Source organism: Rhinopithecus roxellana, chromosome 14 (assembly GCF_007565055.1).
Source record: "Rhinopithecus roxellana isolate Shanxi Qingling chromosome 14, ASM756505v1, whole genome shotgun sequence".
In the NCBI taxonomy this organism is placed as follows: Eukaryota; Metazoa; Chordata; class Mammalia; order Primates; family Cercopithecidae; genus Rhinopithecus; species Rhinopithecus roxellana.
This window is the reverse complement of record NC_044562.1, coordinates 52,366,060-52,438,148: the sequence shown is the minus strand read 5'-3', so window position 1 is coordinate 52,438,148 and position 72,089 is coordinate 52,366,060. Positions and strand designations below refer to the sequence as shown.

The window sequence follows — 72,089 nt, the reverse complement described above, 5'->3', positions numbered from 1 at the left end:
GAAATATAAGTCAAGGAGGAGGAGTACAAATGCATGTACACAATGATGTATACCCTGGAGCCAAATAATCAGTATCCTTAGATGTATAGGTGGGTGCTCATAGACATTGAGGCATAGGCTAAAATCCTTTTAAATATAATGTATGCCACAGGCTTGAGGAAGTCAAATGTGTCTATAGGTAATATATACTTCACGGGAAAAATAACCTCATTAGCAACTGAGAGAACTGTTCCCTACTTCCTGCTTCTAGGTATCTTTTCCTAAAGAAACTTATCTACATTAGAATTGTATGTTCAAATTCGTGTGTTTCTAATAGGAAAGCATCTTTCTGACTTGTGTGAAAAATATTACTGGTAGTGTTTTACTCTAACCTTTATCATGGCAATAGATCAACCAAGTTACACCTAGTAACCAAGTCAGTGCCCATAGATGGGCTACAGAGAAGAAGTGTTGAGTTAAGGATCTACTCCTAAAGATATATTATCTCAAGATATATTAACAGTGGGGTTTCAACCATTGTGGAAAGCAGTATGGTGACTGAGCTAAAAGTAAAACTACCATTTGACCCAGCAATCCCATTACTGGGCATATACCCAGAATAGTATAAATTATTCTCCCACAAAGACACATGCACGTGAATGTTCACTGCACCTCTATTCACAATAACAAAGACACGAAATCAACCTAAATGCCCATCAGTGACAGACTGGATAAAGAAAATGTGATACATATATACCATAGAATACTATGCAGCCAAAGAAAAGAGCAAGGTCATGTCTTTTGCAGGAACATTTATGAAGCTGGAGGCTATTATCCTTAGCAAACTAACACAGGTACAGAAAACCAAAGACCACATCTTCTCACTTAAAAGTGGGAACTAAATGATAAGAACTTATGAACGCAAAGAAGGAAACAACAGACATTGTGGTTTCCTTGATGGGGGAGGGTGAGAGCAGGGAGAGGAGCAGAAAAGATAACTTGATAACTGGGCTTAATACCTGGGTGATGAAATAATATGTATGACAAACCCCCATGACATGTTTGTACCTATGTAACAAATCTTCATATGTACCCCCAAACCTAAAATAAAAGTTTAAAAATGTGGGTTTCACTAGTCAGTGCAAGTTTACTATTGAAAACATTTATCAAGAAGTAATTAAAATATAAAACGAGTTAGGCACCTCGGGAAATTTCAACATAGTACTTTCTTAACTATGAAAGACAACCTTGTACATAGAAAAAGTAGTCCATCTGATGCCTCCCTGTATAGTTTGTGATAAAGTTATTTGTATGGTGCCAGCATGTTGAGAAACCATATATATTAACAATACTAGTCTTAGATTCAGTGCAACTTCTTGTGATATCGTTAACCAATAAAGTGTGTGCTAAGGGCCAGGTACTAGGGATACTGTGAGTAATATATAGTTGTCCCTACAAAGAACTCATTTTATATGGATAAAAACAGAAATATTCATGATGTAACATAGTAAGTACAAAAATAGAAATATGCATCAAACTCATATCAGACTTGATAATCAAGAGAGGGCATCCCAAACCTGAGAAAAAAGATGATAATTAGGCAGTTTGGTGTTTTTTTCTCCAATGACTAGATGTGGGAGGGTTGAATCATTTTATGTAGGTCAGAAAAACATCTGATTAGCATTAACTTGTCTAGGTTTTGATCATAATTCAAATAAGTGATAGTGTTACTGGAATTGTTAGTTCCCTTATCTTTTAAAACACTCTGGTCTCCCTTATAAGTGGTTTAAAAATGCAAATATTGTAATGTGCACCTGCTTAATTAGAAATGTTTCCTTAGATTATGTAACGTATCATAAAATATTTTTTAAAGTCATCTCGCTAGCTAACATGTGAGAGTGTTCCTAAGAACACTGAATGTGGATATCATAATTTATATAAAATAAGATTTCTCTGAGACTGAAAGCTACAAAACATATTTTCTCTTTTTTATTTTTATTTTGCTTTCTGCAGTTTCAGTTACAAAACACATTTCTCTAAAAATGTGAAAAAATTTTTTTGTTGTTGCCTTTAAAGCAGGAAAGTTTTAATTAATCTGTGAGCTGTTGTAATCTGAATTCTTTAATTTATAATGGGTAAAGCATAATTTTTAATCTGAACAATATTCAATGTATATAGCTAGCTTGGATGAGATCTTTTATTTCCTCATGTACACAGAGAAGTTCATGTTTAGTATCTCCTTGACTTTTCCATGTAAAGCTGACATCAGTTTCCATCGTCAATGAAGCCATTAATTTCTTCTGGCTGTTCCAAACAAAGTAAGCATTACTTCTTCAACTTGTTTCCTTCTTTCCCAAGTTTCTCATCCCCAAAAATTATATGGCAGGAATGCTGATTTTAAAGTCAATCAGAAGGATTATTGAATATGGGATATGTGTTTCATTTTAAAAATGAGTATCTGCCTATTTTTCAAGTTGTAGAAAAGAAATAGTGCCAGTTCCATGTATTTAAACACACCATGTTGAAATGTATCAAATTAATTTTAAACAAATTTCCTAGTTATGATAGAACTAACCAGAATAGAGAGTCATAATATTTCCAGACCTCCCCAAATGTTAGAAACATGAAATAATTTTCATCTATTGTAATATTTAAAAAGGCATCCTAATATATTTGAAGGTAAGTAATACCCATTTTACATATAAATGTTTGACTATTTCATGTTTGTAATCATACCACAGTTCACTTATAGATGAAAATGCTTCCAGATTTTAAAGTGCTTTTATTTGCTTGAGCGTCATAATCCTCACAATAACTCTGGAGAGTGAGAAGTGTTTTTCAATTATCTTTGCTAATCAGAGAAAATAGAAAAAGGTGGTATGTTTACAACAGTAGTCAGCAAACTATAGCCTGAAGGCCAAATCTAATCTACTACCTGTTTTTGAAAATAAAGTTTTATTAAAAGACAGCAGCATGTTCATTCATTTACATATTGCATTTGGCTGCTTTTGTGCTATAATGGCAGAATTGAGTAGTTGTTATTGAGACTCCTAGGCCCACAAAGTCTACTAAGACCACAAAATCTATTAAGACTACAAGACTACGACTATAAGGCCAAGAAGTCTACTAAGTCTATAATGCTTACAAAATCGCTACCTGGGCCGGGCGCGGTGGCACACGCCTGTAATCCCAGCATTTTGGGAGGCTGAGGAGGGCGGATCACGAGGTCAGGAGATCGACACCGTCCTAGCTGACACGGTGAAACCCCATCTCTACTAAAAATAAAAATAAAAAATTAGCCGGGCTTGGTGGAGGGCGCCTGTAAGTCCCAGCTACTAAGTAGGATGAGGCAGGAGAGTGGCGTGAACCCAGGAGGCGGAGCTTGCAGTGAATCGAGATCCCGCCACTGCACTCCAGCCTGGGTGACAGAGCGAGACTCCGTCTCAAAAACAAAACAAAACAAAACAAAAAAAGTTGCTACCTGACCTCTTATGAAAAAAAATTTCTGACCTTATTATACAGAAATTTGTGCTTAAGAATTGTATTTTAAGAAACCAATTTAAAATTATTTTTCTCACTTTATGATGTCAATATTTATAATGTACCATGGTATATGTATATTTTCTATGAGGAATCTGCATACTGCAAGAGATGAAATAGAATTTCATAGCATTTAATGTTGATATTTTACAATAAAGGCATATCAAAAAATACATGTTAACAAAATAATTACAAGAATTTTGTTCGTTGATAATGATATGACTAGCATGAAGTACTCCAAAAAAGTCTCATTTTATAGTGAAACTAATACTGTTCTAATTTAGTATGGCTTGCAATTCCATTCATATTGATACTTTAGATTAGCTTGCGTAATGCTTGTTCTTCATAGAAACAATTACCAAACAGTTCCTGTAACCTTAGAATATGCAGTAAGGCTAATTTAATCTTACTTTTGGGCATCTTTTTCATTTCAGGAGGTTTTAAACTTGAACGCAAATGTCTGGCTCTTTCTTTAGAAACATCATGTTCAGACTAGATGTGCTACAATTCTATGATATATAAAATTGTACCATGGATAATAAATTCCCACCAGTTGAACACAAAATGAACTAAATTTATATTTTCTAGTAGGGACACATAATAATTTCAAATGGCAAGGTTTGCCTCTTGCCTTTCTCCCCTTAAAATACTTAACTTTGGAAAAAATTGGAAAAAAAACAGACTTTTCTTTATTGTTACTAGAAATTTGCGGAAAATTTGATTTGGAGCATAAAAGAAAGAACTGAGATGGATAAATGATACACAAATGTAAAGTTATATTTTCAAAAAATGAAACTGCAACATTTTAACCACCAGGATGGTTTTCTTTTGGTTTTTATTTTGATGTATTTGAATTATTTAAAAATACTGAGTTCTTTTCCTTAAAGGCACAAAGTCAACATCTTTCTAAAAAGGAATGCACAACCAATTCTCCACTTTCTTTTCATGGCCTTTCTATTCTTGTGGGCCTTATCAATATCTATTATATTCAACTGGTTACGGGTGGCATCTATTCCAGAAACTGTAGTATCTTCTGAGCATCACCTTTCATTTATTCATTATTCATTTTTTCTTATAACTTTCAGATTAATTAAGCCAAACAAAACATTGATGAGCTACTAAATCCAAGGCACTGATAGAGTTTGAGAGAAAATCTTACTTGACATTCTCCATTATTTGATGCTAGGTACTCTTCTCTCAAGGAATGGTCAATTGAGACAGAGTTGAATGGAGCCAAAATAAAAGCATTACATCCTGTTTGTCCTAGCTGCACTCCTGCTTATGCGTCAATGGATTCAGTAGTTTTATAGCTAGTTTCCTCTAAGAATAAGCAAACTTTCATAATAGACAGAAAAGCCCAATAGCTCCCTTTCTTTCTTATTAACTTCTTTACCCTTCTCCTCACCTTCAGACTTTCCCTAATCGAAATCATCCTTCCTGTCAAACCTGTTTTCTTTTTTGTTTTTTGTTTGTTTGTTTGTTTTTAATTTTTTATTACGGTGCTTTTAAAGCTGGTTGATGTATGTATGGGAGGAGGGACAGTAAATGTGATCAAGAATTCCTCATTGCCTTTCCAGGCAAAAAAGTTTTCCTTTGATTCACCTCAGATCTCAAATGCTTTTTCACATTCAAGAACGTGATTTTAAAGCAATGCCTATATCACTAAGATGATAATTGGCTTATACTGCAGTTCCTTATTATGGTCCTTATTAGTGTGCAAGTTTCTGGTATCAAATCTTAGTACTCAATTCCTATTAAGTTAGGTAAATCATCTTGTATGAAAGGTAACACAACACTTTAATGAATGAGAAAAATGTACATGGACTGAATATTTTTAATTATTGTTTATAATTGACACAAAATTGTACATATTTATGGGCTAAGTGTGATATTTCAATACATGTGTACAATGTGTAATGATCAAATCAGAGTAATTAGCATATTTGTTATTTCAAACATGAATCATTTATTTGAGTTAAGAACATTAAAAAAAGGATGAAATTCTGAATATTCTCAATGTAAGCATATTTAAGTTATTTATATAACTTTTCAATAATAAGGGCACTGTGTTAAATTTCACTAAAATTTGTAAGTTATATGTACAATTTATTTCTAAAGTTTAATTCATTAGAAATGACTTTAACAATAAATATTTATAAAATTATATATATGCATATACACATATATACAAATACACACACAGGGATGAATTGGGTTTTCCATTGAGATTTTCACGTTATAAATCTATTTTGTAAACTGGAATATTTTGGTTAAAAAACTAGCAGCAGTATCAACAGTTGTTGTGATCAAGCCGAATATGGCACTTTTTTATTGATAGCTGAGTCAAGTTGATCTGATGAGAAAACCAAGCATTCAAAAAAATTTATAGATGTTGGCAGTCACATTAAAGTATGCTGCAGTTAAAAGCAGCAACAGTTTAATAGGTTGCCTGAATCAAGTGTAACTTACTGTTTTTGCCTGCCTTTTTTTTTTTTCCATTTACAAATGAACCAGTGCACCATAGAAATAGTTTTTAAATATAGCCAAACTGAAATGTCCCAAATTCACCAATATATTTTATTAACTGGAGTGGTAGTACTTTTTAGTGGTATTTGCCTGACACTGGGTTTGTGTATTTCTTCACACATTCTGTTAAGTGAACACATGCCAAAGCAAATATCTGAATGATATTTATACCAGATTGTTTCTATGTAGGAACACTATGTTACACTGCTTGCATCCTTGGAGTAATACAGAAGTTTAGAAGTTGTGAATATTGAGGCCGGGCGCGGTGGCTCAAGCCTGTAATCCCAGCACTTTGGGAGGCCAAGACGGGCGGATCACGAGGTCAGGAGATCGAGACCATCCTGGCTAACACTGTGAAACCCCGTCTCTACTAAAAAATACAAAAACTAGCCGGGCGAGGTGGCGGGCGCCTGTAGTCCCAGCTACTCGGGAGGCTGAGGCAGGAGAATGGCATAAACCCGGGAGGCAGAGCTTGCAGTGAGCTGAGATCCGGCCACTGCACTCCAGCCTGGGCGACAGAGCGAGACTCCGTCTCAAAAAAAAAAAAAAAAAAAAAAAAATAGGTTGTGAATATTGAATACAAACTTTGGTTACTTAAAAAATGCTACCTCAAATTAGAATTTTCAAAACTGAAATTTACTGATAAAAGGTAATCCACAAACCAGAATACAAATGAAACACAATTGTTCATATTGTTAATCACTCCTAGATTCTTATTTTTATAAAACATTATAAAACATTTTTTTCTTTCTTTATTTTATTTTTTTATTATACTTTATGTTCTAGGGTACATGTGCACAACGTGCAGGTTTATTACATATGCATACATGTGCCATGTTGGTGTGCTGCACCCATTAACTCGTCATTTACATTAGGTTTATCTCCTAATGCTATCCCTCCTCCCTCCCCCAACCCAACAGGCCCTGGTGTGTGATGTTCCCCTTCCTGTGTCCAAGTGTTCTCATTGTTCAGTTCCCACCTATGAGTGAGAACATGTGGCGTTTGGTTTTCTGTTCTTGCAATAGTTTGCTGAGAATGATGGTTTCCATGTCCCTACAAAGGACATGATCTCATCCTTTTTTATGACTGCATAGTATTCCATGGTGTATATGTGCCACATTTTCTTAATCCAGCCTATCATTGATGGACATTTGGGTTGGTTCCAAGTCTTTGCTATTGTGAATAGTGCAACAATAAACATACATGTGCATGTGTCTTTATAGCAGTATGATTTGTAATTCTTTGGGTATATACCCAGTAATGGGATGACTGGGTCAAATGATATTTCTAGTTCTAGATCCTTGAGGAATCACCACACTGTCTTCCACAATGGTTGAACTAGTTTACAGTCCCACCAACAGTGTAAAAGTGTTCCTATTTCTCCACATTCTCTCCAGCACCTGTTGTTTCCTTTTTAATGATCATCTTCTAACTCGTGTGAGATGTATCCCATTGTGGTTTTGATTTGCATTTCTCTGATGGCGAGTGATGATGAGCATTTTTTCATGTGTCTGCTGGCTGCATAAATATTCTTTTGAGAAGTGTCTGTTCATATCCTTTGCCCACTTTCTGATGGGTTTGTTTTTTTCTTGTAAATTTGTTTGAGTTCTTTGTAGGTTCTGGATCTTAGCCCTTTGTCAGATGAGTAGATTGCAAAAATGTTCTCCCATTCTTTAGGTAGCCTGTTCACTCTGATGGTAGTTTGTTTTGCTGTGCAGAAGCTCTTTAGTTTAATTAGATTCCATTTGTCAATTTTGGCTTTTGTTGCCATTGCTTTTGGTGTTTCAGACATGAAGTCCTTGACCATGCCTGTGTCCTGAATGATATTGCCTAGGATTTCTTCTATGGTTTTTATGGTTTTAGGCCTAACATTTAAGTCTCTAATCCATCTTGAATTAATTTTTGTATAAGGTTTAAGGAAGGGATCCAGTTTTAGCTTTCTACTTATGGCTAGCCAGTTTTCCCAGCACCATTTATTAAATAGGGAATCCTTTCCCTATTTCTTGTTTTTATCAGGTTTGTCAAAGATCAGATGGTTGTAGATGTGTGGTATTATTTCTGAGGGCTCCGTTCTGTTCCATTGGTCTATATCTCTGTTTTGGTACCAGTACCATGCTGTTTTGGTTACTGTAGCCTTGTAGTATAGTTTGAAGAAAAGTAGCATGATGCCTCCAGCTTTGTTCTTTTGGCTTAGGATTGTCTTGGCAATGCAGGCTCTTTTTTGGTTCCATGTGAACTTTAAAGTAGTTTTTTCCAATTCTGTAAAGAAAGTCATTGGTAGCTTAATGGGGATGGCATTGAATCTACAAATTACCTTGGACTGTATGGCCATTTTCACGATATTGATTCTTCCTATCCATGAGCATGAAATGTTCCTCCATTTGTTTGTGTCCTCTTTTATTTCATTGAGCAGTGGTTTGTAGATCTCCTTGAAGAGGTCCTTCACATCCCTTGTAAGTTGGATTCCTAGGTATTTTATTCTATTTGTAGCAATTGTGAATGGGAGTTCATTCATGATTTGGCTCTCTGTTTGTCTGTTATTGGTGTGTAAGAATGCTTGTGATTTTTGCACATCGATTTTGTATCCTGAGACTTTGCTGAAGTTGCTTATCGGCTTAAGGAGATTTAGGTCTGAGATGATGGGGTTTTCTAAATATACAATCATGTCATCTGCAAACAGGGACAATTTGACTTCCTCTTTTCCTGATTGAATACCCTTTCTTTCTTTCTCCTTCCTGATTTCCCTGGCCAGAACTTCCAACGCTATGTTGAATAGGAGTGGTGAGAGAGGGCATGCCTGTCTTGTGCCAGTTTTCAAAGGGAATGCTTCCAGTTTTTGCCCATTCAGTGTGATATTGGCTGTGGCTTTGTCATAAAGAGCTCTTATTATTTTGAGATATGTTCCATCAATACTGAATTTATTGAGAGTTTTTAACAACCCTTTGGCTGTTGAATTTTGTCAAAGGCCTTTTCTGCATCTACTGAGATAATCATGTGGTTTTTGTATTTGGTTCTGTTTATAGGCTCTATTACATTTATTGATTTGCATATATTGAACCAGCCTTGCATCCCAGGGATGAAGCACACTTGATCATGGTGGATAAGCTTTTTGACATGCTGCTGGATTTGGTTTGCCAGTATTTTATTGAGGATTTTTGCATCGATGTTCATCAGGGATATTGGTCTAAAATTCTCTTTTTTGTTGTTGTGTCCCCGCTTTGGTATCAGGATGATCTTGGCCTCATAAAATGAGTTAGGGAGGATTCCCTCTCTTTCTATTAATTGGAATAGTTTCAAAAGGAATGGTAACAGCTCCTCCTTGTACCTCTGGTAGAATTAGGCCATGAATCTGTCTGGTCCTGGACTTTTTTTGGATGGTAGGCTATTAATTATTGCCTCAATGTCAGAGTCTGTTATTGGTCTATTCAGGGATTCAACTTCTTCGTGGTTTAGTCTTGGGAGAGTGTATGTGTCCAGGAATTTATCCATTTCTTCTGGGTTTTCTAGTTTATTTGCATAGAAGTGTTTATAGCATTCTCTGATGGTAGTTTGTATTTCTGTGGGGTCAGTGGTGATATCCCCTTTATCATTTTTTTTTTATTGCATCTGTTTGATTCTTCTCTCTTGTCTTCTTTATTAGTCTTGCTAGTGGTCTATCAATTTTGTTGATCTTTTCAAAAAACCAGCTCCTGTATTCACTGATTTTTTTGAAGGTTTTTTGTATCTCCATCTCCTTCAGTTCTGCTCTGATCTTAGTTATTTCTTGCCTTCTGCTAGCTTTTGAATGTGCTTGCTCTTGCTTCTCTAGTTCTTTTAATTGTGATGTTAGGGTGTCAATTTTAGATCTTTCCTGCTTTCTCTTGTGGGCATTTAGTGATATAAATTTCCCTCTACACACTGCTTTAAATGTATCCCAGAGATTCTAGTATGTTGTGTCTTTGTTCTCACTGGTTTCAGAGAACATCTTTATTTCTGCCTTCATTTCATTATGTACCCAGTAGTCATTCAGGAGCAGGTTGTTCAGTTTCCATGTAGTTGAGCGATTTTGAGTGAGTTTCTTAATCCTGAGTTCTAGTTTGATTGTACTGTGGTCTGAGAGACAGTTTGTTATAATTTCTGTTCTTTTACATGTGCTGAGGAGTGCTTTACTTCCAACTCTGTGGTCAATTTTGGAATAAATGCGATATGGTGCTGAGGAGAATGTATATTTTGTTGATTTGGGGTGGAGAGTTCTGTGGATGTCTATTAGGTCTGCTTGGTACAGAGCTGAGTTCAATTCCTCGATATCCTTGTTAACTTTCCATCTCGTTGAATTGTCTAGTGTTGACAGTGGGGTGTTAAAGTCTCCCATTATTATTGTGTGGGAGTCTAAGTGTCTTTGTAAGTCTCTAAGGACTTGCTTTATGAATCTGGGTGCTCCTGTATTGGGTGCATATATATTTAGGATAGTTAGCTCTTCTTGCTGAATTGATCCCTTTACTATTATGTAATGGCCTTCTTTGTCTCTTTTGATCTTTGTTGGTTTAAAGTCTGTTTTATCAGAGACTAGGATTGCAACCCCTGCCTTTTTTTGTTTTCTATTTCCTTAGTAGATCTTCTTCCATCCCTTTATTTTGAGCCTATGCGTGTCTCTGCATGTGAGATGGGTCTCCTGAATACAGCACACTGATGGGTCTTGACTCTTTATCCAATTTGCCAGTCTGTATCTTTTATTGGAGCATTTAGCCCATTTATATTTAAGGTTAATATTGTCATGTGTGAAATTGATCCTGTCATTATGATGTTAGCTGGTTATTTTGCTCGTTAGTTGATGCAGTTTCTTCCTAGCATTGGTGGTCTTTACATTTTGGCATGTTTTTGCAGTGGCTGGTACCAGTTGTTCCTTTTCATGTTTATTGCTTCCTTCAGGAGCTCTTGTAGGGCAGGCCTGGTGGTGAAACATCTCTCAGCATTTGCTTTTCTGTAAAGGATTTTATTTCTCCTTTACTTATGAAACTTAGTTTGGCTAGATACGAAATTCTGGGTTGAAAATGCTTTTCTTTAAGAATGTTGAGCACTCCCCCCCCCCCCCTTCTAGCTTGTAGAGTTTCTGCCTAGAGTTCAGCTGTTATTCTGATGGGCTTCCCTTTGTGGGTAACCCAACCTTTCCCTCTGGCTGCCCTTAACATTTTTTCCTTCATTTCGACTTTGTGAATCTGACAATTATGTGTCTTGGAGTTGCTCTTCTCATGGAGTATCTTTGTGGCATTCTCTGTATTTCCTGAATTTGAATGTTGGCCTGCCTTGCTAGTTTGGGGAAGTTCTCCCAGAATTATCTGGAAGCTCTCCAGATAATATCCTGCAGAGTGTTTTCCAACTTGGGTCCATTCTCCTCGTCACTTTCAGGTATACCAATCAGACGTAGATTTGGTCTTTTCACATAGTCGCATATTTCTTGGAGGCTTTGTTTGTTTCTTTTTACTCTTTTTTCTCTCAACTCTTCTCGCTTCATTTCATTCATTTGATCTTCAATCACTGATACCCTTTCTTCCAGTTGATCGAATTGGTTACTAAAGCTGGTGCATTTTTCATGTAGTTCTTGTGCCATGGTTTTCAGCTCTATCAGGTCATTTAAGGACTTCTCTACATTGTTTATTCTAGTTAGCCATTCATCAAATCTTTTTTCAAGGTTTTTAGCTTCTTTGCAATGGGTTTGAACTTCCTCCTTTATGTTGGAGAAGTTTGATTGTCTGAAGCCTTCTCCTCTCAACTCTTCAAAGTCATTCTCCATCCAGCTTTGTTCCATTGCTGGCGAGGAGCTGAGTTCCTTTGGAGGGGGAAAGATGCTCTGATTTTTAGAGTTTTCAGCTTTTCCGCTCTGTTTTTTTCCCCATCTTCGTGGTTTTGTCTACCTTTGGTCTTTGATGATGGTGATGTACAGATGGGGTTTTGGTATGGATGTCCTTTCTGTTTCTCAGTTTTCCTTCTAACAATCAGGACCCTCAGCTGCAGGTCTTTGGAGTTTGCTGGAGGTCCACTCCAGACCCTGTTTGCCCGGGTATCAGCAGAGGAGGCTGCAGAAGAGTGAATATTGCTGAACAGCAAATGTTGCTGCCTGATCGTTCCTCTGGAAGCTTCGTCTCAGAGGGCTACTTGGCTGTGTGAGGTGTCAGTCTGGCCCTAGTGGGGAGTGTCTCCCAGTTAGGCTAGTCGGGGGTCAGGGACCCACTTGAGTAGGCAGTCTGTTGGTTCTCAGATCTCAAACTCCATGCTGGGAGAACCACTAAATCTCTTCAAAGCTGTCAGACAGGGACATTTAAATCTGCAGAGGTTTCTGCTGCCTTTTGTTTGGCTATGCCTTGTCCCCAGAGGTGGAGTCTACAGAGGCAGGCAGGCCTCCTTGAGCTGTGGTGGGCTCCACCCACTTCGAGCTTTCAGGCCGCTTTGTTTACCTACTTAAGCCTCAGCAATGGCAGGCACCCCTCCCCCAGCCTCGCTGCAGCCTTGCAGTTAGATCTCAGACTGCTGTGTTAGCAATGAGGGAGGCTCCGTGGGCCAGGCGTGGGATATAATCTCTTGCTGTGCCGTTTTATAAGACCCTTCGTAAAGCACAGTATTAGGGTGGGAGTGACCCGATTTTCCACGTGTTGTGTGTCACGGTTTCCCTTGGCTAGGAAAGGGAATTCCCTTCCCCTTGCACTTCCCGCGTGAGGCGATGCCTCACCTTGCTTTGGCTGTCCCTCATTGGGCTGCACCCACTGTCCTGCACCCACTGTCTGACATGCTCCAGTGAGATGAATCCGGTACTTCAGTTGGAAATGCAGAATTCACCCGTCTTCTGTGTGCTGGAGGCTGGAGCTGTTCCTATTTGACCATCTTGGAACCCTATAAAATATTTTTTTCTAAGGAAACCTAAGAAAAAATATTGACCTAATACAACTACAGGACATTGAAATAGCACAGGCATGAATCTTTTTTTTTTTTTGTCTTGACTGATGCTTGCGTTATGAAGCTTTTTAGCCTCTGTGTATGACCTCTGACAGCCAAGTTCATTGTTTTTAAGGTAAAGGAAAGAGATTTGCTCAAGCCCGTACAGAGAGTGGCAGAGCCAAGACCAAGCTTTCTGCTGTTTCTACAAAGTGTCTCTTGAATTCCTGGAGGAGCCACAGGAGCTACCCGTGGAAGGGTCCAGCAGGCAGTTCTTCACCTCTCGCCTCACACTGCACTCTCTTTAACAAGAGTCTTTGCATTGGCATCTCTTCCACATGTTTGAGATTTTGGGTAAGAATGAGTTTGAGAAAAAGAAATCCTTGTAAAAAGCAATTTTTAAAACCATAGTATTACCACATGCACCATGGGGAAAAAAAAAGAGAGACTATCATGGAGAATTAAATCTGAAATGATGTCACTATTGGTAACTCGCATGAGAAATGCTTAGAAATTGCACTCCAGAATTAGAGGAAAGGAGTCCTGCATGTACTTTTTTAAAACAAGTAAAAGTTTGTTTGTTTTCTTTCTTTTTCTCTGGTTGTTGACTTTAGGGTTTCTGGAAATTTGAATTCACAGATTTGAACAATGAATAAACAAACTTTGGTAGAGAAATTTCTAGTAAGTTTCAGAATGCAAGTGCAGACGGAAGTTATAGGAGAGCATTAAGAATAAACTAGTTAGTTAGTAGTCAGAACAACGGAATGCTAAACTCATACTGAGAGTAGAACACCACATGGACTGGAAAACTCATAAAGAGCTTTCTGGAAAAGGTAAATGTTGAGAGGCTCAAGCAAGAGAGGAAGATAAAGGATAAGACATTCTTGGTGGACAGAAACAAGGATGAAGTGGGGGAGGGGCAGGGGTCATGTTCACTAAAGAGAAAAATGATAGATTCAAATGAAGAAAAGTGTATCTGTAAGTGGATAGGCTTCAATTGGTAAATGGGGTCATATTGAAGAAGGATTTTTTTTTTATCATTCTTTTTTTTTTTTTTTTTTTGGTCTGAGATAGAGTATCACTGTGTCTCCCAGGCTGAAATTCAGCAGTGCATATACATTAAGGTATTTTGCTTATAGTAATCTCTATTAGTTTGAGAAATATTTGAAGTAAAACAGTCTTTCTTAGGGTAGTATAGAAATACTATTTGACTATATTAGAAAAACACTGGATATTACCAAAGATTTGAGTTAAAAGATGCTAGAGAAATGTTCTTTTCCATTTATCGGTTTTATTTCTGTTTTTTGTTGTTATTGTTATGAAAGATGTAGAGACAAAATTTTACCTTGTATGAATAAATAATAAAAAGAGGGAATCCTTGGACTGGAAATATCTTTCCAAGGTAAATTCAATGAATGACTCTTAGAGTTTATTGTGTGATTATTAATTTTTAAGGGAAAGCAAATCAATATTTTTTAAAAAGTAACATCTTGATACATAGGTTAAAATGAATTTCAAACAGAAAGCATCCTACGAAAAGATTTATCTTCTAAATATATTTCTTCAATTGTCAATGTTTTTAGACCACCTAATTAAAATGTTAAATGTTTCTGTTCCTCCTTCCTTTTTTTCTCTCAAGTTCACTGTTCTTATTTTGGGGTATGTGTGTCTGCATGCATGTATGTGCCATTTTTTTGTTTCTACATTCCTGATACAGAGAATATTAATTTTTCTAAGGAGCAAATTTTTTTCTTTTTTGGGACTCACCTGGTTTTGCTGAATGAACACTAAAATATGCTTGTTGGGGAGTATAATAATATAATATATATATATATATAATATAGTAACAATAATATTTTCTGAACTACAATAGATCTTAGAAATCATCCAATCCAGCCAAACCATACAGATGAATACATTAACATGTTATGAATTTTGCAAAAATAATCTTTATGAGGTGCTACACAAAGACATAAATTATGAATTCTTAAAACACAGAGGCATTTTATATTGAAGAGTCTTCACAGAGATTTTTGGAAAATACAAATTAGAATTTCTAAGTTGACACTTAGGGACAGACAATATGTTATCATCCTGCTCAATGAGAGAAATGATAAAACTCTATCAGTTAGTACACTTTGGACTGTAAGTAACAGAAAATGCAGAGAGAACTGGCTTAACAGCAAGGAAAATTTGCCCAATATTAATTAAAATGTTTTGAATTAGGACAGTTCCAGATTTGGCTCATACAGCAGCTCAATTACTTCTTCATTGAGCCAGAATCTTTCTTTCTCTTTTTTCATCCACACCAACTAGAATTGCCAGATTAAATACATACATCACTGAAATCTGAATTTTGGAAAAACAATGCATAATTTTTAAGGTACATCCCATGCAATACTATTTGCTGTCTAAAACTGGTATTTAATTGGATGCCCTGCATTTCGGTTTTCCAAATGTGGGAACCATGTCAGCATATTGGTTTACCTTCTTAGGCTGGCCTCTCTCATGGCCACGAGATGGCTGCCATAGCTCTTAGTGTTATGTGAAGATGCCAATATCCACTGGCATAAAAGTGATTCTTTTGGTAAAGAAGAAGGTGGAAGAATGGTGGTTTGATAGCTAACCAACAATATAAATCACCAAGGCAAATCTGATTTTTTGTTGATTAAAACATAGTTTCTGCCAATATTAAATACTTAGTTCTGTAACAGGATGTAATTTACCTTGCCTTCTGATTTAAGGACAGAAAGTTATCGACTGTCATATTTATGTAGAACTTTCTGGCCCTTATTTTTGTTGTTGTTGTTGTTGTTAAGATGGAGTCTCGCTGTGTCGCCCAGGCTGGAGTGCAGTGGCGTGATCTTGGTTCACTGCAAGCTCCGGCTCCCGGGTTCACGCCATTCTCCTGCCTTAGCCTACTGAGTAGCTGGGACTACAGGTGCCCTCCACCAAGCCCGGCTAATTTTTCTTTTTATTTTTAGTAGAGACGGGGTTTCACCGTGTCAGCCAGGATGGTCTCGATCTCCTGACCTCGTGATCCGCCCGCCTAGGCCTCCCAAAGTTCTGGGATTATAGGCGTGAGCCACCGCGCCCAGTCCTGGCCCTTATTTTTCTTCTGTGAAAAATGTGTATTTTGTTTTGAGACTCTTGTTAGAGCTGGGAAATCCCCTATCACTGAATCTGAAATGATTTTTATTGAGACTGAAATGAGGGAAGGAGACGGCTCATTTGCAGTTTCCCCTTTTCCACAATATTCCTGGGGCACTTAGTAAGTAGTTCTCCATGTTCACCATTCTTTTCTCCTCCCTTATACGTTCGTTGTTCACATTATCCTTAGCCAAATTCCATCTTAATTTTCCATGTTCCCTTCCTCCTTCTGCTAATCCTTCTTTTAAAATGTGTCTTTATCTTCAAGCCCCTATTTATACTTAAGTGATAATGATTTTAAATGGGCTAGATAAACTAATCTGTGTTAATATTACTATATTAATATTACCATGTTAATATTTACTTTGCTAATGGGTTGGACCTCTGGGGTAATTTAAGCCTTTTATCATTTTGAAAGTTCAACCCCGTTAAAAAGCTCTTCAGGAATGCTGCCAATTTAGGCACTTTAGTGGCACAGCACTTTTGGCTTCCCCATCATGCTCAGACAGGTAGGTGGCTAAAAGAAAGAGTGGCCTGTATGACTGCTGTCTGCAGTCTGTTCATCATGGCTGTCTGGTCTCTTAACTTACTTAGAGTATTCTCTCATCAGACTCACATTGCAATCCACTGATCTCTGAAGTCCTTTTCTCCACCCCTTCCTGTCTCATCCCGAGTGATTCATATGTGACTTCAGTATTTATAGGGATGCCCCACCCAGCACCCTAGACTCATAATTTCTTGACCTCCTCTTCTACAGAGGCTTTTAATGCCTTTGGACTTCAGTGTTCTCCCGGTGCCACACCCCAGTGCTACCTAGTCACCCAGTAATTCTTCACCTCCCACAATGACACTTCAAAATCATGTGTTGCAATCTAAGCTCCTGCCCCTTTCAACTATCTTACTGCCCCTTACTTCTATCAGGCTAGCCCACTGACATCATAAGGAATTTAAAACCTTAGGAAAACAGCAAAGAACCAAATATTTGAGCCCCTCTACAAGCCCACTTGCTTCACTCCTGCCTTTTCTCTTCCAACTAGTCTGCACTCTGTGTATTATCTCAACAACTAAGCCTTCATTTTCCTCCATATCTCAAACTTCTATCACATTCAACCTCTGAACTTCTATCCTGGATGAATCTTAAAACACTGGTCCTTTGAAATTCAACACCTATATACCTAAACCTGCTAAATAAAGTCATATCTTTGCCAAGTGGTCCTTTTAGAATTATGAACAATTAGGAGGCAGCGTTGCAAAGTGATTCAGAGCATGAAGCTCAGTTCCTGGCTCCTCCATTTACTAGCTGGGTGCCTTGGGAAAATAGCATGACCACTTTGTGCCTGACTTTCTTCTTCTGCAAAAGGAAAATAATAATTGAACATATCTCACAGGTATGTTACTATGAGCAAACGAGTTAATCTTTACAAGGTGCTTAACTGTTGAATAAATGAATATTTTACTGCTCCCTTGTAGTTTTATTTCCATTTTGAATAATAGCTATTCAAAATCTTTACCCTTTTAAATTATCTAAACAGCTCAGGCTCCATCACTTCAGCAGATTATCTGGCCTAGTTCTCAGAATACATATGGGACATTAGGTGTGAACGCTTTTAAATTATCTCCCCCTGAAAATTTAAGTACATTGGTGCATTTATATCTCCTTTCCATCTAAAAAATGACCTTCTAAAATTAATTTTTCTCTTCTTCTCAAGATCTTTTCAAATATCTAACCTTTCTTTATTTGTTCCTGTCTTTAGCTAATAAACGTGTTATTTCCATGTATCCCTGATAAAAAATAATAAATCCTTTTTCAATCATACATTTCTTTTAGCTATTTTCCTATTTGCATCTTTCCTTTTATCATGCATATATGTGTATATATGTTTGTGTATATATGTGTGTGTGTATACACATGTACACACATATATTATACATATGCATGTCTACATTCACTGTTTCTACCTTACCTCCCTCATTACGGCATTAATGAGAAATTATAAGAAGGTCTAACACTACAATTGACTGGTAGTTAACTCAGAAGGGTCAAAACGTCAGAATTTTGCTTTTTCTCAGGCTTAGCCAACTATAGACATCTGTGATTTTGAATAGCCATATATTTGTATAATGGCTTTCCTGCTCTTTTGTTCTATGTTAGTCAATTAATTGTTTTATTTTGAATACCCCTGATATTTCCTATTTCTCTCTCTTAAAAGGAACCAGCCCACAGATTCCCACTCTAATCAAGGTGTCCTTCTTCATGATTTCACCACAATTGTCAAAGTCAGCAATAAACATCTATATTGCCAAATCCAGAGGTTAATTCTCAGTGTTCATTTTAACTTCTCAGAAAGATGGTGGAGTTGATTATTTCCTTCTCTTTAAAATCTTTTCTTACAGTCACCTTCTGGACACCACTTTCTCTTCATTACTAGTTGATTTTTCTCAGCCTCCTTTGCTGGGATCTTCTCATTTATCTGCCTCTAAATTGTGGAATACCCAAGACACTATCCTTGGACATCTCCTCTTTTCATTCTTCACCAACCCCTCCCTGGTGGCCCCAACTAGTTTTCAGCTTTAGATACCATCTATATGCTTATGACTCCTTAATTTATATTCCAGTCCAAAATTGTTCTCGTAACTCTGTATCTGTATCCAAGTGCTTATTCAGTATCACTACTTGAATGCCTAACAGGCTTTTCAAACTTAACATAGTCAACAAACTTTTGTTTCCCTGAGAACTGCTCCACTGGAAGTCTTAACCATCTCAGTCTTCTTACTCCAGTCTTCTAATCACTCATCTCAAAAAAAAAAAAAAAAAAAATTCTTTCTGTATTCCTTTCTTTATTTGACATACCACCTCACATGGATAAACAAATCCTATTGACTTCATATTCATAATCCTCACCAGTTATCATCATTTCCATAGCTCCCACTCTGGTACAATCCTAGATTATTTCATAATCTTCTTGTTTTTTTCTCTACCTCTATCTCAACCTCATCAGTCAATTTTACACATAGTATTTAATCTTTTAAAATTTAAGTCAGCCCATGTCATCCCTCTGCTAAACATCCCAAATAATCTCTGTTCTTTCAAGTGGTTCTCCTCTGCCTTGCTTACTTCCTACCACTCTCCTCACCTAGAAGAGTGTATGAACTTAAGAGAGAGCTCTTCTCAGAACAGTAAAGCTGGTAGAAGAATAAAAGCCAATGAAGGAGACTGAGAAGTAGGAGAACCAGAAAATGTAAGGTCAAGAAAGGAATTAGATGAGGAGTCAATCCTACCAAAAGCTATGAGAATACTATAAAATGAGAGCTGAAAAGTATCCACTGGATTTGGTGTTTTAGAGGTCATTGATGATTATTGCCTCAGTAGATTTGTAATAGCTTACTTGGAAAATAGGAATAGGGTGACCAAGAATACCTACCCATTGATCTAAAGTAGAAAACAAATCTTAGGAGTCATTCTAGTTCTTCCTCCTCACCCATTTCTGATCTGTCAAATCTGACCGTAGCTTCTGTCTCCACTGAGTCTTTATCAACCTACCTCCTTCCCCTACTAATAAGCTTCCTAACTAGTTCTCTTGATTGAGGACTTCCTATGTCCTACTCCTTCCATTATTCAGTTGCTAGTTATCTGTCTATAAACACTTTAGTTACAAACTGAAGGCTGCTTTCTACTTCCTACCGGCAATAAGACAATCCCTTAGAGTAGTGCACTAAGACCTTAGAAACTGGTTCTCACCTACCATTCCAACTTCAATTTTTGACAGTTTCCCTCTTGTCTTAGTATGATCAAACATTGCATGGAGTTATGCTCACACTTCTGTACATTCTAACAATATAGTATAATATGTCATGTTTTCAATATTATTTGATTCACTTCATTTCTACTGTATTCTTTCCAGGCCCCTGACTACACTAGTTCAATCACATGTAATGACAGCCTTTGGAGCAGCTATGACCAGAGGAAACATCACTTTCTGCTAGACCTCAAGTAGCTATTTTAAAGATGGTAGCGGAAAGGTATGGCAAGGTGTGGTAAAGGGAAGAGTACACTAACTCTGATGTAGCATATTATGCTGGTGCCTGCAGTGCAGATATGGGTAAAATTCACTACAGATTTTTCACACAATTTATGACAGTTCCCCTTTTGTCTTGGTATAATCAAACATTGCATGAGGTTATGCACGTACTTCTGCACATTCTTCCTGCTTTTGGAATAAGTAACTAGAGCTTTCAAAATTCAAATAACTTTTTTTGTCCGTAAATTGCAAATACAACAATTTCAAAGAATTTGGAAAAGAAAAAAAGCCAGCCATAATGCTGCCACTTTAACAGAACATATTTGTTCATTTCTCTCTTAATATTCCTCTATGGATGTACACATCTGTATAGTAAATATAAATTTTTGCACAATTTTCTCATATATTTTATTTGGCTATTCCTGGTCATGTTGCAAAAAAGGAACATCAAAAGTAACAAAACATGATTTTGAGAGAAGGAGAAAATGGAAGAAGAAAGAATAAAACAAGGATGGGGACAAAAAAGATCTATGAATAAGGTTTAAGATGTATACCATGATGACCTACTCATCTCTCACAGGTGAGCTCCACATTTGGTTCTCAATTTCTCCAGCAGTCAATGTGAAAACAGAAATTTGTCTGTTATCCAATTCCCAGTATCCATGTGATGTAAAAAAATGTCCTAGTAATTTTGATCATTCTTGGAACAAATATTTTCAAAAGAAATTTCTCTTGAGATCCTTCTAAAGAGAATACAGGGAGACATATTATCAACATTCAAGTAGATAGATTCCTTCTTAGAGATAGTATGTTCTTATTTCATGTCTTTGCTCATGTTGATAATCAGAACAGGCAAGTGCCATTGCACAAATCACAGAATGATTTTCGTAAAAACCATCTTTTGGAAAAACATTTGATATTTGAAAAAACATTTGATATTTGAAAAAACATTTGATATTATTAAGGCACTCATCTCTTAAAGTTACAGTAGTAGCTGAATTGTTATCCTTTAGAAAACCTTTCTGAATATTGTTTTTCTTTAAGATACAGTTTTAAATGGTTTGAATATTTCCTACATGAAATCTTAAGACTCCAGGTTTTATATCTGACAGTTGATGCTTCCTTGGAAGGCCAGAGTTTACGTTGAGAAGCAAAAATCCTCACTTTCTGATTATGAACATGGTTCCCTTTGAGGAAGTCTTCTGAGAATGTGGCTGGACACAGATGTTACAGTCTTGGACTTTTGTCTCTTGTGGAGAATAGGATGTTATCCTAAGAGGACTAAAACATAAGTTGAATAACATACTCAGGTTCATAGAGGTTGCTGTGGCCAGTCTTGAGTCTTCTCCAGAAATGTGGCTAGAGCTATAAATTTTGGACCTGTAGTATCAACTTCACTGAGGAATGTTAATAATGCATGCTGGTAAGAAAGCTGGATATTTAAATCTTTATTTTTCAATTTTCTGAGCGTTTGAGAAGATTTGTTAAGATAAAAACAGTTTAAAAATACTTGGCTTTATGTTTTTAGGGCTGTTCAGATACCTTGTTCATATGAAAAGAAAATCCTTCTGACCACAACCTAGGTATGATTTATCTCACACATTCATTTTCTCTGCTGAAATGCATATAACTTTAGATACATGGTGACATTTTAAAGATATTTAAACAACACTGTACATATCTCAAGGCAGATGTAATCATCTGACAGGAATGGTGCAGGTCTAGTGCAGTCCTTTTCAGAGATTCCCAGAGGGGGAATAGGATGACTACTTGACTATTAAATGTGATATCTCTATATGAAGTGGAAGATTTATCAAAGAACCAACTTATGAATAAAGGCTTGTGGTATTGCATATTACTGTGTGGAAAATCTGCGGTAAATTTTACCCACATCTCCACTATGGGCACCAGCATCATAGGCTACATCAGAGATAGTTCACTCCTCCCTTAATCACAGCTACACCATGCCACTCCTCACCCCTACCATCTTTAAAATGGCTATGTGAGGTCTAGCAGAAAATGATGTTTCCTCTGGTTTAAACTCTGGTCATAGCTGCTCCAAAGGCCATCCTATGTGACTGAACTAGTGTAGTTCAGTCCTTACCACGGGCCTGGAAAGAGTACAGTAGGACGGCATCTTTCAAACGATATTGAAAAGTTGACATATCATACTATACTGCTAGATTGTCTATAAAATTTATTTCAAAATGGCTATAAAATATTTTATAGAGCAGCTATATCATAATGTAACTACACCTTCTCTTATTATTTATTATTTTGATTTTCCTACATAAATAAGACTTGAACGAATATTTTTACTCAGTTTTTTCCTTCTACTCTATGAGGCACATGGTAAAGATTGGAGCATAATTTGTGGTAATACAAAAAGCACGAACTAGCTGCACCATATTAGGAAGAGGAAAAGCAAAATAAGAAAACAGGAAAGAAAAAAGAAGGAATGAAGAGGAGGAGGAAGAAGAGGAGGAGGGATGAGATGATCACCCAGAAAGTCTTCCATTATAGGATGGAATGGCAGGACAAGCGACTTTACAGTAGCTGGCATATTCAATAAACACTGGTTGAATGAATGAGTGAAAACTGAAAAATAGAATGGCATATAGCCAGTGAGAACTATATGCCTGATGGTATCCCATCAGTTCATAAGCTAGATTTGGACCCATGTGAGAATGCGTATACTAGGTTCCTAATTTCTTTTAAATTGTCAAGGAGGCAGTAGAGACATGTCCTGCCTGCGTTTAACCAGAACTTCCACAATCCAACAGATGTTCCCAAGTCTCCCCAAAAAGCTTTTGAGTGATTGTTGCAAATATTCTGAGAATATGTGCTTCATATTCTCAGTATAAATCATTTTGGTTTATAATACCATTTATTCGTTGATTAATGCTTTTAAAATGTATTCATTTTATCTGCAATGTCTTCACTCGTATCATTTCTCTAAAGTATATACATGAGAAATGTTTATGATATACACTAATATGTTAACGTTAAAGTGTTAACATTCTTATACAGTCATGCATGACTTAGTGACTAGGATATATTCTGAAGATCCTTAGGCAATTTTGTCTTTGTGTGAAAATCATAGGGGGTTCTTATACACACCTAGGTGATACAGTCTATTGCTCTGAGGCTACAAACCTGTACAGTATGTTACTCTACTGAATACTGTAGGCAACAGTAACACAGAAGCACGTATTTGTATATGTGAACATTGAAAAGGTACAGTGAAACTTCCATATTATAATCTTAGGGACCACCACTATATATTTCAGTGGTCCATCACTGACCAAAACATTGTTATGTGCCATATGACCCTAATTGCTGCCCACGCCTTCCTGATGAAAGTATTGTGTGGTGGAGTGGGAAGCACACTGAACTGATGATACGGATTCTTGCTCCTAACTAATTCTCACTAACTAGTTGGCTGACCTCAGGCAGGCTACTTAAAGTTTCAAGCTCAGTTTTCCTTCCCTGTAAAATGGAGCTGTAGGAGGCAATTCCCTCCCCAGGATTCCATTCACTTAAGGGTCACACTGACCCTGTGCTTATCAGCTATAAGTGAAGAATCCTTTCAGTATGATGAGACTATGTGACTACTAATGTTTCTCTAACAGTGGGGCTGAAATACTGTGAGACCATCGCATATGTCAGGTAAGAGCATGGGTTTTAGGTGTAGAGTAAGTCCTGGTTCTTCTCTGCCACTTTCTACTAGGTAGCCTGGGGGCAAGTATTAACCTTTCAGAGGCTCAGTTTTCCTATCTATAAAGTGAGAATAATACAAACACTAAAATTTTTTTTATTAAATGAGACAGTGTAAATCCAGCCCAAAATACTGTGTCTGATACAATAGAAGTGCTCAGTCAAAAGCATCCATTTTTAACACTGTTATCTCCTTGGCTCCACTGAAATAACAGCTCTTTTAGTAGTACTTCTCCAAACTGATTATCAGTACTATTGTAATTATAGTACTTAAAGGATTTTAAGGTGCCAACTTGGGCTGACTTGCTTAAAAATAATTGGAAAGACATGGGCTCAGGGGATCTTTAACAATTAAGCAAAACAACCTGCATGCTGACCTTTACCCTGTGGTTCTTTTATTTAATAACAGTCTATTAATAAACACAGCTTTAGTTCTTTAATACGAATGTAATCCAAGCCAAATATGCTACCTAACAGCTGTCCTAGACTTTCTTGCCCCAAAGAAATTTTGATGAAAATTTGCCTCACTTTTCAGTTTGTTTTGAAAGAAGATTATGGAGAAGCTCTTAATTTTGAGTTCCTATCAATAATACTAAGTCTCCTTAGTTTTTGATTATATGTAGATAAAATTTAAATAAAAATAAATGAGATAAAGTCATTCCTAGATTGGTGAGAGAATTTTTGAAGGCTGTATAAGTTGTTATTTTATAATTTTAAAATAATTACTTAACCATAAAAGAAAGGGGAAGGAAAAAAGTCCCCAAAATGTAGGAAACCAGAATACTTGCTTTGCTGTTAATTATAGCAGGAAATATCTGCGTGTTTATTATAACCCTGTACTTCCATAGTCACATTAACTTTTAAACAGTTTTCATTCCCTTTACCAACAAAGGTAAAGCCTGCCTTGTGGAAACTAATCATTTGCAAGGGAGTTCAAGGAGATGACTTGCATAATTAAGTCAGTAGTAACTGGCTTGTTCCCACAACTTGGGGATGGACCATTTGTGAACAGGCAACACTACGAAGTGTAGGACCCTCTATAGCACCTGTTAATTGGCTCACAATAATCTGTGGGGTCAACTTGTGCTAAAGATTATTTGAGGACTCTCAAATTTTATAGCAAGTGTTCTATGTTACCATTATGTGTTTAAGAATTTCTTCTTAATAATTCCAGGTTTCTTTTCATTCATAAGATGTGAGCCTCAACTGATCTATAGCAGGTTGTGGAAAAGTAATCACTGTATTTCTGGTAGAAAGTTATGCACAGGATATAGGATAAGTCATATGTTCCATAGACCAATAAGAATCTACATTGATATATAAATCTGTAATATTTGCATGTTAAATATCTAAAATTGAAAAAGCCATGGTATAGACTTGTTTTAATTACAATAATTCAATTTTTAAAATTTCTTAAAAAGTAGCTTATTATTTTCAATCTCCATAGCTCTATCTCCTTTAATATTTTATTATTTGATTAACTCTCATGAGACTTGTTTTAAAAGCAATTTGAAAGGATTACATATTGCATTTATATAATTTTCTAATTGCCCATAGTCACTATTTGTCAAATACATATTTAATCAAAAGAATTGTGTTATTAAATGTATATGTTTTTTTCTTTTTTCTGAGACAGTGTCTCACTCTGCCGCCCAGGTTGGAGTGCAGTGGCATGATCTCGGCTCACTGCAAGCTCCGCCTCCCGGGTTCACGCCATTCTCCTGCCTCAGCCTCCCGAGTAGCTGGGGCTACAGGCGCCCACCACCATGCCCAGCTAATTTTTTGTATTTTTAGTAGAGACAAGGTTTCGCCTTGTTAGCCAGGATGGTCTCGATCTCCTGACCTTGTGATCCGCCCGCCTCAGCCTCCCAAAGTGCTGGGATTACAGGCGTGAGCCACAGCACCCGGCCAAGTGTGTATGTTTTATAGCTTCTGAATTAGAGACAAAAAGGGGGACTTAAACTGTTGCTAATCCCTTGTATATCTGCTCATCATCACAGTGTTAAATGAAGTGTCTTCGTTTTGAAGTTCTGCTTGCTCAACCTGGTACTTTTTAGTTAGTGATGGGATTTGGTGGAGTTGAATATAAAGAAATAGCCAAACTGGTTTACCAGAATCCTGTCTGAGTCTGGCAGAAAACCTGTTCTCTCCCCATTTTGTCCACCCTCAAACTTGCCAAGCCTTGTTCGCTTTGGCTTTATTTTTAAAATGCATTTCTGGTGAGTGAGGAAAGGTTTTGTACTGTGTTTTCAATGACTCACCCAAAATAACTCCATTCAACTTGTAAACGGTCCTGTTCAGAATGCAGATTGTATTTGTTCTGAGATGGGCATAAAGGAGCTGCAGAAGGGAGATTAGAGAAGGGAAACGTGCTGGGAGAGGCCAGTGTAGTTTATATTTATTCAGGTTCAGGCACATACCACATTTATTATTTTTTTCAAAGACTTGTGTGTGTGTGTACGTTAAAGAACCGTTATAAGGTGTGTACCATTTAAAGCTCTTCAAGATACAGCAGTGTTAGAGAGATGTATGGTTCATCTAGTCACGAACCTTCCTTTTCCTGCTCTTCATAAAATACAGAAAGAGAAATTTACATGAAAATATATAATTTCAAATATATGCATAGTGAGCTGTAATTTTTGTAAAGTTCTAAATGGCTCTGAAGAGAAAGTAATCATATACATAAACAAAAGAGCTAGAACATAATCTTAAATATGGAAGAGAAATTAACTATATAATAAGACAGTGCTAACACTGGGAAATTCAATAATGACATCCTCCTGTTCGGTTGTGTGTTGCAGAAAAATTCTTAATATCATCTTGCATGGGTATAGACTGTGCATTTCATATGGACAGATATACCTTTTTAAAAGGTTTTACGATTCAAAACGTCAGAGACCTTTAAAAGCAACATTTTAGGGCAGGGCTGAGAAGAAAAAGTAAAAGGATTGATCCTAACTTGAGAATTAGGCTTCACAGATAGAAAGCAAAAATGTTTGTAATTCATGTGTAACTATGTTCAGTAAAAAGGATTTCAAAACCTCCTTTGAGTTGTTTTATGAATTTGTGAAACAGACTAAATAGTCTATTCTGTTACATAATCTTGCTTCACTTTATTGTTGATTAAGAATAGATGAGCCATTCTTACCTGTTGCTCAGAAACACCAGAGGATTGAGCCACTGAAAAGAAAACAAACTGGCCACAAGGTTTCACTGAGAAAAGAGTAAATTTAGCATCATGTGTCCAACTGAATAAATTGTGATCTGAGAATGAGTGATAAAACTGACAAGCCTTTAACATGCACAAAATCAGAAAGTATGTAAACTGATAATTTACCCAGATTGTATAATTTGCAAGGCAAAATTCTAGTGGTATTAACACCTGCTTCTCCTTTTTATCTGTACTTGGGAAAATAAGATAAATCAAAATAATGGACTATGCTACATATTAATGCTTCCTTATGAGGAAAAGCAACTAATATAAAAATACTTGAATTTTTGCTAATGTGGAAGAACTCTAAGATCAAAAGGTTTACAGGCTTTAAACATGCAATTTTATTGCTTTAACATATATACAATAACCGGAAATACTAAAATCAGAAATATTTTAATAATGAATAATGGTTTCAATAATAGAGGAATATATCAATAACCCAACTGAAGTCAGACTAACCAGCATTCCTCATAGTTCAATTACATGTTTTGTAAATAAATCTCTGAAAATTTTTGAAGTGTTTACTCTTATTTGTTAATATTTTTTCTTTTATTCTCTTTTATGCTATTGCAAATTATCTCACTGGTATCCCTGGAAATGTTAATGGATACATTGAGGGGCCAAAAAGATTTCCCGTTGAAATGAATTTTAGAACTATTGGGTTTAAAAAATTAAACAGTTTTAAAAAACAAGTTTTGAAGACTTCTCAAGTCTTTAACGTTCATTGTGACTGTGCTGGGGTGGAGGAAAAGGAGGAGATATAATACACAGTGTTTTCCATTCTTATTTTATATAGAATTTTTTTTCTCCAGGCAATACTATCAAAATATAAAATGCTACTCTGTTCATTTAACCTGATATTCTACTTACCTTATAACTCTCAGCCCCCCTTTGTCTTAACGAAAGGTGAGAATTTGAAGAAATAACTTCAACTCTACCACTCTCTAATCAGATTCTAAATAATTAAGATTGTGATGCACAAAATACAATTTTTGAGTATATAAATATTATTAAAGAAACAATACCATAACTAGAACCAAAATGGCTTAGCCTACTCAATAGTAAATCTTGTTTTGTAATTTTAAATATCTAATTAAACCAAGAACAGTGTTTCCCTTATGATTTACACTTTCCCATATAAAACTGCCTGATTTAACCAAAGTATATGTTTTCTATCCTTGCCTGAAGTTATGCCAGTTTTAAAATACAGCTGCATAAGCATGATGATAGATGCCATTTGCTAATATAAGAATTATTCCCCCATATGAAATTGATTGACTTTTGCTTTCTGCAATATAATCATTCCAATAGCTATACTGAGCCCCTACATTATTTCATGTGAGATTCACATCAATTTGGGAAGGCAGTTATCACGATTACTATTTCAAAGATGAGAAAAGTCATGGCCCAGGGATATTAGCTGTCTTGCCTTATACCATACAGCTAGAAAAAGAGGGAAATATTTCAAACTTCAATCTAATACCAAAGACCAAGTTGCTTCCACTATGTCATGCTGGATGGAATTAGCCACACTTAATATACATGTCTTTCTTTTTCCACCTTGCAAGCATCATTGATTCAGACAATACTCTTTTTTTGTTTTGTTTTGAGATGTAGTTTCACTCTTTTTGCCCAGGCTGGAGTGCAATGGCACAATCTCAGCTCACCGCAACCTCTGCCTCCCGGTTCAAGCTATTCTCCTGCCTCAGCCTCCCGAGTCGCTGGAATTACAGGCATTTGCCACCATGCATGGCTAATTTTGTATTTTCAGTAGAGACGGGGTTTCTCCGTGTTGGTCAGGCTGGTCTCAAACTCCCGACCTCAGGTGATCCGCCCCGCCTCAGCCTCCCAAAGTGCTGGGATTACAGGTGTGAGCCACTAGGCCTGGCCCAGATAATACTCTTTATGTAGAGCTTTGCAATGTATACTTGCAGTTGGTATACAATATAGTACTTGTTTGGGAAAAAATCCTCAAAGAAGCAAACATGTAGACTTTCTTCATGTGTAGTATTCATTATCGAATAAATGAAATACTCTGGGCATTTTAAAATATCTGTAAAAGTTGAGAATACAATGAAAAAACCTTACTTTTCAAGGCAATAGCATACTACTTCAAGGATTTCCTTCTCTATTACTTCCATACCCTCAACATAGTTCACTAAAAAATGCCATGTAGAAGAAAACATATATTTGTGCTACTGGAAACTGAAAATGTATATACTCTATTTTGTTACCTGCTGGTATTTTTTCCCCCTTATTACTTGACTCTGGTTGTTTGATTTTTTTAAAACTATGGCTCATTATTGCCTTTCACAAGAATTCTTTGTTGTTGTCATCTGAAAGCATATTTAAACAACTGCAAACCTAAATAAAATATAAGCATTATAGAAATAACATGAAGCAAATTTTTAAATAATCAATTTAGGTGTCTCTTTGAAGAATACACAAAAAAAGAAACTACCTCAAGAAGACGCATTATCCTTTGTGGGATCAGCATTTAAAAGTGTAGGGGGTGCAAGAATACTGAAGAATGTTCTATCATCTCTCACAATTTACAATCTGGCTAGTAAGCCAAACATACCTTCCAGGGCCAGTCATATTATTTACTGTACAATCCAGTCCCCAAATAAATGACGTAGACATGTTGTTGTATATCAGATCCCTGTGGGAGTGGTGTGATCAGGAGTGGTGGAATAGTGGAGTCAAAAAGTTCTGGCTTAGCTAGATTTTGAAAGTCATGAAGATAGTGGATACAAAGAACAGGAATGAATTAAGAAGCAAAGACAGAGTAGGCAACAGCACTTCGATATGATAGAATTGAAGCTGGGAGCAGCAGAGGAACAGGGTGGGATACATAAGAACCCTGGATAAAAGTTGGAAGGCAGCATATTTTGTGGCACTTGACCAGCCCTTTCAATGCCTCTTCTTAGGTACCTTCTTTATTCATTCTCTTTTTCATCTTCCACACGGGCAGCGAGACTCTGGCCTATTTTGGAGAGCCATTAAACTGTTAGCTGCATCCTACTACAGGACCCTTGAAGGCTGAGAAAGTCTTATAAGTTCAAAGAAAAGATTTTCTAGTAGTGAAATTTCAAGCCATAGAGATACTAATATCACGATTCTAACTCCCATGACATTTGGCAGTACATATATGAGACTCAGGAGAATATTATGATGGTTCTGGAAAGATAGTCTGGATTTTGGATTTGGTCTTGGGGATATTAGCAAACCATCAGAAGATGTCCTGGAATTGTAAATCTAGAGCAATGCGCTAGAATGGAGATAGGAAAGAATGAAGGCGGGAAAATCAGTGTGCTATTTTAGTAGTCCATGACTTACGTGTAAATGCCTGGACAAAAACTAGGCACTATTTCATCTCCAGAGCATTCTTCATTCCAAATTCTCCAAAAGTTATGGTTTCCTGTAGCTATCAATGACAATGCACTTAATTACCTTGTAATTCGAATGCTTCCATAAGGACTTTTACTATGCTCGACTTTAATTTCAAATGAAAAATAATTCCTTCCTTAAAATACTATCTCTATGCAAAATACTCTTTTCAATCAGGTTAAGATTTTAAAAAGTGTTCTTGTTCTTCAGAGTATAGTACAATAAAATATTGGAAACCTTACTTATATGTAGAGTTTAGATGTAACATTTAGGGGAACAATGTTGCTTGATAGGTCTGTCACATTGTGTCTGGTTTTGGATAGAATTTGAGTCTTTTTGCTAATAAGAATTTAAACATAACAAAAGGGAATGCTGAAGCTGGCTTTAGAAACAGTTTTGAACCCTGACATCATTTGTTTCTTGTAGCATGCCGTCTCACCAAAATCCAAGCAACTATCTCCACATTGTCCCAATTATTGTTTGCTCTATTCTCCCTCCCTTAAGTCCAACTTCAATATGAAATTTCCAGATTAAATATCCTTTCACAATTCATTTTCATTCATAACATAACCACGATAAATAACTTTAAGGATGAAAGTAGCACTCCAGGAAGCTTGGTCTTTCGCAGTTTTGACATTTTGGCTACACCAATCAAGCACCTCTCTTTCCATCCTTACCCCAATTCCTTGGACACTAGTCTACATTCAGGCGACTCTTTGAAGTGTACCTTTCAGGGTGCCTAAGCAGACACTCGTTTTCTCGCGGGGGCTATTTGTGAGACTTGGCCTCCCCACTTTCTATTTTTGGGCGAGGGAGGAGGAGGAGAAGAGAAGGAAAGATTATTAACAAACAAATTAATCTCGCCCATTCCACGGGCAGCAGAGGAGGGCTGGCCTGCTCCGCACCACGCCCCGCGCGCCCCCGGCCGGAAGGGGGCGTGGGCCGCCGCCGAGGGAAGGCGCGCAGACGCGCAGCGGCCGGCCTGCCCGGGGCGCGTCAGGCTGGGGGTGGGGAGCAGGGGCCTGGCGGGCGCTCGGCTCCCAGCCGCGCTCCCTCGGGCCACTAGCGCTCCCGCGCCGCGCCCGGCCGGCTTCATGTGAAGCGCCGGCCCTCCGCCCCTTCCCTCCCCTTCCTTCCCTCCCTCCCTCCCTCCCTGTCCCCTCCTTCTTCTCCTCCTCCTCCTCCTCCTCCTCCTGCGGCGCCCGCTTCAGCTCCCCGGGGCCCCCTGCCCGGCCGGGCGCTGACAGCAAGGGCGGGGGTCCCAGCCGCCGCCGTGTCTCGCGCAGGGTCCGGCTGGGGTAACGGAGCCCCCAGTGCGGCCATGGACCGGCCCTTGGCGTCGTCGGCGGAGGCGGAGGAGGAACTGGAGTGGCAAGTGGCGAGTCGCAGGAGGAAGGCCTGGGCCAAGTGCCGCAGCTCCTGGCAAGCTTCAGAGACGGAGGATCTGTCCACAGAAGCGACGACGCAGGACGAGGAGGAGGACGAGGAGGAGGACCTCCCCGGCGCGCAGCTGCCGGCAGCTGGGGGAAGAGGTCGGTGCGCCCGGCTGGGCTGCGGGGGGAGGCTGGCGGGATGGGGAGAGTCTCGTGCGCCCTGGGCGCCTGCCACGAGTTCTGGTAGAGTCTCGGGAACCGTAGGCCGAGGGGAGAGGGGACACTTCCGACCTTCAAACGCGCGCGCTGGACGAGGCGCCCCCAGCGTCAACACAGACTACTGGGTGCCATCTGATTCCCTGCCAAGGGACACTGAGACGTGTCGCTTAGGCTGCATTTGCCGTGGTAGATTTTACTACTTGAGAGCGTCCAGGGTGACCCTGCCGTCGGAGTGCTTCTGGGTGATAACGCGCTGTCCCCTTGCTCTACCCCCCAGGAAACGTGCCCAACGAGAAGATCGCGATATGGCTCAAGGACTGCCGGTGAGTGCTCCCTGGGCCGCTCGCGTCCTGGAGGAGATACATGCGGACGGGACGCTGGAGCAGAGCCACTCGGGCCGCGTCCCTGTGGGTCCTGCGACCGTTGTAAGCAACAAACCGGAAAGTGAGCCGGCGGATAGCTTCCTCCTCTAAGCGATTAGAAATGGAAGTGCTGTGACCGCTGATTATTTGGTGACCGTGTTGACTTTACGGTTAGGACTTCAGCTCCTCGCGCATGGTGTTAGCATCAGAGATCAGAAATCCAAAACAGATAATCGTGCCATATTATGTTTGTTCTGTTTTTATTTGAAAGAATTCTCGCATTTCATAGGATATTTTATTTTGCTTTAGTTTTGGCATCTGTACAACTGGCACGGAATCATTTTTTTCAAATGTGTTTTAAGACGAGTTTAATTTACCTAACTACACTAAATGGGCTTTAATTTTATTTCTGTTTGGGGAGCTATTAAAACTAGCTAACTTTGTACTTATAGTTTACTTCTTGAACATGGAATTGTCAGATGACTGAAATTCTTAGGAAATAGAACTTTTAAAAGCATTCAGACTGCATAAATCTGTTTAATTACATGCTTTGGCAACTGGTACAAAAATGTTTGATAAAATACAGAGGAGATGAATCATACTGCAAGTAAATCTGACTACAGCGAAATGTGCTTGTTTCCTATTTTTTCCACTTTAATTGCTAGTTGTAAAATCAAGAATATAGCATTTAAACTTTTGTTGGTGTTTGCTTTTGAGCATATTTTTGCCTTCTTAATTTAGGCTTTCTTAATATTTCGTTCAAATATTAGAGTTGGGGTAGTTTGTTTTGTTTTGTTGTGGCAAGTGATTCATATGCCAGTTTGCCTCCTCTAAAGACAGAATATTGGCTACCATGATATTAATGCCCTGTTTTGATGAATCGACTGGAACCTTATTGAGCACTCTTTATTACAGAACTCGTATTCTTTATTGGAAGTGTCATAGACCCTTCTGAAATATGATGAAATACATGGAATAACTTCTCTTTAAAGATGCACAGAGGCAACTACACTGCTTTAAGTCCTTGGATCCCAGATTTACAATCTAGCTGTAAATCAATCTCCTGGTTTTCAGATAAGCCTTAGATATTAGATACTTCACTCAAAGTATGGATCAAGAAATTGTATTACTGTGCTACTGGTTCATTTAATTGTTAAATACCAAAACAGTCTATAATTTAAAAGCTTGAAATTTTGAATATACATATTCAGGCCTTTTGGGTGAGATCTGATGAAACTAGTATCTTTCATTTCCTCTTAGAAATGTATCTGAGCAGTTGTTTTGTTACTTTTACTTAGGTCTTTTAAAGCCTCCAATCTGACTCTTTATTTACCTACAGTCCTCAGTACAGTAGTGGCTTACTTTAGGTTTCTTAAAATAGGCTTAGCGTTACAAATACGTTTATAATGTTTTATTGTTTAAGTTCAAGTGCATATTCAAAAGAATTTTAAAAATTAAGAACAAGAGAAGAATCACACTATATTTTAGTGACCTATAGGATTTAAGATTGTGCAAGAGATCATATCAATTAGACAGTAAATAAGTGCATCTTTTTTGAGACAAGTGCAGTAGGCAAATGTTGACATTCACCAGGACACAGTCAATCCCTGACAATTTCAGAAGTTTTGTTGCCAATACTGATTTATGTGGGAAGATTCTGTAGTTTGCTGCTCCTTCCCTCATGGATTTCCTTCTTGTTCCTACAGTTGCACCTATTCTATGCAAGAGTGGCATTCATTTGTATCCAGGAAAGCTAGAACAAGTAGTCTTTTAATCTTGGCTATATTATCACAAGTTCGACTTAGGATATGTTGCATCTGTATTTTTGTTTTAAATAATCAACTCAAGTTCCTTCCCAGAGTTGGTACATTCTGTATGTTGTCTATTATGTACAAATGACCTTAAGACAGCATTTTACCCACTTGATAAGTTCTCAAATAGTCTTTGTTTTTTAGTGCCGTCCGTATCCTGAATAAATATACCGTGTTTTCTTTCCTTAAAGGGAGTCTTTATTTTGATAACCATTTGTGGGGGGACTAAGTAAAAACTGCTTGAATTAACATTTAAGAAGTGATAGAGATTTTGATAGAATTTGGAAGGGAGCAACTATAAAAGTAAGATATTTGTTTTCAAAGGAGGATTCCTGTTATTCTGCTTATCTACCGTTTTCTGTTAGTGCATAGACCAGTAGAGACATCTGTGGACAGAGTAATGCAAAGTTTACATCCAAGAAAGTAGCCATCAGGGAAGGATGGCTTTTTAAAGACATACATTAGAATTTTATTAAAATAAATGCAAAAAATGGATTAAAGCTTTTATTAGTATATTTATAGTAATTGCTTGTGATTCTTTTACATTTCAAAAGTACTAGTTTTTTAAGGAGCTGCCATTGTTAGTATACTTGTAGAAAGTTTTAACCTTTAATTGGCATTTCCTTGAAACCGATATTTTCATAATTGATCCCATGTCTCATGTGAATTTTTAACAGGTATAAATTGTTACTGAAGAAAGGTTTGTATCACAAAACAGACTCTCCAATATAAAACAATGTGTTTCTTACTATAACTTGATTTGAGAGAATTAAAAGTGTTTATTTTTGTATTTGAAAAAAAGATATTTCTCTCATCTGTATTTGAACTACAAGAATGAAAAAATTTTAACAATGGCTAATCTTAATGTTGATTCTCAAGTCAACTTTTTAGTAATTTTCAAAGTTAAATGAAAATATATATATTTTTTAGCTAAAAACAGAAAGCAAATCTCAAGCTTCTACATTTAAATAAAGAAAAAATTGGGGCAAGGGGGAGGCACTATGTAATGCTTTGAAATGCTAGTAATAGATTAACAGATGAGGTTTAAGGAAACTGTTGGGCCTTATTTCCAACTACTCTTCACTTTTTAATTTTATTAAAGTTAAGTTACCTATGACTGAAGATTTGTTTTCTTCTAATTATGTTTTCTTTTTTGATGGAAGGGGTTGAGAGGAACAGACATTTTCTTAATGCTTATTGTCAGTCATTCTCTCTTTTTTGCAAAGAAAAATGCCAATTCACATTATTTGTCATTGCCATTTTTGCCCCTAATTGTTGGCACATCAGATGTGATTAAATCATTCCTGCTGAACTGACTTGATGATAGGTATTTACTTAGTTACTGAATATTACTTATGTAATCTACTTGCATTCCTTGTGTGTTTTTGGAGGAGAGTTTAACTGTGATTAGAAGCTTATTGAGCTATAACTTTTTAAGTAAGGCCATGTAATGACAACTTTCCAAACAGCCTTTCACAAGACTAAGGCTAATATGTTTATATGGTTTCAGTACACCTTTGGGAGCCTCACTGGATGAACAAAGCAGTAGTACACTCAAGGGTAAGAGAAGGTTGCCTTTCTAAATCTGTTCTTTATGACAGCTCTACTTCTTTGTCCTCTGGGTAAAAGTGTATATGTGACTGATAAAAGTGATATTCATGTTTATAATGCTGTTCTGAGCTAGAAGCAAAATGGAGAAACTTTGTTGTAAACTGTAAAACAGTAGGGAGTTTAAGCAAATTGCCTAGCCTTTTCACAGCGTGAAACTTACCTCTTTATTGTCCAGTTAGATATTATAAAGACTAATTAAATATAAATATATGCAAATATAAGGAAAATACTTGAGTGAACAAAAGTTGAGTCAACTTTAGTGCAGCATTTCTTTGCTTACATTAACTGAAATTGCCACACCTAAAATTTTACCACCTGTTCAAGACAGAATTCTAAAGTTCAAAGTACAACAAGCATGTGCAGGTAGTGGCAAGGCATATAAAAATACGTTTACAGTGTCAGGAAAATCCAGCTCCTGACTTAATATGAGATGGATAAGAAGAATATTTGCTCCAGAATCTGGTTTTCCATGAAACTATTGGTATGTAATCTAATTGAACATCTTTAAAAATGTGAGTTTAAAACAGCCTGTAGGTTGGCTTCTGACAACTTTATGTTGCTGGAAAAGTGGTTTCTTTACGTTAAAGGAAAAGCGTATACCTGCTTCTTGAAGTTATATAATCAGAATAATGTCTGAGTACGTTCAAGTCTGAAACATTTTACTGTATAAGATATTTTGCTGGGTGAATTTGTTTTAACTAAAATAGTGATTTTATATGAGGGTAGAGAGGAACAAAACACCAGGATGAGTTTTCAGATGTTTCTTTCAGGTGTGCTTGTGAGAAATGGAGGAAGTTTTGAAGATGATTTGTCATTGGGAGCTGAAGGTATGTTTGTTTGGAAGAACTGTATTTTTGTTTAGTTTTCAAATTTTAAAAAAATGAGAAAGCTCAGGTTTATGATCCTCAACCTAAATTTAAGGGTCTTGAAAATGACTCACGTACATTTCACATTACCTTTCTATGTTAATAATCTAGTCATAGTCTGTAGGATATATGTAGGGATGACTCTGAAGAACCATTTGAAGTGTCCATCTTTCTTTCTTGTACTAAATGCTTAAAGGAACAGTTTGTAACAAACCGTGGTAATATAACTGAGGGAAGAAATGTCCTGAAAAAGGAAGGACGCTTAAATATTTATACATGGGAAAATGAAATTGAAGCTTATTTTTAGCGCAAAATAGACTTATGTCATACTTACAGCTGCAGCTTGTCTTTCTCTTTGTGTTTAAGTGTCTCCTGTCTTTTCCCCGTTTTCCTGATTTTTAGAAGATTAAAGGGGAAAGACAAAATAGCAAAGCTAATAGAATTTTATTAGAAATCATGCTGGTGTTTATTCCAGAAAGCATTAGATTTTAAAAAGTGTGTTGTGCTATTTAAAAATTTTTACAGGTTATGTAATGTTTTCCAGTAGATTTATAATAAAGGTTTCTCACACAAAAAATTAAGAATTTTTAATTATTTTATGGGTATTTTTAAAGCTATTTTATAGCTCATTGATCAAATTGAATAAGATTATTCATAGCTGTATAGCTCAGTTATTAATATCCACTTTTTTTAAAAAAACAAGAATTTAAAAAAAATCTTTAAAGCTTACAATTGATGAATAGTGAATTTATACATCTAATTTAATGTCCTTGATTTTTTGCTGTTTTAAATGCATGTGTAAGGTAAATTACTATTTAGAACCTTCTAACATTTAAAACTCTGGAATATGTGAATATTCTCGTTCTTATTATTTCTGTTTATATGTTTTCAGGCTCTATAAAAAGCTTAAACTTACTGCTTCCCAGTCAGTACAGTTGAACATGTTGTCAATCCCTTATTAAAATGCACTTTGCACTTTTGATATTTGCCTTGGTAGTTTGATAATATTGAATGATTTTATTGGAAACCAGAACCTAAAAGGAATCTCATGAAAGAGTAAAGCTATTACGTTGTTTTACTGAAAATTATTTCAAGGCTATTTCCAGTCATTAAGTAAATAATTACTGAGTACTGTGAGTTAGGCACCTTTCTGGTGGATGTACAAAGAAACACAAAATTGTCATGACTTTGCAGATCAGAAATGATTCATGTGTGCTGAAATAGATATGTTTATAATTAATTTTATTCTTTATATTTGTCTAGAAAAGTTAAATGAACTAAAGTTAACTCTAAACATTAACAACACATATCTGTTTAGAACTTTAAGCTAAAGTTGTACTAGAAAGTTGAAAGGCAATTTTTAAAAGAAAATTTATGTTGAAATAAGTAGAAGTTTTCAAGTTATATGTGTGAAAAGTCAGTTATAACCTTAAAAAAATCTACATTAGAAATTGATGTATACTATTATCACACTTAATGTTAAATCATATTTTCCTCTTAAGATATTATTCATTAATAGCTTTTAAATTTAATAATTAGTACTACATATATGGTACATATCTTCCTCATTACTTATTTCTAACCTGCTAAAGAAATTTAATTGGTTCCCTATACTTTTTTTTATTTTAAGCACTCAAATGAGAGTAGTTAGTTTATGTTGCCAGAACACAAAAACACCCTTCAAAAGCTCCTGGCCCTGTTCTTATCTATCTGTATATTACTTTTAATGATGCAGATTTAATGGACCAAGATAAGTGTTTAATATATTAGGCATTTAATTCTAATATTGTAGGTAATTTGATTTCTTGATAATTGTATCATAGTAGTTATAGTCCTACTAACAGTCGTGCTCTACATTTATTATTTTTACCTATAGCCAACCACCTCCATGAAAGTGATGCTCAAATTGAAAACTGGTATGTAGCTGTTTTGCTCTATTTCTTTTAAAAAATGAAGATCATTAATGAAAATAAAGTTTTATATAATCTGATTTTGTTTATAGCAATAATATCTTGGCCAAAGAGAGAAGATTACAGTTTCATCAGAAAGGGAGAAGTATGAATTCCACTGGATCTGGGAAAAGTAGTGGGACAGTCTCAAGGTAACTTATTCTGAAATTGTGTTGGAATTACATTGTGTTATAGATGACCTACTCTTATCATTTTTTCCATCTTGAATTTTACCTTGATAGTATGAAATCAGAAAGAACACAAAAAGAGTGTTTCCTGAACCAGCACAACTGATAGGAGCTTTTGTTTTGTTTTGCTTTATTTTGAGATTAAATAAAAAGCAACAGATAGGTTTATAATGCTGCCAGAATCCATAAATGAGTATTTGGAGCCCTCTCAACAACCTGAAAGAGGAACTCCATAATGGAGTAACTTGTAATTGTGGAGAACCAAAATTCATTCTGTTAAGGACTTGAGTTAACTCTGACACAAAAATCAGAATAAATTTTTCTGAGTTACAGCTTGATATTTAAGCATAATTTTTTTTTCAACATATTAAACCAAAGATCTTTCAAATATATAGTATAGTCAGGCACAGTGGCTCACACCTGTAATCCCAGTGCTTTGGAATGTCAAGGTGGGTGGATTACTTGAGCTCAGGAATTCAAGACCAGCCTGAGCAATACGGTGAAACGGCGAAACCCTGTCTTTACAAAAAATGCAAACATTAGCTGGGGATGGTGGGGGCTACCTGTAGTCACAGCCACTTGGAAGGCTGAAATGGGACCCAGGAGGCTGAGGCTGCAGTGAGCTATAATTGTGCCACTCCATTTCAACTTGGGTGACCGAGTGAGACGCTGTCTCAAAAAAAAACAAAAAACAGCAACAAAAAAACCCCACCCCCCCCACACACAGTATATTAAAATACATCAGTATGTGTGCCTATGGAATCCAGTTTAAACTGTTATCCAAATTATAATATTAGAATCTGAGCATTTTCTCTGAAACAAATTGAAATGTCTGTCTATTGAAGTTCCATCTCTGACTTTCCTGTTTCCTTCAGTGAGTCTTAGAAAGCTTGGATTATCACTGGTATGAGAGAGAAGGGATACCAAATATTTAATTCCCAATAGAATTAGAGTAGTTACCTTTGTGTAACCCACACTCTGTATACCTTACTCTTCCTACTTCCTAAGTGGAAGTGGTTGGAGAGAAGTTGAAAGTAAGCTCCTCCCTCACTTCTCTGAAGTCAGCTTGTTATCTTTATTGTCCCTCTGAGGACAGTTGCCACTCCTAGGACAAGGATAGCAGAAAAGCTCAAGTTTCACAAACTGTCCCTCAGTTCCCTCAGTTCCTTTTCATTTCTTCTTTAATCTGTTTGTTCTTTATTCTTGGTCATCTGTCCTCTACTTGTTTTAGCTGCTTTACAGGGAATCTCTTAAAATGACAAAAAAAATAAGGTGAGAAGTCACGTAGGGAATCTCTGAATGTGTTCTTTGGGGTTAGCTCTTTTCTGCAAGTCTAGCAACTTGAGACAAGGAACCCTTTATAAGGGCTCTTTATTCCTTAGTACACATGTGTAAACATGGGAAAATAAATAATGGTTTACAGAGCAGAAGCTGAGAAAAAAGATTTTATCACAGGAAATCAATAATATGTATTCGTTTATAATGTGGTATGGACTATCAGTTTATTTTATATTTTCATGTTTCCTTTTTTACCCCCCTTTTTTGTAGTGTTTCAGAGTTGTTGGAACTTTATGAGGAAGATCCTGAAGAAATTCTTTATAATCTTGGATTTGGACGTGATGAACCAGATATTGCTTCTAAAATTCCTTCCAGATTTTTTAACTCATCATCCTTTGCCAAAGGGATAGATATTAAAGTATTTTTGAGTGCTCAGATGCAACGGATGGAAGTAGAAAACCCAAATTATGCTTTAACAAGTAAGGTTTTTAAGTGTTAGGCATATTATTTTCTTAAATTATAGCATCTACAGCAAGTGGTCTTATTTTAAAGCCTTAATAATTTTCAGGAATAGCACTGGAAAGTAAAGAGATTGATCAACACAAAAGCCATTTTTACATGTTAAAATTAAGCTATTTTATTACTCTTTATAGTGGTTAATTTGCCTATTTTTCCCCTCCTCCCCAATTCTTGACTCAAGTGTTACCGTAACTTACTTGCAGAACCTTATTCTTATCTACAGATCGCTTTTGTTCAAGAAGAAAAGAAGTAGGGAAGGAGCCTTGTTAATCTTAAATGAAGTCAGTTAATTTCAGGAACTAGTCTGGCTGATTTGATCAGTTTCACTCATATCTTTGCTTATTTTCTTTCTGTTAGCCAAAGATTCCAAAAATAGGATTCCCTGCATTGTTCATGGATCAGTTTTAAGAGATTAATAAATCCCCCCCCCCCAGCAAATTAGGTATAAAATATATATTTACATGCATTTTCTTAGAAGGATTTTGAAAGAGTCTTAGCAGAGTTCAAGACTTAAGAATAGAATCACAGCTGTAGATCCAATAGCTAGTTCTTTCTGTTTTATTCAATGTTGCCATTATGCTTTGTGTTTATTTCTGATTTTTTAAAAATACAAATTCTAGTACTTAGAGTAAAAATCTTGCTCCTTCTTCCCACCCAGTGAATGTAGAGAAGGTTTAAGTGTTAGATAAGGAAAAAGAGAGTTTTATAATCTTTGTGATCTAAGTGTAGTTTTTGGAATTCTAAACAATAATATATGTTTAATATATGTGTATGTGTATATATAAATATAAACATATAATTAATATTTTTTCTTTTGATAGGCCGTTTTCGTCAAATTGAAGTGCTTACTACTGTGGCCAATGCATTTTCTTCTTTATATTCCCAAGTCTCCGGGACTCCCCTGCAGAGAATTGGAAGTATGTCCTCAGTGACCTCTAACAAGGAGACAGACTCACCTCCACCTTTAACTCGAAGTAACACTGCAAATCGTTTAATGAAAACACTCTCAAAACTGAATTTATGTGTCGATAAAACAGAGAAAGGAGAATGTAGTAGTCCTTCTCCATCAGTTGAAAAAGGAAAGATTCTAAATGTTTCAGTGATTGAAGAAAGTGGCAATAAAAGTGATCAAAAGTCTCAAAAAATTATGAAGAAGAAAGAATCATCTTCTATGTTGGCTACAGTTAAAGAAGAAGTCTCTGGTAGTTCAGTAACTGTTACAGAGAACACTGATAGTGATAGAATTTCTGATGAAGCAAATAGTAATTTTAACCAAGAAACTGAAAATGAACAAAGTAAAGAAACTCAAAGTCATGAGCGTCAACTGGGTGAGGAATCTGGTATTATAGAATCCAAATTAGATAGTGATTTCAACGTATCCAGCCACGGTGAGCTAGAAAATAGCAGTGAGCTGAAAAGTGTCCATATATCCACACCTGAAAAAGAGCCATGTGCACCACTGACAATACCATCCATAAGAAATATAATGACACAGCAGAAGGACTCCTTCGAAATGGAAGAGGTAAGTAAAAAATTACTGAGACTGGTTTCAAGTTGCAAACTAGGAAAAAAAGTACCAAAAATGTTTATAAAATGAGAGGTAGCTAATAGATTTATACTAGAAAAATTTATCCTGATTTTGACTTTCCAGGTTTATGTTTCACAAACCAAGAATTGGTCTCAGGATTATGTGATTTTGAGGTAATGGGACAGTTCAGTAGCTTCTCCAGAGGTTCATCCACTTGTTGATAGTTGAACCATAAGCCTGTTTTCTCTCTCAAGGGTAAGATTTTGATGCTCAAGAAAGCCCTGAGAGAGTATATTTAAATTCAAAGCAATATTGCGTAATAGTTGGAAACACAGGCTTTGAAATCAAACAGGGGTTTGAGTTCTGTCTGCCACTGAATGACTGTATGCCTTTGGGCAAGCTTTTCTTGACGTATCTCAGAGTAAGGATATGTGAAGAAGGCTTTGGGGATAGGTCTTGGTATATGACTGGAAAGAACATGAAGATATTATGTACCTACATGGGAAGGATAGGGACTCTCGAAGAAGAAGGTTTGAAAGGCCACTGAATAGGGTTTCTGCAAGCCCAGAAGACCAATGTTTGGTTACTTTTTATTTGTGTCCAGTAATATACCTGCTAGTTAACATAAATTTTTAGTTGGAAAAGTTAAAGATACTTATTTTGAATGAGGTTTAGCTAAAACTGCTTCTGAATAGTAGGAGCTGAATACTTTTGTGTTGGAATTATATAGCTTGGGGCAGGAAAACTGATGTTTACCAAGCGTCTACCCTGTGCTGGGCACTGTTCTTGGCTCTGTTCATTGCAGTCTATGAGGCACATAGTAGTGGTCTCATTTTGTACATGAGGAAACTGAGGCATGTGTGTGCTGATGAAGAGTTGTGGCTATAAATGATATAATGCACAATTTGTCTTTTGTAATTGATTACATTAGATTCGTTTTAGTAATAGTTCACAGTGGTTTTAACATCACACACCGTTATTTTAGGGAATTAGAAAATGAGATCGTTGATTCAGCTCATAAATGTCCTCTTAGGTGAGTCTCTCTTTCTCTCTCCCCCCCTCCATTCTTCCCTCCTTCCCTCACTTTAGTGAAGATTTTCCATTTATTGTAAAATTTCAGTTGCTGATACAGATTTTTTGCCTTTTTTGTGGTCTGTTAATACTTAATTACAACTGAATAGTGAAATAAAAAGGGAGTAGGAGCAGCACCTTGGAATATTTTACATTTTCTTTTGAGCTGTTTTTCTTTTATTTCTTTATATATATTTATATTTCTTCTATCTCTTTACCTCCTAGTATAATTTATTTATCATCACAATGAGTGTGGAAGATGACTATGATGACACATTAAAATCTCTGTCTGTTCTATTTCACTGATTCCTTTTTGACTTCAGTTTTGGTCTAAACTTAAACTTGTTCCAGCACTCATAATTAAAGTGTAAATTTTTGCCTACCATTAGAGCCCTTCTTCTATGACAATTAGATATGACAGTTAATTTCCCTGTTTAATACAATAGCAGAGCATAAAGATCTAAACAAATTATGTTAGGTAATTGCAAATCTGATGCTGGTGACTCTGAATGAACAACACTCATATTTTCAAGTAAGTCACTCTTCAAAGAAGTCAAGGAAGTTTATTTTTAATTTCTAAAATTCCTGAATTCTAAGCTATAGTTTGTTTTTAAAATTTTTTATGATACCATACACAAAAGGTTTTTAAAACACTTAGAAAGTGCTAGATGTACTTTTGTGACAAGTTAACTTTTCATGATAGTCTGGGGTTTTTTGCCCCCTCTACTGGCAAAAAAAGGTTAATGAAGAAAGTATTGTGGCATTGACTTGAACTTTTTTTGAAGTGCAAGATTACATGCATTGGTGGAAAAATATGGAAGTTTTTTTTTTTTTTTCAAAAGTATTTATGGTCGACCACAGCTACATTGTGAATATGGGGAATTTTAAAGAAAATAATGTATCTTCAGATATATTTAAAATATGGATAAAAACCTCCTGGAATTGTGTTTTCATCCCTTAGGGAACATTAAAGAAAGCTGCTAGAACAATGGATAAAGAAAGGAAATAATGTGTTACTTTAATTTCCTCTTCTCCCAAGCATTTGAATCATATTGACAGATGAAGAGAACAATCTTAGTGAAGCTAACTTTCAGATCCCATTCAGTGTAGTTTGTTACTATTTTTCTTTTGGACCTCTTTCCATGAGGTTTGATTCTTGATGGAAATTTTATTCTTGTGAAAACAATGAGTAAATATAGGTTAGAGCTCTCTCTCTCTCAGTAAATCAGTTCTCAGAAAGATTATCTGAGCATGAGCTGCTTTGGGAAGCTAGGAAGGAGAAAATGTTGGTGACATGTTGACTACATGAAGCTGTCTAATCCATCTGAGACAGGAGGTAAGATCCCACAGTCACCAGAAGCAAAGAGACAAAATACTTAAATGTAAAGAGAGCTAAATAGATGATGAGACTGATCCTGGCCTGGTACAATGAAAGTGTCTATTTCTTATGTTAGAAAAAGTAAAGGCCAGAGACTACTTTCTGACTGCAAAAGTCACCTTGCCTTATAAGGTTCTTGTAGACTATTTAAAATGGTTGTGAATGTTTAAAATGATATTTCTTTCTTTTTTTTTTTTAAGACGGAGTCTCGCTCTGTTGCCCAGGCTGGAGTGCAGTGGTGTGATCTTGGCTCACTGCAACCTCCGCCTCCTGGGTTCATGCGATTCTCCTGCCTCAGCCTCCTGAGTAGCTGGGATTACAGGCACACACCACCATACCCAGCTAATTTTTTGTGTTTTTAGTAGAGACGGAGTTTCACTATGTTGGCCAGGCTGGTCTTGAACTCCTGACCTCGTGATCTGACCACCTTGGCCTCCCACAGTGCTGGGATTACAGGTGTGAGCCACCGCACCCAGCCTGTAACTATTTATAAAAAGTTATTAAACCCTATTATTGAATTTCTAATTCTTCCAAATGACTTGCTTCATTAATTCTTGTGTTCTTTTTGAATGGCTTGTTTTGAATACATCGTGGTAACTCTCTGAAGCCATAGATTAGTTGTGTGAATGATTCACATGTTAAACCAAAATGATCCTTCTCAAGCAGATGTTCATCTTTTAAGTGTAAGGGAAAAACTTGAGAACTTTTAACTCAGCGTTTCTGTAAGCAGTTGATTGTGTGCTCTTCTTGGCCTATAAATGAATTTTTATTTAAATATAGCCATTATTGGATATACACATAATCTTTTTTAAGCTACTGATGTATTAGTAACTGTTTCTAATCCTGTCTTCATACTAATTATTGATTGAACTAATGTACCTCACTATTCATTTTTAGCTGTTTTAGGATTTTTCTTTGTTTATTGGACTGAGTTAAAATAATCCCACGTCAATCAGATATTTGACAGATAATTAAGTTGTTCCTTTGGCCTTTTAAATTTAACTGTATATGTTTTGAAGATAAATCCGCCCTAGAATATGAATTCTAACACATGACACACACAGATGTCTGCTACTCTAAAGCCCAATTAACCACTGTTTTGTTATTTGGTATTTACCTAAAAGACCTAAGTTAATTTTTATTAAAAAACGATTTACCTGACAGTAAAAATAAATGATATTTTTGTGTGTATGTGTAAAACTCGAGAATATTTGTTTAAGATAAACATTTGCAAGTAATTTATAGAATCATAAACTAGTATGAAAAGAGATATTTTAATTCATTTTCTAGTTTCTTCCCTTTACAAATGAGGAAGCATCCCCTCCCTCATTTGATATTGTTTTATGGCAGTGGTTGTTCACCATCTTTCTGAGGGCTATAATATTCCCTTTGATATCAGTGCTTCACAGGGGGAAGGAGCACAGCGGGTGTCAGTGGAGGATGGCAGAGGAGGATCTCATGTTGTACATTCTTACTACTTTGCTGTTTCAAAGTACTTTGACTTATAGTTACATTTGATCACCCCAAGGACCTGTGAGGTAGAAATTTTAATTTTAATTTTAATTTTGCACTTTAAGTTAATTTTGAGGCTGGGCATGGTGATTCACACCTGTAATCCCAGCACTGTGTGGAGGCTGAGGCAGGAGGATCACTTGAGCCCATAAAGTAGAGACTAGCCTGGGCAACATAGCGTGACTTGTTTCTACAAATAGTTTTAAAATTGGCTGCACAGGGTGGTGCATGTCTGTGGTCCCACTTCTCCCAAGGCTGAGGTGGGAGAATCACTTGAGCCCAGGCAGTCAAGGCTGCAGCGAACCATGATTCCACCACTGCACTCCAGCCTGGGCAATAGAACGAGACCTTGTTTCAAAAAAATAAAATAAAAAAGAAAAAAAAAATGGATAATTATTGCAGATAATTGTCAGAGGCCATTAGCCGGTAAGTGGCATGAATAAGACTTGAATTTGAGTTATTTTTGACTATATATACAACTTGCTAAAGGTTGGATATGTTGGTATGGTCAGGCGTTGTACAAGAACTCATCATCTACTGCACAGCACCATGCTACTACTTTGGAAAAAGAATGATTTCCTCTGACATTTTTTGAGCTGTCATTAAAAATTAGAATTGTAATTTCTAAAGCTCTAGTTTTGATTTTCTTTGAAAACCATTTTGATATACAATGTTTATACAATGACAACAGCTATACATTCTCTTTTTAAACTTTAGAGGAAGGGTTATTTGATTTAGAACATCCACACATTGCTGTTCTGTGGAATACAATACAGTAGTATTGTGCTTAGAAGATCCCTCTTAGTCAAGGTAAACATGACAGCTGTAAAGAAGCCAAAGTGGTTCGCTGAAACAAAAAGTACATTTTTTAAAAAAGAGAAAGAAACCAAAGTTGAGTGCCTGTCATTTTAGCAGAACATTGATTAAGAAAGATACAGTCATTGTTTCGTGAAAACTTTTTTAAATGAAGTAACCCAAATGGTGTGGGTTATTCTGAAGCTATTTTTCATACATCTTTAAATCCCAAAACATTGAGACCAAGCAATTTTATCACTTTGGTTTAGTGTGTTTTTTTTTTTTAATTATGAAACTTTTATTATGAAAAGTTTCAAACTTACCTGAAGATTAGAGAAAATAGTATCATGAACACCCATTATCCATCATTCTAATTCAGTTTTATTTGGCTATTCTTGTTAATTATGAAAGGCTGCTTATAGCAAATGACCAGAATTCTACGGATCATTTGAAACCATTGAATGGGGAAAATCTTGTCACATAAATCTAAAGTCTATGTTCTATATTTGCTTCATAATTCTCTGTGGTATACCCCATCTCAAATTTGACTGCCTTCTTTTGCACAGTTGTGACCAATAATAAAATAAGAAATTCACCCATTATCACTAACATGTCTATTTCTCTCTTCAGCAAGTGAGTACTCTGATTTTGCTGAGTAAACAGAAGAATCCCAACTTTCGTAGTTTTATTAGTAAAATATGACCCTCTCAGCTTTTTGAAGTGCTCCTTTCTTGCAATTAATTATGGAGTTTGTAGTAAAAGGAGGGAGTAGGTTTGTTTTTGCCGTAGAGTAGCATCTTGAAGAATAGTACACTGATGATATGTGTTTATTAAAGTCATGTTATTTTGTGATTAATTTCATAAGTCTAAGGAAATAGAATACATGATAATTCTGTGTTTATAGGTGAGCAGCCGGGTGCCATGGCTCATGCCTGTAATCCCAGCACTTGGCAGTCTGTGCAGGTGGATTGCTTGAGCCCAGGAGTTGAGACCCCAGCCTGGGCAACATGGTGAAACCCCAGCTCTACCAAAAATACACAGATTATCCAGTCTCATAACCTGGTCTCAAAATAAATCAATAGATTAAATTAAAAAAAAAAAATAACAGTGAGAGATTTGGTATATTAATGCTGTGCCTAAGCCAGTATTCCTACAACATAAATGAAGAGGCATTGGAATTCTATTATAATTTTTTGATCTGGTTGATATTTACTTTACAGAAAGTTACTTGAAGTAGATCGAGCCTGAATAGAAGCCAATAATAGACCTTTTGTTGAATATAAAAAGAAAATGCAATTGTTCCCTTGCATGTAAGACAATGGTTTTCCTGTTGAATATGTGTCTGCTGCTTTGAAGAATTATTCTAATTTTAACATCATAATAAAGAATAGTAGAATCTATTTTATGTATCTGATTTACAGGTGATGGTTTTGCATGAGCAGTGTGCTTTCAGTTTTCAAAAGATTTATAAACTTGGGTTCATGGAGCTATATAGAGCAAAGATAGCACAAATTAGAGCAAATTTTAAATTGGGTAATACTATCTTTAACCTTTGGGCTTTAAAAAATGTTGGTTATTTCACTCTTATTCCTTTGGAATATTTCTTATTCTTGAATAGCTTCATAACTAAAAACTACTAGAGTTTTCCCTAAAATGTGTTAACTATTAGTGCTCTAATTTTTGTTTTCAAGGTTGAAAACCCACATGTTCAGCTAGTTACCACGCTTTACTAGGATGTTCTTTATGATTTAAGAACAAATCATTACGGAGTAAAGTGACAGAAATGATTGCGCATCTTCCCCATTCCCCATGTATTTAATGTTGACGTAGAGTTAAGTATGTCAGAATAGACAGTGTTTGTGGGTTGGAGGTGGTGATTTAGGAATCTGAAAATTTCTAGATTATATACTTGTGCAAATAGAAAAATAAAGCACAAAACGACAACTGGGTTTGATACGTTCTTTTGAACACTGTTTTCAAGGAAGATTTATGGTTAATATCTTTCATTATTTTAGTTCTATAATGAAACCTGCTTTTCCACGTACAGATCCCAAGTTATGTCTTGGAAGAATTTCAGGACAAAGCAGTCATACACATGAGCAATTTTTGATATCTGAAAGTTTGGGGAAATTTAGAAATTCCGCAGTGGTAGCACTGTGTTCCATTCTCAAAGATGCAAGACTTATAATTACCTCAACTGTGTGTTGGTCATGATGTGCTCTAGTGAGTGTATTAGTATTTCTCCTGGGATTTACCCTACTTTGAAGTTGAATGTTTAGAGAATTTTTCCTTATGGATCTGTTTTTCATGTAATAGCAACATTTTTTTTTTTGAATGAAGCAGTTATTAAAATGTATTCAAGGTTGAAAACCCGTATGTTTGGCTGGTTTGCACACTTGACTAGGATGTTCTTTACTATTTAAGAACTAACCATTACAGGGTAAAATGATGGAAGCTAGTGCACGTCTGATGCACTAATTTCCATCAGTTATTTTTCTTTGCTACAAACTTGAGTGCTATTGTTAACTGGAAAATAGATCAGAAAATTTAGTTGTGGAGCATTCTAATAATTTTGAGGTCAGATTTCTTAAAGTGTGAATATACATAATGTTTTAGTGGACTTGAGTTAGGTTGATTTGTTTAATGGATGGTTATTCAAGAAGCTATACTTGTTTGCCTTAGATTCATGTGGTTTTAACTACTTAAAACTCTTCTTTAGGTTCAAAGTACGGAGGGAGAAGCTCCTCATGTTCCAGCCACTTACCAGCTAGGTCTTACGAAGTCGAAAAGGGGTAAGTGGACCAGTACCCACTAGTTCTGAGCACATTATCAAATATTAGTTGATTTGGAAAAAGGGGTTTTATGTATCAGTATTCGTAGTATTTATGAGTGTAAAAAGGTAAAGAACACAGGTAGGCATGATTCATTACTGTTTGGTTATAGAACTTTTTCTGTATTTTTTTAAGACTTAAAAAATTAGTTTGCTAATTTGTTTGCTTATTCTGGAATGACCTTATTTCACAATTTTGTGTGCTCTAGGTATTTTACACTTTTGCATAAGAGCTAGTTGGGAAGTGATAGAGCAATGGATTAGGAATACCTTTTACATTGTTATGACTGAAAAATATACTGGTGGCCGGGCACGGTGGCTCAAGCCTGTAATCCCAGCACTTTGGGAGGCCGAGACGGGCGGATCACGAGGTCAGGAGATCGAGACCATCCTGGCTAACACGGTGAAACCCTGTCTCTACTAAAAAATACAAAAAACTAGCCAGGCGAGGTGGCGGGCGCCTGTAGTCCCAGCTACTCGGGAGGCTGAGGCAGGAGAATGGCGGGAACCCGGGAGGCGGAGCTTGCAGTGAGCTGAGACCCGGCCACTGCACTCCAGCCTGGGCGGCAGAGCGAGACTCCACCTCAAAAAAAAAAAAAAAAAAAAAAAAGAAAAATATACTGGTATTATCTGTCTTTGGTGTTTCACTATATAAATATAGTGACATATTTATAAATATAAACAAATATATTCCTAGGTATAACACGTGAATATTCCTCTAGCAAAAACCACCAATTTTTTAGCAATAGTTAAAGCTAGTTAAATTCAAACTATGGGTTGAAGGTGAGTGGTTGTAGATACTGTTCCCCTCTTAAATTATTAATTATTGACCAAAGAACCTTTGAATCCATTCCTTTCACTTCTGACTTGCAACAACAGTAAAAAAAAAAAAAAAAAAAAAAAGAAAATCTGATCTTTGGATTTACAAAGCTTTTGAGCTTTAGAGAAAGGGAAAGAGGAAGAGGTGAAAATGACTACTGAAGGTAGGACTGTTTATTTTTGAAACTTTACACATGCTGAACCACCCTGTTTTTTTTTAAACAAAGATTCGTATGCATGTTCCTAGAATAGGAAATTACATGTTTGTTGTCTCCTGATCTCTGAAATTACTTCACAGGAGACAATTTGCAAAATTTTTTTTTCTTTTATTGCAATATGGTATTAAGAAACAAGAGCTTCACTCTCACTAGGTCACTGCAGATCTGGTTAGACTCAAAATGAACTTTACTATTTAATTTTCTTCCCCTTGTAAGTTCGTAAATTTATGTATGTGTTTCTGAACTGAGTTCATGGTCATCAAGAAGTCTTTGCTTTAGATAGGTACACAGAGGATACATTGGAAAAAGCAGCTTGCCATGCATTAAAAGGAGGATAAGAAAACAATAAAATTAAGATGTTTTAAGAGCCAGATTCCTGTGGTAGGAATGATTGGATGTGGGTTATATTCATATCTGGGTTTTTTCCTTTTCTCAGTCAGATTTTTATAAATTAACAGTAAAATGGTTCTGTGTGTTTGTGTGCATGAGAGAGAAGAGAGAACAACATAGTGTTTTCATCATTTTGAAAAGTAGCCTATATCCCGTGTAAGTATCTTAGATCATAACTGCAGAGTTAGAAACAGTGGTAATATATTTGCTTCAAAAAGTTTAGTACAAGTGCATATAGCAGTGTGGTAATAGGACTTTTAAAATTAAAATTATCTTAATCTCAAATCCAGTCCAAGATTTACATACTGAAGCCCAGAGAGGTTTAATGACTTAATGTATGTTACAAGTTAGCATTCAGTAGATATGTTGGGAAAAGTTCAACATTTTTCTTATCAAAGAGGACTTACAATATTTTCTTTAGTCTAGCAGATAGTAGATAGACGGTTGTTCAGTGTCTTTATGATGATACTAGACAGTTTCCAGATTTTTTTCTCACTTTAATGTTTCCTCTAACTTCCTAGTTTTTAATTAGAAATCATATATTGTATCTTCAGGACAGAGATCTAATCTTTTTTTTTTAGTTCCACCTTTTTCTGTTAAGAACTGTGTTTTTGGAAACAGAAATGTCTGACTGAAGAACCTAGATTGTGATTTATGGTTTACAAAATAGTTTCCCCTACATTCTACTTAGTTTCTGAAGTAGTCCTGTGAGATAGATAGAAGAATTATAATTATCTCATTTTGCAGAGGAGAGAAGCTATTGCTTATGATGAGGAACACAGAAAGAACTTGAACCCAGGCCTCCTTGTTTTACCCATTGCCCCAAAACTGCTCTGAAGTCTAAGCAGTCTACATACTTTATGCTTTATGACCTTAAACTGTATGTACTTAGACAGGGCTTAACAACTGTGAGGTGAACTTGGCACAGACTCTACTGTCCTGCAGATAAAACAGACCTTAGCAGAGAGAACCAGTCAGAGCTGTTCACTCTGGCTGCTTTCTCTCTGAATATTTCCCTGTGTTCTCAGGCACCTGCCCCTGCCCAGCCAGATAGACAGTTTCACTTCTAAATCATTTAAATGACTGCATTATTCTTTTGTTGCTTTAAGAAAATAGGTATCATTGATTGACTCAGCAAACATTTATTGTCAGCTTATTCTAGGTACTGGGATACAAAGAAGAATAGTTTCTGCCTTCAGAAGGCTCACAATCTAAAGACATGAAAATACATAATTATAGTGATAACTGCTGTAGCATAAGATGTTAATCATTTTACCAAGTAATATAATCCCTTATCAGTACTGGCGGTAACAGCTTATTGCAGTTTAGTTTCACAAGTATTCCAATTACCAAGGCTTATCAAGGATATGGAATAATTCCTTATATTTCATTTTGCAGTCTTGTTACTATCAAAATGATATTACAGAATTAGTCTAAATTTTTAATGAGCTAATATTATTCCATGGAAACTGAGTCTACTGTGGGGTGTTTTTCAAACCAAGTTGACTTTAATAGATTTTAAATTTTATTTAATTATATTATCTGGCTCTTTTTCTATGTGGTTCATATCTTAAATTAATATGGTTTTGGCAAGCACACTTTAGCCTTTTGCTTTTGAAGTTCTGCAGAACTTTGCTGTCTCTTGAAGCTTCTGCCTTGATGAATGTAAGAACTGTACAGTCTCTCCCATTGTGGTAGTTGTAGTGTGGATGGAATATGAACATACTTACTATGCTTAGTTGGCCTTTTTACTTGTGTAAAACATTATTTATATGTCACACCAACCAGGAATTAGAATTTCGAGGCAGAAAAATAAGCAGAAACATTTTATAAGATTAACAGTATTGTGTTGTAGTTGAACCTATTTGGTTGAGTTTTATGTAATTGTTATGAAATAATTGTTTCATACCTTATACATTTGCATCATTTAAAACATCGTAAAACACCAGAGACATTTAAGTATGCTTGCATTTCAGATTATTTAACGTACTACCCTTTATTGTGTTTTTTTTTTTTTTTCATGAGACAGAGTCTTGCTCTGTCATACAGGCTGGAGTGCAGTGGCGCAATCTTGGCTCACTGCAAGCTTCGCCTCCCAGGTTCACACCCTTCTCCTGCCTCAGCCTCCCGAGTAGCTGAGACTACAGGCGCCCACCACCATGCCCGGCTAATTTTTTGTGTTTTTAGTAGAGATGGGGTTTCACTGTGTTAGCCAGGATGGTCTCGATCTCCTGAGCGTGATCCATTTGGGAGCACTTTCGGCCTCCCAAAGTGCTGGGCTTACAGGCGTGAGCCACCATGCCCAGCCCTAATTGTATTTTTTAAATGGGGAAGATAATAGAAATCTTTACACACTATACTCTCTATTTGAACTTCTAAATTTACCTCCCAAATATCTTTACATATTTACATAATGGAAATAGTTTACTTTGGGACTTCTGTTTTTATTAGAGCCATCTTTTACTTCATCCAGTTTTCCTCCAAGGGTAAGACATTGATTGGATTTACCAAAATAGATTATAATCAGAGCTTAAATAATGAGCGAATACTGAGAGATTATGATAGAAGATCTGATACAGTTTTTGTTTGAATTTCAGTTACCTCCTGTACTTTGAAGCCATAATTTTGCATAAGTAATGCATACTTTTCTAAGAAGCATTCAAATATTGTGTGTCTTATATCTGCTGGGAATCATATATCTGTAGTAATATTGCTCTCTGTAAAGTCTTATTTGGTAGTTTTTTATAGCCACTTTTTAAATTCATAGATCATCTATTACGTACTGCAAGTCAGCATTCTGATAGCAGTGGTTTTGCTGAAGATTCTACAGACTGCCTATCCCTTAATCATCTTCAGGTAAAATTTTCTGTTCTAATAGGCACTATGATTAACTTCCTCATTTTAAGGCAATTTTTCTATTACTATATATTTTAATATTGAGTCTGTGTAATCTTTATTTTTCAAGTGACAGAACAAAACTCCTGGCATGTAGATGTTATCTAAGCATTTGACTATAAATTTTAGATTTCATTAATTGTTCTCTCTGAATATTTTTTTAAAATATCTATCTTACCCTTAATTTTTGGACCACCAGTAAACAGAGATTATTGTGATCATTAATTTGTTTTGTCTGTTGTTTTTCTTATTTTTTTAACCATCATTGTATTTCAGTATTTTACAGTAATTGTTTTGCCTGTTTAATAACTGACATTAATTGTGGACCTATAGCTTGCTGAGTGTTATACTGATTTTTACACTAGGCTGTGTGAGATAACCCAGAGAACAGGCGCATCTTTATCGTCAAGAAACGTATAGTCTATGTGTAGAGTACACAGAATGCACACAAGAAGCATTTGAAACATTTTTAAGCAAATTCTAAAGAAAACTGGGATGAGAAAACTCCCAAAGAGCTTTTAGGAACATAGCATTTAAGGGGTAAACAGACAGGAGGTATATCTAAGGTCACTGGGAAAGAATAAGTGAACAGAAATACTGGGAGATGAAGGAGAAACTTTCAGAAGGTATGGAAGAAAAGATAGGAACGTTGACTGTTTTTCAAGTATGAATGATAGCTTAAGAGTGAGGGGTCTTTTTGTCTTTTTATAATAACATGGAATGACTTGGGGAAGGTGTTCAGCTAAGGGAAAGAACTGTAAGAGAAGAATTGGTTCAGAAAAATCCGAGATGAAACTGGAGAGAGACCCTGCTCTTGGAGAGGATATTGATCGGGAACCCAGATTGGAGCGGTTCGCTTTGAGTTTCCTTTCAGAAAGGAGAGAAGGAGGGAATGATGGGGAAAGATACAAGGAAGTTTATAGATATTGGGGAAGAACATTAGGAAATGTTTGTCCATTTTCTCTATGAGTCAGTGTGTGGTATTGAAAGGAAAGAGGGAGGTTGTTGGAAAGGGAATTTTAGGAAAACAGTGAAGTTCTGAAATAGTCTTTGTGAGAAAGTGAGAGGAAGGAGGGATGTAGTTGCTGCTCAGGGGCAATAAAACAATTTTGAGCAACAGCAGGGCCATAACTGCAGTGGACACAGTGAAATTATAGAAGCACCATGTTGGTTTGGTATTTTGTTAATGACTCTTCTTACATATATTCTTCATCTTTCCACCTGTTTTCTTTTCACAGGTTCAGGAGTCCTTGCAGGCTATGGGGAGTAGTGCTGATAGTTGTGACAGTGAGACAACAGTTACATCACTTGGTGAAGACCTTGCCACACCAACAGCACAAAACCAGCCTTATTTTAATGAATCAGAAGAGGAGTCTCTCATCCCTCTTCAGAAGGGACTAGAGAAGGCAGCAGCAGTTGCAGACAAAAGAAAATCAGGTAGCCAGGATTTCCCTCAGTGCAAGACCATTGAGAATCCAGGAACTAAACAGTCCACCTGTAGTTCAGGGGATCATGTTACTGAAGTTACTGAAGTGGAAGAGGATTTGTTTCCAGCAGAGACAGTAGAGCTACTGAGGGAAGCAAGTGCTGAAAGTGATGTGGATAAAAGCAGTGAATGTGAATTTACTCAGTATACCACACACCATATTCTGAAATCCTTGGCTTCTATTGAAACTAAATGCAGTGATATGAGCTCTGAAAATACAACTGGGCCTCCCTCTTCCGTGGACAGAGTTAATACAGCTTTGCAAAGAGCTCAAATGAAGGTTTGCACTCTGTCTCATCAAAGGGTAGGGCGTAGCCTGCTAAAATCAAAAGATTTGTTAAAACAAAGGTACTTATTTGCAAAAGCTGGCTATCCTCTAAGAAGGTCTCAGTCTTTACCAACCACCTTATTGAGCCCAGTAAGGGTTGTGTCCTCTGTCAATGTTCGACTATCTCCAGGAAAGGAGACCAGATGCAGCCCACCTTCCTTCACCTATAAGTACACACCCGAAGAGGAGCAGGAATTGGAAAAGGGGGTGATGGAACATGATGGTCAGTCTTTAGTGAAATCGACCATTTTCATTTCTCCATCATCTGTGAAGAAAGAAGAAGCCCCCCAGAGTGAGGTGCCGCGGGTGGAGGAGTGCCACCATGGAAGGACTCCTACCTGTTCCCGGCTTGCTCCACCACCAATGTCTCAGTCTACCTGCTCCCTTCACTCCATCCACTCTGAGTGGCAAGAAAGGCCCCTGTGTGAGCACACAAGAACTCTGAGCACTCACAGTGTTCCCAACATATCAGGGGCTACCTGTAGCGCCTTCGCTTCCCCTTTCGGGTGTCCTTACTCACATAGACATGCCACCTACCCTTACCGAGCGTGCTCTGTGAATCCTCCTTCAGCCATAGAAATGCAGTTGCGAAGAGTATTACACGATATTAGAAACTCACTGCAGAATCTTTCACAGGTATGAGAAAAAGTTATCTTTATTAGCTTTTTTCTTTTACTGCTCTGAGCACTTTTTAATTCACAGAGAAGCTAAGACACATCAAGTATGAACTACCTCTGCTTTATTTTCTGACATGTCTAAACTTATCTGCATCTGTCTTCCTTTTCTATCTTCCCTTCTGTTTCAAGGGAGAAGTTGTAACTAATCCTGATCAAAGTCGATTTCTCTGCTCTTAAGTCTGTCTCCTTTCCGAGAGGAGAGATTTTGCTCATTAATTATCCTCCCATTTTTAGTCTACCATCCATTGTCTTTGTTTTAGGCTAGAATCTTTGTCAAGCCATTTCTATTATTAAAAAATCTTCCCTCTCAAAGTTCTTTCTTTCCTTTTCTCTGCTGTTTGAACATGTTGACTTCCTTTTCCTTTTCCAAGTTTTCTCCCTGTTGGCTTCTGTGGCACCACGTTCTCCTGGTTCTGCTCGTAGCTCTCTGACTAAGCTTTCCCCTTCACCTCCTGACCCTCGATGCTGTGCACAGAGTTAGTCTACTTCCACTGGACTCAGAGACTGGAACTACTCCAGACCAGAAAATAACAAATCAGGTAAAGTGTGGATTTGATTTAAAATGCTCTGTATGTCTTGTCACTTTTTTTTTTTTTTTCTTTTTTTGAGACAGAGTCTCGCTCTGTCGCCCAGGCTGGAGTGCAGTGGTGCGATCTCCACTCACTGCAAGCTCCGCCTCCCGGGTTCACGCCATGCTCCTGCCTCAGCCTCCCATGTAGCTGGGACTACAGGCGCCCGCCACCACGCCCAGCTAATTTTTGTATTTTTAGTAGAGACGGGGTTTCACCGTGTTAGCCAGGGTGGTCTCGATCTCCTGACCTCGTGATCCGCCCATCTCGGCCTCCCAAAGTGCTGGGATTACAGGCGTGAGCCACCGCGCCTGGCCGTCTTGTCACTTTTAAAGTCATTCTCAGATTTGTTAGTGGACTGGAAATAATTTTCCCAAAAAAGCTTTGAAAATAAGTAAGTTGTCTTCAGTTATGCCTTTTACGTTTTCTTGAACATTCTCTCTGAACAAATCATATTTAGACAATTGAAGAATTGAAGAAAATGACAATGTAATATAGTCATGCGAGCATTCAATAAGGAGTCAGGAGGCCTAGAATGAATCTAATAAACCTCTTATCGTGACATAGTAGACAGGGAGCCACCTGGAAAGTAAAAATCAAAGGTGTAACTTCTCAAGTCATAATAAGATATACCTTCTCCTAACTAAGTTTTATCCTCATGACAATTGTCCCCTAACTCTTTTCTGAATGGGGACAATTTCAGAATGTGGGTGTTTCTTGTTCTTCCTTACAAAATACAGTTCTGTCTGTGACAGAGATGTTTAACTTCGCAGCTGTAATTATGTCAAGCTGGGGATTTCCAGGGCCCTGTCCACCAGTACCGTGGTGCATCTTTCTTTCTAGGCCACCTTGTTCTTCTGCTCCAGCTGTGGTCTGTCTCTCCTGGATGTCCCAGCAATAACTCAGCTAATAAATCTTCCCACGCCAACCCCACCCCACACTAGTGGACAGATGCTTTCTATGATGTGCAACTTGACTATCTCTCCAGCCTCATTCCTTAGCTGTGTGTTTCAGCCATCCTGAAGGACTATGCACAGGGCTCTAAACAGTTGTGTGTTCTTAGGTATCTGCACATGCTGTTTGTTTTGTTTTGTTTTGTTTTGTTTTTTTAATGAAAAGATGAAGTTTCTGTTTGTCGCCCACATGGAGTTCTGGAGACAGTGGTGTGATCACGGCTCCCTGCAGCCTTGAACTCCTGGGCTTAAGTAATCTTCCTGCCCTGGCCTCCCAAAGTGCTGGGACTGCAAGCCACTTTTTTTTTTAACCTAGATCACCCAGCCTTTGCCTTTCTTTGCATAATCAAGCCCTACTTACTGTTAAGGCTCAGTTCAAGTAGTGTCACCACTTTTGGGAAAGTTCATGTAATATGAATTTTTGTGTGTCCATCATAGCACTCCTTCCACAGTATTACCATTTTTACAACATTTCCTTTATTTTTCTTTACACTCTGAGAACACCTGAAGGCTGGGAATACCTTTTATGTTTTTATCTCACTGCCTAAAATAGTGGCATATAGGAAATGCTGAGATGTCTAAGAAAGACAACGACGATTGCTTGCTACTCTCTCCAGGGAGTATAATAATCACTCTACTCTCATGATGATATTTGCAATGACTTCTACACATTTTTGCATTTTGATTTTGTTTTTTTTTTTCACTTTTGCTGTGAACTATGTATGTTCCTTCGCCTCCTCCTCCCACATAGATTGACTTATACCCGGAACAGCTAGCAGTAATAGGTGTCATTGGAAACTGATTTCTTTTTTCCTGCTTACAATATGAAGGTTTTTTAGATCCTTTTGTCTTAACGAGAAAAATATGTAGGCCCCACATTCTGCCTTTTAACCCTTTAAGTGATTTGGAAGTATTCACTTTAACATTGATTTTAATCCTACTTTTACTTTTTTGAAGTACCCTATGATGAGAGGACCTGATCTTGCTGCTGCTCCATATAGTACTCAGAAATCATCTGTTCTACCTCTTTATGAAGTAAGTTCTTACTTACATCTTTGTGTTTCAAAATAATTTGTAGAATTTAGAAGTGTAATTTTGTTTTAATGCATTCTAGAATACTTTTCAGGAGCTCCAGGTAATGAGGCGGAGCCTGAATTTGTTTAGAACACAAATGATGGATTTAGAATTGGCAATGCTGCGTCAGCAAACCATGGTTTATCATCATATGACTGAGGAGGAAAGGTAAAAGTTCATTTTGTCTTAGCACTCCTCAAAAAGCTTTTCATTCAAAGTCTTTTCAACTTATATTTTTAAAAAGTAGGTTTTGATTCTACTGCTGTGTACCTTGTATCCATTTTGTGAACCAGTGTAGATAAAATTAGTCATAGTGTTTTACTAAGTAAACTTGTGTGCCTTCAGTATCCTAAGGGTGATTGTAACCAGTTTTCCAGTGTTTGAGATATTTGTGAGAGGATGGGGGAAGAAAGACCAATATCCTTGTGGATATACCTATTGTAGTTGATATTGTACTAATTTATAGAACCTGAGATTTCTGTACCTTCTGTTAGCATATAGTAGTTGTTGAAAGATTTGTGATGAGGAATCTCCAAACTGCATTTTTCAAACTTTGTGCCCTTCACCATACCAATAGGTTTGAAGTTGATCAGCTCCAGAGTTTGAGAAATTCAGTCCGAATGGAACTTCAGGACCTGGAACTGCAGCTGGAGGAGCGCCTCCTGGGCCTGGAGGAGCAGCTTCGTGCTGTGCGCATGCCTTCACCCTTCCGCTCCTCTACACTCATGGTACGCTACCTGGAGGGTGGTCAGAGTTTTCACCAAAGGTTTATTTATAATGTTCTAATAATTTAGGACTTGTGCCTTCATTTCAAGTCATTTATTTTAATGGTATTAAAAGCATGCATACTGTTTAAGGAGCTTTCCCACAAACCAGTTGATTGTACAGTTTGTAATAATTGTCATAAATAGTATATTTAGAAATATGTTGAAAAATTTTAATGATAAATTTTAATAAATGGAAAGAATAAGGGTTAATACAAAAGTTGAGTGTTTTTAAAGGAAAAATGATAGTGAATTAACATATGACTAATGTAAATTTTAATTGTTGCATGTAACTGCAGAGAGCACAGATATGTATTTTGCTCAGTTCTTTTTTTCTCGCCTTTACATAAAAAGCGTTCCCTTTAAACTTTTTCTTTATTTTGGATTCTTTTCCATTTGTTTTTAAAGGAATCAAATGGTACCTGTATATTTTATTTTATATATATATATTTTTTTTCTAAATATATAGATATCTATCCAAGAGAATAAAAAGAAGTATCTTTTGTACCACTTTTCATACTTCTAATGTTTCTTTCCATGACATTTGAACTTCAACAGTTGTATTCTTATTTTTGCAAATATCTTTGAAGTTGTAGAATATGTTGCTTTGAAATGCTGAAGTAGTGAATTATTATTCTTTACCTTAACAATGTATTTGATTTTGTTAAAAAGAAATGGCCTGAATATACACACATACACTTATGTGTATATATACTACAAATGAAGTAGAATAAACATTTGTGTATAAGCACACATATATGTATAGTATAGACTAAGAATGTTCTATATTGCTAATGAATGTACTTTTCAACATGATTTGATTTTGATTTATCATTCTGAGAAGTGTGTGTTGGTGACGGGGGAGAACTAGAACATCCTCTTTGCATATTGTATAAGTTTTAACTCACAATAATGCATTTTATGGGATCTGTGACACTTGAGGGTAACCTTTGTGACATAAAGGGATGCTTCCAGGCATTTAATTAGCCAATTAATTTTATTATGAAAGTCTTGCAATTTGAAAAAAATATATGTACATTATAATTATATATGCATGTATATATATATATATACACACATACACATATATCTATTGTTCTTACCTTTTCAGGGAATGTGTGGCAGTAGAAGCGCTGATAACTTGTCATGCCCTTCTCCATTGAATGTAATGGAACCAGTAAGCTTCTTTTCTCTTAAATCACTGGGGAAGGGAATGATACAACATTTCACAGACACATAGTTTCCCTAGTTTAGATGAAATATATGTTTGTTTTAAATACATAATTTGATAAATTATAGTTGATTGGAAGTGACTTTCACCTTTGAAAGTCCATTGCTGTCTGAAGCCACTAGACAGCCACCTTAATTACAATAGTGATTTATCTTTCTGACTAAAGGAGGTAATGCACCATAAAAAGCATGTACAGTGGCTCATGCCTGTAATCCCAGCACTTTATTTAAGTGGCTGAGTTGGGAAGATTGCTTCAAGCCAGGAGTTTGAGACCAGCCTAGTCAACAAAAGACCCTTTCTCTACAGAAAATTTAAAAATTAGCCAGGCATGTTGATATGTGCCTGTAGTCCCAGGTACTCAGGAGGCTGAGGTGGGAGGATCGCTTGAGGCCAGGAGCTCAAGGCTACAGTGAGCTATGATTGTGCCACTGCACTCCAGCCTGAGTGACACAACAAGACCCTGTCGTTAAAAAATAATAGGCCAGGTATGGTGGCTCATGCCTGTAATCCCAGCACTTTGGGAGGCTGAGGCAGGTGGATCAGCTGAGTTCAGGAGTTTAAGACCAGCCTGACCAACATGATGAAACCCCATCTCTACTAAAAATACAAAAATTAGCTGGGCATGGTGGCAGGCATCTGTAATCCCAGCTACTTGGGAGGCTGAGGCAGGAGACTTGCTTGAACCTAGGAGGTGGAGGTTGCAGTGAGCTGAGATCAAGCCATTGCACTCCAACATGGGTGACAGTGAGACTTCATCTCAAAAAAAAAAAAAATTGATTTTTAATTTACACTTCAGGAGAAATGTGCTTTCACAGTATCATCCTGGGTTCTTTAGGTAGTTAGAGCTGTAACATGACCACGTTTTTAACAGAAATCTGACTTTATTGTGTTAGACAGATTGGTTCATTTGGGGGCAAAAGCACTATGAGTAACTATTTTTCACTAGTTACTCTTCCTTACAAGTGATTTGGACACCTTGGTGGTAACAAGTAAAATTTCATTCCACTATGTATTCTGTTTACCTGTTTTGTTGCTTCATCTCAATAGGAATTTACATTTTACTTACCACTTTTGCAAATAAAATTGAGTAGTTACTAAATTAATGGAATAGATTTATGTCTTTACAAATTACATGATTTTAGGCAATAACAACAACCAGGACTTTAACCTTTTAAGCTACCAATCTTAATTCCAAGAGAGAAGAATAACATTTTTTTATGATCTCCAGGTCACTGAACTGATGCAGGAGCAGTCATACCTGAAGTCTGAATTGGGCCTGGGACTTGGAGAAATGGGATTTGAAATTCCTCCTGGAGAAAGCTCAGAATCTGTTTTTTCCCAAGCAACATCAGAATCATCTTCTGTATGTTCTGGTCCCTCTCATGCTAATAGAAGAACTGGAGTACCTTCTGCTGCCTCAGTGGGCAAACCCAAAACCCCATTAGTGGCAAGGAAGAAAGTATTCCGAGCATCGGTGGCTCTAACGCCAACAGCTCCTTCTAGAACAGGCTCTGTGCAGACACCTCCAGATTTGGAAAGTTCTGAGGAAGTTGATGCAGCTGAAGAAGCCCCAGAAGTTGTAGGACCTAAATCTGAAGTGGAAGAAAGGCATGGAAAACTCCCATTAATGCCAGCTGCTGAGGAAATGCATAAAAATGTGGAGCAAGATGAGTTGCAGCAAGTCATACGGGAGGTGGGTAAAATCTATGTTTAATTCATTTATTTGGAGGTATGTGTTAGAGGAGATTTTGTTTGAATATTAATTATTTACAGGATGTTCTTTTGATTCACTGTATTCAATAATTTTCACAGAGCTTTTAAATTAGCTTTCCTATTGATCAAGTTTGTATCAATTAAGATATATTTGTAATGGCATTTCTGCAAATTTCATACTCTAATGTGAAATAATGACAGTTCTCCGTGTTCACTTTGGTGAAAAAGATGTGTGAAGGACTCAAACATACAACATACTCTTTGGATCTCTTGTTTCCACATCTACAAAATGAGGAATTACAGTTTAGATCTCTTCAAAGATTAAAAGCTGCATTTTGTAGCCGGGCATGGTGGCATGTGCCTGTAGTCCCAGCTACTTGGGAGCCTAGGGCAGGAGAATCTCTTGAACCCGGGAGGTGGAGGTTGCAGTGAGCCAAGATCACGCCATTGCACTCCAGCCTGGGCAACAGAGCGAGACTCCATGTTTAAAAAAAAAAAAAAGAAACTGCATTTTATAATTTCAATTGATAGGAGAAAATGATTTTGTGATTTTAATAAGTGTAAATAGATTGATTTGGTTTGGTGTTATTTGTTCAAAAATCAAAATATATTAAGAGAAGAGGGTTTGCCCTAAGTGATAGCAGCTTAAGAACTTGAAGAATTACCATAGTTATGGATGACCAAAAGAACTGCAAAAGAAAATTACATATGATTAGTAGTGAAAGTTCAAAGGTTGAGAAAATTAGTAAAATAAATGTTTTTTGCACTGAGATCAGGTAATAGGAAGGAATAGAATATATCGTTTAAACAGCTCAATGCAATTATCTCTGTTTACCTGTAGTATCCTGTGGATTAAATTGTACATAAGCAAATGTGAAATTTGCCATATATGCAGCTTTCTAATATTTCATTTATGTTGAAACAAATCACATTTCAAAACAAGCATTATAGTAGAAGACTTCATGTCTGTAATTTATTTTCATGATACGACTCTACCAACTAAATGTTTAAAAGGTCTTAATTCTATACATTTATTTTTCCTACAAATGTAATTATTTTTTTAAGTTGGTTGTGGCTGCCTAATGTTTAGCAAACTCAGCATTCACCCTACTCAGTCAGGTGTGTCTATGATTAGTAATCCATTCCTATTTACATGTTTTATATCAAAGATCAGTTTTTGAGTGAAATTATGTAATTATTCTTCTCCATACTACATTTGCTAACTGAGGAAGCGGGTTTTAAGGTAACTTTTTTTTTTTCTAGAAATGTGATGTCTTTGTTCCCCTTAGCTTGCTTTGGTATGAAAGTTTTCTTTGAAAACTTTATATTGCTCTTTTAGCACAAATACTCCATTCAGTGCACACTTGAATCCTCATTTTTAGAATTTTAATGGTGTGATGCGTCCTGGAGGTGATTTCCTAAGAATAAAGTATTAATTTCAGACTAGAACATTGATTCTTTGGCTTATGAGACATAGCATAGGGAAAATTTAGTTATTCCCATTAGGCTGCCTTGGTCCTAGAGAATTAATCATTTAAAAGAACCTCTCTTTAAATATGGAAGATTTTATAATTTGCAGACACTTAAACTGACATGCAAGGCAAATGTTCAAAGAATTTTTCAGAATTTATTTAAACCATTAATTAGAAACTACTTAGTTCTGAATTTGGCATTGTCTTGAGGAAGTTGGGTTTAACGTTTATTCTTTTCCTCTCTACAAAGGACCTACCCAGCAAAATATGTATAGATCAAGCAAGGCATAAGAGGAGTATTGTTGTACTTAAGAAAACAAATTATTTTGAAGTACTTTAAAAGCACATTTAATAGATAAATTAGTTTAATGCCAGTTATAATTTAAAAAATAATTTATGTTAATATTTTCTTAGTTACAATAGTTTTCTGTTTGTTTATAAAGTATTTAAAATTTAGGTTGGATTTTATTCCAGTCATTCAAATTGGTAAACTTTTTACCTAAAAACATATTCTACTAAATTCCAATTTTTTTTGAATCTTGGTGTACAGCTACCAGGAAAATTAAATTAGATTCTGTCTTCCTAGCAGATCTGAGCCCCTAATCCCATTAACAAAGCCACCATTCAGAAAGGCAAGATTTAATCTTGGGTTGAACAGTTTTGCAGGTGAGGATTAAGCATGTTTGGCAGGCACTTTCAGGAAAGTTTTCTTACTGCATTCATGGATGCATGAGAACAATGGTATCTGTCAGGCCTTTGTTTCTTTCATTGTACCATTAAGTGAGTTTTTGAAAAGAGCGTTTTCATCATTTATAACGTGTTAATACAGTAGAATTCTTTTTTTGAAGGACAGCATTGAAAGTCTTTGCAGACAAATATTTAACACACTCATTACATAGCTAAACTTTTGTCATGTTAAAGATACCTCTTTTCTGCATGTGCGTTGTAGTAGGAAAAAAGTACACACTGTCTTAAAATTTGCCCAGGTCATCTGTGATGTATGTGATCAGTGGCCTGAAACTGTTTGCAGTTACTTTAAAAATGTATAAATGTGTGTAAATAAAAAGATTACTTAATAGGATGAATGAATACATGCCCACAGAAGCCAATTCAGCAAAATTAAATGTCAAAGAGTAAACATAGATTGCTTTGTGTTTAGAGAGTTCTTTGTTAATTGAAGTTCATAGACTTGGTTCATGCCTTTTGGGATCTTTATTAGAACATATCTGACATGTTTTACCCATGTATTTTGATAAATACACAGCTTACTCATGTATTCTTATGGAAATTTCTTTTAGTGATCACTTGTTGTAATAGCTGCCACTTAGTAGGCACTCAATAGATGCATAATAAGTGAATGCGTTCCCCCATACTTAAGACTTGAAGTCAGTCTTTTTGTATTGTCAATAAGCATGCCTTTCACAATCTCAGGTAGTCTGTATTTAGCCTGCATTTTTTTGGAAATTGTGCTCATAAAGGTAATTTTACCATCCATCCCAGGGGAATTTCCTCAATTCTAATCCTTCTGACCTCTCCATAGCATGGGAGACTTTAGAACTAAATTATTTGTCCATACACTTATTCCTTCAATAAATTATTAAAGACATTGTATCATTTTCAGGGCCATTTTATTTATAGTTTGCTTGTTTTTCTGCTTTCTCTTCCTTTCTGTGTCTGATACTGTCTCTTGCCCTTGAGCTTTCTCACTCTCTCATTGATTCATTCATTCAGACACTTCACTGAGTTCTTACTGTATGCTGAGATACACTGATAAATGAGACCTGACCTGCTCGCTGAAGGAGCTCACAGTACACCTTCCATCTGACCTCACCCTTCCTATTCTGATTCCCTTCTGCTCTCTAGAGGGAACTGTCTTGGCAGTCAGCCTCCATTATAATCCCCTCTCATTTGAGACCATCTTGCTACAGAGTTTTCTATCTCCACTGTCATCTGAAATTGTTCTTTCTTTGTTGTGGCATACCATGTAAAAGCTACCATTCTCTGAGAATTCTAGCCCACACTAGTCTCTCATTTACCAGAATTTCTTCTGTTATTATGTCATTAATGAATTCTTAAATTATTTTTCCTTTAGTATTTTATGAAACCGAACAGGTGCGGTGGCTCACGCCTGTAATCCCAGCACTTTGGGAGGCCAAGGCGAGCGGATCACCTGAGGTCATGAGTTCAAGACCAGCCTGGCCAACATGACGAAACCCCGTCTCTACTAAAAATACAAAAATTAGCCAGGTGTGGTGGTAATCCCAGCTACTCGGGAGGCTAAGGCAGGAGAATTACTTGAACCTGGGAGGCAGAGGTTGCAGTAAGCTGAGATTGCACCACTACACTCCAGTCTGGGTGACACAGCAAGACTCTGTCTCAAAAATAAATAAGGAAGATATTTTATGAAACAGTGTTCATTTTGTGTCCATTGAGATTATATCATGCTTGATGGTAGAGATTCTTTTATACTTTACTCCAGTCATGCCTGTACTCCCAAAAAAGTTTGACACACATTTCTGGTTTGTCAAGAATATAGTTTGGCTAGTTTGTTTTTTTGAGTGATGAAGAATAATGAGATATAATAAAATGGCCATATTGCATTGATAGCAGGACTGGAAAGACTATATTCATTGTTTTGTGAACATAGATTTGCAGTGGTTGTAATTCAGTATATTGTATTTCTGTTTATATACTGTGACTAAGAGATTCTGGTTTTTATAATATTTGTATCCAACACATACTTGTTTGAAAAGTAAATCTGAAGTGCTATGTGCTTCAAAATCTTTTGATGATGTTTAAAGTTAAGAAATATTGATAAAAGGTAAAGTGAAAAGCTTACACTATTTAAATATATTCTAGTACAGATGGTTGGTAGCTAAGGAGTGTTTTGTTTCTTTAAATAGCTATGTATAAATCTATGTATTGTGTACCAGTTTTGCATGATAGACTAATACAGGGCCATTTTTGGAAAGATAACAGTTAAGATGTGTTTGAGATGTACTTAGGAACATTTTAGGAAATAAATCAATTTGGCTGACAGGAAACTGGAAACGTAGAATTTTTAAAAGCTGGTTGAGAGTATCTCGAGTGCTTATTTGGGAACACATTATCACTTTATTTCAGGAAATACACATTTATAGCTTTCACAAAGGGCTATTTAAAAGTGATGCTGTATCATTAGAGAGAAAAGGTGGAGATGGCATATGTAAGTGTTTGGACATCTGGAGAAGAAAGTCCTGATGGAATTGTCATTGCCTCAGGTCTATTTGCCTTTTCCAACAATAAAATGAAATGTATATTCTCATACCCTATATGTATATGGGAAACAAAAGCTTAGACGGGTGGCAATGATACCATGAAACTAAAGAAAAAGTTATTTTTTTAGAGTTTATGGTTGTTTTGAGGATGTTTTTTATGTTTTAAAATAAATTGTACTAAATGATAATTTCTTCTTCCCATTTAAAATGTGTGTGTTAGGTTAGAACAAAATGTCTTTAGATACCTTGCTGTCAGTTGGCATAAACAGGCAATATACTTGTATATTATTTTGCCTCTAAAGGATTTTCTCAGCAATGAGAGCACATATGTCTCTGCTGATTACCTTACAAAGTTAGATAATACTAAAAACATTTAAGAAGTCCTTCCAGATTATTTTTTTGACATGAGGTAAAGTACTTACTAGAAGTTTTTTAATTTATGAAATAACATTTTCTAATGTCCTCACTTTATGAATTGTGATATTTGTAATCTAGTTAGCTGAATGATTCTAGACCAGTCGTCAGAGTCTGATCTGGGTTGGATGATAGATGGACTCGATTCCCCACTCCCTCTCTGTATTGCAGGGAGATTCACATGAAGGTGAAATTAAGAAATTGAATGCTATTTGTTTTTTTTTGTTTGTTTGTTTTTTTTTTTTTTTTTATTATACTTTAAGTTCTAGGGTACATGTGCATAACGTGCAGGTTTGTTACATATGTATACTTATGCCATGTTGGTGTGCTGCACCCATCAACTCGTCAGCACCCATCAATTCATCATTCATATCTGGTATAACTCCCCAATGCAATCCCTCCCTCCTCCCCCCTCCCCATGATAGGCCCCAGTGTGTGATGTTCCCCTTCCCGAGTCCAAGTGATCTCATTGTTCAGTTCCCACCTGTGAGTGAGAACATGCGGTGTTTGGTTTTCTGTTCTTGTGATAGTTTGCTAAGAATGATGGTTTCCAGCTGCATCCATGTCCCTACAAAGGACGCAAACTCATCCTTTTTTATGGCTGCATAGTATGCTATTTGGTTTTTTTTTCCCAAAACAGGAAAAAATAGATTACATTCATATTGGTAAATTTTTGTTTTACTGTTTTTCCAATGTAGATTAAAGAGTGTATTGTTGGGGAAATCAGACGGGAAATTGTAAGTGGACTTCTGGCAGCAGTGTCTTCAAGTAAAGCGTCTAATTCTAAGCAAGATAATCATTAAACGGAAATTATAGGTAAATTTTTCTGAACTTCTTTGTTGAGCTAAATGTAAATAGTAATTGGCATTTTATTCTTTGTTTTGTTAGTACACAGGTTGGTACACAGTTGGTCCTCTAGTTAAATTTTGAGTTTTAGAATGTATGTATAATATGTAGTATGTCATTTTACAGTGTGAAAATTTCACACAAGCCTATTTGAAGCGTAAGTCAAATCCCGTAATATGAATCTCTAAGGAATTACTTCTATTGGGTCATTTTACTGAAATTTCATTATAGTAATAAATCCTGGAATTGGACCTTCAAACCTGAATCTTACTTTGATTATAATAGTATTTCAGATGTGTATTTTTAAAGAACAAGATTTTGTGAATTAATCACAACTTTTAAGTATCTTTCCTAATTATTTTTATCTTTTAAAGAAACATATCCCATAGATTCATTTCTAATCATAATTTATTTCAAAAATCTGTTGTATGTGTCTGTCTTAGTAAAACGAATTACTTTCACTTTATCTCATAGCTCTAATTACATTAAAAAATTTTTTTGTAGAGATGGGGTCTTGCTATGTTGCCCATGCTAGTCTTAAACTCCTAGTCTCAAGCGATCCTCCTGCTTTAGCTCTAATTTCATTTTATATAATATATATTAATAATACTTTTTGATGAATGCAAAAGGAAATTATACAGTTGAATAGAATAGAACTAAAAATATTCATTGAATAAAACATGAGAAACAAATGTAATTTGAAAAATATACAATTTCAGATGTAGGAAATTGGAAAATATTTTAATAAATTATGTCACAAAGCAATTAATAGGAATTATCTTTTTAAAGCCACGGATAAAAGAATTAACTCTCAGGAAGATGTATAGAGATTACAGGATAATCATGTTTCTATGTATATATATTTGCATAAAATTCTCATCCCCCTTTAGCGAAGCTTTTAATTTGAAAGAGGTATTTGAAAGAGGTTTAAAACTGACTTCTCTTTTCTTTTTTAAGGTTGGCATGGATCCTATTAGCTGTGTAATACTGGAATTATCAATGATATGCACTGGTGGAGGTGTTACTTATGCTTTAGAAGATACTTGCTGCTGAGCTGGGCTACTGTATACAGTGTACAATGTGTATTTCTTCAACCGTATTTTTTAAAAAAACGTACATAGACTCTTAGGCACTTTGCTATTTCTTTTCTAAACTATCAAAAACTCTAGCAGTTTGAAAAGCCTAATATTTATTTGTATGTCAATATTTTTCATTTGATTCCCTATTAGAATTAATTATAAAACTTGAAAACTTCCAGACTTATCCAACTTATAAATAACATATTTCTTCAGACTAGCTTCTTAAAACACTGACCTCTATGAGGTATTTACTGTGCAATAACTGATTCATTTTTTGAGAGCTTGAAGCAACCAATGATTTTTCCCTCCACTGCTGTTAATTAATGTCACTTCCAAGAAGAAAAACTGTTCTGTTGTAAAAAATATAGTTGCTCTTAATTCTTGAGAGGTTACTAATAGCAGTAGGATAGAATTATATGAGGTTACCTACAACTACTTAATGTTCTTACACTGTAAGCCTTGTTGCTTTACCCAAGACAGATGTAATTTTATCATTGCTTATGTAGTATTTTTTCTTTTGGAAATGTGCCTTATGTTAAACACTATGTACTTTTACTTTCTGCAGTGTCCAGACTTCTTTATTAGATGAAGATGTTTCTTTTTCTGTCTTTCAGACTAAATAGAGTATCATCCAAATAATGGGGCCTATGACTTGAATGAATAGAAATGAATAAGCTGGTGTTTTTTCAAAATGGAAGTAATTTAGATTTGTGCTCCTCATACATAAAATGATTTTAGTTCAGTTTTAACCAGCAAAAACTTTGTTTTTATGAAAAAAAGGAAAATGGTTTCCTATTTGGTTTTATATGTGTTAAATAAATGTGTAAAGTAACCACCAAATGTTACTAGAATTATTCTTCTAGCATTTATACTTCTTTCAATTCCTATTGTGTTTCTTTGTGTGTGATATTTTAATCAACAGTGGTTGAGTTGTTAACACTGTTCTTTGAAAGAATCTCTAAAAGGCTTATAAATGTTTGAAATATCACACAAAGGCTGATTTCTAAAAATATATATATTAAAACAATAAAGTATTTATTTTGCCTAAAATGTTTTTACTGGTTTCTTAAACTGCAACATGAAGATTTTGAATTAGATTTGATAGGTAACAAATGAGGTCCAAAAGAATTGCAGCATATAACCCAATAGGGTGATACTCTCTTTTCCTAGGGAAGTGTCTATGATGCTTTAAAAAAACAATGCTTTAAAAAATGCTGTTTAAGACTAGACCACCCTGGAGAGAGGGCATGATTGAGGCCTCTTTGGCTCATCTAGTTCTGTGGTCATAGTAATTACCATCCGAGGACAAATAAAACTTCTCTTTAAAAATATGCTATTAAACTACAAAGAATAGATATTAAAATACTATTTAACTCTTTGTTCAATAACAGCAGTAATAACACCTATTAACCAAATGCCCCATATTAATAGAAATACAGTAATCAATTTTAACTATTTAGTTTTGAAGTCACTTTTAGTTAATTTTTGACAATACAAGATACCCAGATTTTAATAATCAAAATTAGAAATATAACAGTTGCAATAATAGGCTGAGACAATGAGCAAATTACCTACATAGTAGATGAATGAAATAAGAGGAGTCTCAACAACTATCAGTTGTATGTTCCTTCTCCCCATTTTATTGGGTACTAAACATTTGAAAGCTATCATGTTCAAGCCACTGTGCTAGCTGTTATGTGGAAATGAAAAAGGAAAGGGTCTGAAAAAAAGACAAAGTCAAGGCATCTTTTAATTTATGGATACATTTAGAAGTGTCAACAAATAACTAAAATAATTTGAGAGAGTATACCAAGGAGATGTGATTTGAGTAAAGTCTCAAAGTAGTCAAGAACATTAGCAAAAGTTATTAAGAATACATAGATTGAGTTTGAATTACCATGTACATGATGATGAAGGCAATTTTTTTTTAAATGCCAAGTTCATAGTTTGTGCATATTGTGCTAAGAACTTGCACAAAGCATAGAAGAGAAAGAATCTTGAAATGGTGATTTTTTGATGTTTGGAGTTGCTGTGAATGATATACCATGAGAAAAACAGGCAGATTTTGAAGTACATTTCAGATTTGAAGTACATTTGAAAAATTCTCAGATTTGAAGTATAATTCTTTCCTCTAAATATATTCAGTTGAATTTCATACATTTAAAAGTAGAGT

The 72,089-nt window shown here is 36.2% G+C and overlaps 1 protein-coding gene across 5 annotated transcripts; it reads left to right on the top strand.

The window, feature by feature from the left end:
- Nucleotides 1-31,397: 31,397 nt before the first annotated feature.
- ITPRID2 (ITPR interacting domain containing 2) lies at nt 31,398-70,966 on the top strand. Of its 5 annotated transcripts, none has more exons than XM_010368687.2 (18): nt 31,398-31,973; nt 32,311-32,356; nt 35,717-35,766; nt 36,588-36,644; nt 38,560-38,599; nt 38,686-38,784; nt 40,369-40,577; nt 41,439-42,139; nt 49,621-49,693; nt 53,926-54,014; nt 55,292-56,503; nt 59,024-59,101; nt 59,193-59,308; nt 59,718-59,868; nt 61,016-61,081; nt 62,364-62,828; nt 68,690-68,807; nt 69,795-70,966. In XM_010368687.2, exons 1-17 carry the CDS (start codon nt 31,763-31,765, stop codon nt 68,792-68,794), a joined length of 3,768 nt encoding a protein of 1,255 aa, XP_010366989.1. In that variant the 5' UTR covers nt 31,398-31,762; the 3' UTR covers nt 68,795-68,807; nt 69,795-70,966. The 5 variants fall into 5 exon arrangements, with proteins under 5 accessions (XP_010366989.1, XP_010366988.1, XP_010366991.1 ...); XM_010368686.2 differs by having other exon boundaries at nt 59,181-59,308; XM_010368689.2 differs by having other exon boundaries at nt 59,181-59,308; nt 61,016-61,069; nt 69,795-70,623.
- The last annotated feature ends 1,123 nt before the right edge of the window (nt 70,967-72,089 follow it).

Excerpts from the sequence above, each read along its gene's own strand:
- ITPRID2 (XM_010368686.2), top strand. The coding sequence starts at position 31,763 with ATGGACCGGCCCTTGGCGTCGTCGGCGGAGGCGGAGGAGGAACTGGAG. Across the intron at positions 36,645-38,559 it reads TTTGTCATTGGGAGCTGAAG|CCAACCACCTCCATGAAAGT; the intron begins GTATGTTTGTTT and ends TTTTACCTATAG. Across the intron at positions 42,140-49,620 it reads ACTCCTTCGAAATGGAAGAG|GTTCAAAGTACGGAGGGAGA; the intron begins GTAAGTAAAAAA and ends ACTCTTCTTTAG.